Source organism: Lissotriton helveticus, chromosome 12 (genome assembly GCF_964261635.1).
Source record: "Lissotriton helveticus chromosome 12, aLisHel1.1, whole genome shotgun sequence".
In the NCBI taxonomy this organism is placed as follows: Eukaryota; Metazoa; Chordata; class Amphibia; order Caudata; family Salamandridae; genus Lissotriton; species Lissotriton helveticus.
In genome coordinates, this window is record NC_136073.1 from 98,604,957 (window position 1) to 98,677,045 (window position 72,089).

The window sequence follows — 72,089 nt, forward strand, 5'->3', positions numbered from 1 at the left end:
TTCAAACTTCAAAGGATTATCTGTTACGATATTTCTCGTGAAAACACGAGTCCTTCGGCTTTGGGGCTTGCAAGTACCAAATCAAAGCGTATCTCAAGGATACCAAAAACTAAGGATCAAACTAAGGACTGGGAGACGCTCCACTTATACTTAACTGAAGTATTTGAAGATCGGTGACGTCGCTAGAAGACTCGTCTATCGTTTCGCTCTACCAAGGATCACTGGGTCCAAAACAAGGCGATAGTCAGGGCAGCAGTCCTTCGTAGCCGTCGGGACGCGGGGAACCTCGCAGCAAAGACCTTCGGAACCACGTCGACATACAGGGGTTGCTGAAGTGGCTGGCCGTCCTCTGGAATTTTCACGCGAAGCTCCTCACGAACATCTGGCTTGGACCGTCGCCGCTTGATACCGCCCCGAGTTGGGCGCCAACTGAGGTGCCGGGTTTTTAAGAACCCGGTGGTGCCAGGGGATAACACCCGAAGACCTCTGAGTTCTCCCTTGTTCCGGACCACAGAAACACGGAGTCTTCTAGTCGCAGTCAGAGATCAAGTTTTATTGGTAGCTACCAAGTAACATGTGTCCTAGAAGCACGACAACGCGGATCGTGTGTTCTCAGGAGACTGTTCGTTTTTACAGAACATGCCTTCTCCTTATATACAGAAATAATAGCTGCAAGCAAGAATTCTTGAGTTCATGATATGGCTGTACACATATTTCTACAATAATACAAAGAGCGAAGTCATGTAGGCAAGCCCATATTTTAGACGTCCAATTCGTGATAGATTACCCGGTCAGGCCCGGAACTCCCATCAGATATCGACGAAACCCCAATAAAGAAAGGCACCTCCTAGTCATAAAACTGGCCATAAACAGGGTGCATGGACAGGTGTGTGTGTGTGTGTAGAAAACATGATCTGTACGTGGTGAATGGTTTGTGGTATGTTATGCATTGATGCTATCGTATTCGGCCACTGGGCGAAGAGCTGCCCAAACAGGTTTGGCTGGAGGCAAGGGAGTCAGTTGGGACAGGTCAGGGGGAAGTCAGGGAGAGGTGGACGTGTCCTTTTAGATCAAGCTCGACCTTACTCAATTGACTTATCATGAGGGCAAGACACAAGATGGATGCCGTTTACAAAATGGAGTCTGAGGGGTCGGAACGGAAACTACGATTTAGGGGTGTTGGCATTCCTCGATCATGACGCAAATGCATAGGAATGATGTCCTAATCATTACCAGTCTGTTGATACCAAATTCGTCATGGGATATTGATATTTTGTGGCACGGGTATTGGATCTCGATATCGTGATAACAGTAGGGTCCAGAATTTCAGAACCACAGCAGGTTGGTGGAAATGGAGACCACTCTCTGGGTGTCATCAGCATAGGAAACTATGGAAAACCCAAAGGAGGGGCTCAGCTTTGCCTGAGGAGTAACATACACATGAACAGTTAAACTCTAGTGATTAATGTTTCTGCTGGAGAGAGATCTTTTGCCTAGTGGCAGTTTTGCCTCGTCATAAAATAGCTCAGAATGTTAATATGCAGGCCGCAAAAAACAGGTACCATGCAGATGACATAATTGTATTTCATGTGAATAGCTCAGCAGGTTACTGTTTTTGTCACAGAGATTCTTTTGATACTTGCTGTTCTTCAGTTGCAATCCTAATATTGTACAGCGATCTATGAACTGGTATGAAAGACCAGTATGCAAATTTCATGGTATAGGTTAGCACATTATGTTTTTCCAGTCTTTCATTATCCCAATCTTGATAAGTAGCTTTTGTTTGGGTAGAAATAAAATCTTATTTGTAAAGCCATACCACTGGGTAAGATTTGAATCTTGAGTCAGTGCTCCTCCAGATCAAGCACACTTAAAATATACTGCCTGCTAGTATGGAGTAAATGTGATTCCTATCCCTTACAAGCCTCATTGTTTTTTGTAACATTTCCCTATACAGTGATTTAGACACATATAAATCATTGCCTCTGTATAGTGTATGTGATGTACAGGGCTCTGACACCCTACACTAGTGTGAGTAGCTCTATACATGAAATAAAGTGCATGTGAGTGAGGGGCTAACAAGAAATAAGGGGCACTGTTAGGGGTTGGCAGTGAGAGCATCCCTGGAGAAGAAGGTCATCTGAGGTGCCAAAAAAGAATTCCTCACTGGGCACCGCTAGCGCTAAAACCAGCTCAGGTTGTATTTGATCACAAATAGCGTAGTCTTCCTCAGGAAGTACTCAATAAACTAAAAGGTATCTTCTATAGTCTTGGCTTTACTTTCAATAAGATTATAATTTTCTTATGGTTTCCTATATTTACTGTTTCTTTAGATTTCTTTTTGCTCCTGTGGGATGTATGACGTTACAACGCATACTTTTACTCCGCATACCATTACAACGCGGTATTTACAACGAATACCGTTACAACGCATAGCGCTTAGAGGTGCTGGATAGTGGTAAGTATAATTTTCTATTCCAACTCCAGTCCCCGTGGACACTAGGGAAGGTGTTGGATAGAAAATTAAACTTATTCCCTATCCTAGAGCGCCCCCCAGCGCAATGCGTTGTAATGGTATGCGGAGTAATGGTCGCGTTGTAGTGGTAGTGCGGAGTAAAAATTGCGTTGTAACAGGTGTATACCGCTCCTGTGTCATCATTGTTGTGCATAGTTTTGTGTTCGATCAATTGTGCTACATTTTAAATTGCAATCTGTCCTTTTGTGCTGTGCAAAAATGCCAAGAAGCAATATGAAATGTGGGCCCCAAAAAATTGCTAGTGGTGCAGAATATTGTGCCTAACTTTTTCCATCATTTTCTTTTTCCAACCTTTGTCTTCCTGATTGAAGACATTGGGCAACATTCACAAAAATGTCCTGTTGGCGCATTTTACACCTAATTCAGGAATGACTTGCCCCTCAATTGTTGTACTGAAGGAAAGCTTTTTGAATTGGGACCATATTTTCCAGTGAGTTTCTTGCTTGCAGTGCCTAAAAGCATACACTTGCTCTCACTGACAAGTCACAACAAGAAAAAAACACCTGACTGACGTTGAATGAAATGTATTATATTGGATTATATTATGCAACTGTTTTCTGGATTCCACTGACAAAATATAAAAACCAGAAATATCGTGCTACACAAATATTGTGTCAAAAATATTGAATCTAAAAATATTGTTATCCTATACTTATAATGTAAATTACAAAAATATAAAAAAAATATTGTCACTAATATCTTTTTCAAAAATATTATGTGTGTGTGTATATGTGTGTATATAGGTATCTCTGCCTGTATGGGTCCCGGCTTCAGTCTTTCGGAGGCTTAGGACCTTGACTACAGGGTTCATCTGGGGATCGGGTAAAAGGCGGGTTGAGTTGACCACGCTGATGCGGCCTAGGGAAGAGGGGGGACTGGCGGTCCCTGACTTTGAATGGTACTACCTGGCGGCGCAATTACAGTGGCTCACGCAGGCGTTGGCTCGGGAGTTTAGAGGCCCGGAAGGACTGCAAGGTAGAGTGATTCCCCGGCATGTGTTATCATTTATAGTTCTCCAGCAGAGGATCAGTTTCGATCAGCTCACCCTTGAGGAACGCACACACCGCTTAAGCTGGAATCGGAGCCAAAGACGAGCGGGGTTTCCTCGCCCATATGCTCCGGAGATCCCTTTGGGCATGTGCACAGCCCTTCCACATGGTGGGAACTGGTCCGCGTTGGCTATTTGGGAGGAGCTCAGGGTACATATGTTGGGAGATTTATACAGAGACGGGGCTCTGCTATCCTTTCAGGACTTGCAGAATACTTTTGGGATACCGCGGGGAGATTATTTATTGCATGCTGCCCTAATAACGGGGATTCAATGGCAGTGGAGGATGGGACTATTGGAACCTCCGACCTCACTGGGTTGCCAGTATGTGGTCACGGCGGCAAGTACGTTCAAGACTATCACGTGCCTATACAGGCGCTTGTCGACCGAGCAATTGCCACCCCAAGATGCTTTGAAAGGCAAGTGGGAAGCGGATATTGGGAAGCTCATACCCGAGACGACGTGGCCTCAACTGGTGCGACGTGCCTGGAAGGGTACACGAAACGCCAGGTTCCAATTGGTTCAGTTCTTCACATTACATAGGGCCTATTTGATGCTGGTTAAAATCCTACAGTATTTTGGTGGCTCCCTATAGCAGTGTCCGAGGTGTAATGCAGATGGGGCCGATTTCCGTCACATGTTCTGGTCTTGTACGGGGTTAGGGTGCTACTGGGAAGAGGTGATAACATGTTTGAATTAGGCGACGTGTCGAACGATGGAGGCAGAGATGGGGACTTGCTTGTTACTTTGGTTCCCACATACCCCCGCATGAAAATTACTAGTACATTTTATGACTTGGGATTAATTATAGCAAAAAGGGAGCTTACCATGCACTGAAAGTCGAAGACAGGGCCTAATTATCTGAGGTGGAGAGCACATTTTTAAAGTTGGGCAAGTATCGAGGGGACCCTTCGATTACAGCTGGATAGGCGCACTGCTAATGATAAGACCCTAGAGGAGGCCAGGGCGTGTGGGGCTTTGGTGGCTGAACTCCAGACTCCTGCAGTGGATGCTGAAGAGGAGTAGGAAGATGTGGATCAGGTTGAGAGGGCAGTGTTGACGAATTAGTAGGGAGGAAGGCATGAGTTGATGTACCAAGTTGTAGCATGAGGGAGGGCCACCTTGCATATTCCGGGCATGGCAACACTAGTGAACTATAGTGGTGACACCAGAGAACGTATCTCTTACCAACAAAGTTTTTTGACCTCAGTTCTTTGCTAGGAAGATTTGTGGTGATCGTTCAGCTGGAAGACAGACGGTTGGGTGGTTCCAAAACTGAGAGCTGAATAGGATGGGCACACTGACAGGGGGTGGGGGTAGAGGGGAGGGGGTGTTAGGATTGTTGGAGGGTGGGGGGATAATTGAGTAACCTTGATTGCAATGAGAGTATTTGATGTGTTACTTGTATAATGGCTTTGTATATGGCTATCATTTTAGAGGTTCTGAGGGGAGTTGGAAATAATAAAAAAATCTTTTCACAAAAAATGTGTGTATATAGGTATGTATATGTATGTATATATGTGTGTTTGTGTGTGTGTGTGTGTGTATATATATATATATATATATATTATATATATATATATATATTAATTAATGCTCCTGGGTCCGCCACCAAATGAAGGAGCACTCAAGCAACAGAGAAGGTTTGACCCCTAACCTTTATTTGTTAGTGCCCACCTGCACACGCAGGTGGGCGGGATATGCAGAAACTTCGAATCACCTGACGCGTTTCAATTGCTATCTTCCTCAGAGGCTTCCACCGAAGTTTGCGTGCCACACCCCCAACTGCTCTCTGATTGGGCATTCCACGCCCCTGAGCATTGTGGATGTTGAAGTCATTAAAGTCCATAGATGAACGCGCTGTCTTAACTGCTGCTCTGTATGAGCCCCTAGACTCTGGATGAGCCTCCACTAGCGTTGCAGTTTTAATTCAGCTCCGTTGCTCCACATTCGAGGTAGGTAACATCCCATCTCATGGCCCCCGTCTTAAACATGATGGTGCACCCTCGCGGCTGGGCTGCCGTTATGAATTAATGCTCCTGGGTCCGCCACCAAATGAAGGAGCACTCAAGCAACAGAGAAGGTTTGACCCGTAACCTTTATTTATTAGGTACAAACTGCACACGCAGGTGGGCGGGATATGCAGAAACTTCGAATCACCTGACGCGTTTCAATTGCTATCTTCCTCAGAGGCTTCCACCGAAGTTTGCGTGCCACACCCCCAACTGCTCTCTGATTGGGCATTCCACGCCCCTGAGCATTGTGGTTGTTGAAGTCATTAAAGTCCATAAGTGAACGCACTGTCTTAACTGTTGCTCTGTATGAGCCCCTAGACTCTGTATGAGCCTCCACTAGAGTTGCAGTTTTAATCCAGCTCCGTTGCTCCACATTCGAGGTAGGTAACATCCCATCTCATGGCCCCCGACTATAAAACAGGATGGTGCACCCTTGCGGCTGGGCTGCCGCTATGAATTAATGCTCCTGCGTCCGCTACCAAATGAAGGAGCACTCAAGCAACAGAGAAGGTTTGACCCATAACCTTTATTGGTTAGGTACAAACTGCACTCTCAGGTGGGCGGGATATGCAGATACTTCGGATCACCTGACGCGTTTCAATTGCTATCTTCCTCAGAGGCTTCCACCGAAGTTAGCGTGCCACACCCCCAACTGCTCTCTGATTGGGCATTTCACGCCCCTGAGCATTGTGGATGTTGAAGTCAATAAAGTCCATAGATGAACGCACTGTCTTAACTGCTGCTCTGTATGAGCCCCTAGACTCTGGATGAGCCTCCACTAGCGTTGCAGTTTTAATCCAGCTCCGTTGCTCCACATTCGAGGTACGTAACATCCCATCTCATGGCCCCCGTCTTAAACATGATGGTGCACCCTCGCGGCTGGGCTGCCGCTATGAATTAATGCTCCTGGGTCCGCCACCAAATGAAGGAGCACTCAAGCAACAGAGAAGGTTTGACCCGTAACCTTTATTTGTTAGGTACAAACTGCACACGCAGGTGGGCGGGATATGCAGAAACTTCGAATCACCTGACGCGTTTCAATTGCTATCTTCCTCAGAGGCTTCCACCGAAGTTTGTGTGCCACACCCCCAACTGCTCTCTGATTGGGCATTCCACGCCCCTGAGCATTGTGGATGTTGAAGTCATTAAAGTCCATAGATGAACGCACTGTCTTAACTGTTGCTCTGTATGAGCCCCTAGACTCTGTATGAGCCTCCACTAGCGTTGCAGTTTTAATCCAGCTCCGTTGCTCCACATTCGAGGTAGGTAACATCCCATCTCATGGCCCCGACTTTAAAACAGGATGGTGCACCCTCGCGGCTGGGCTGCCGCTATGAATTAATGCTCCTGGGTCCGCCACCAAATGAAGGAGCACTCAAGCAACAGAGAAGGTTTGACCCATAACCTTTATTTGTTAGGTACAAACTGCACACTCAGGTGGGCGGGATATGCAGATACTTCGGATCACCTGACGCGTTTCAATTGCTATCTTCCTCAGAGGCTTACACCGAAGTTAGCGTGCCACACCCCCAACTGCTCTCTGATTGGGCATTCCACGCCCCTGAGCATTGTGGATGTTGAAGTCAATAAAGTCCATAGATGAACGCACTGTCTTAACTGCTGCTCTGTATTAGCCCCTAGACTCTGGATGAGCCTCCACTAGCGTTGCAGTTTTAATCCAGCTCCGTTGCTCCACATTCGAGGTACGTAACATCCCATCTCATGGCCCCCGTCTTAAACAGGATGGTGCACCCTCGCGGCTTGGCTGCCGCTATGAATTAATGCTCCTGGGTCCGCCACCAAATGAAGGAGCACTCAAGCAACAGAGAAGGTTTGACCCGTAACCTTTATTTGTTAGGTACAAACTGCACACGCAGGTGGGCGGGATATGCAGAAACTTCGAATCACCTGACGCGTTTCAATTGCTATCTTCCTCAGAGGCTTCCACCGAAGTTTGTGTGCCACACCCCCAACTGCTCTCTGATTGGGCATTCCACGCCCCTGAGCATTGTGGATGTTGAAGTCATTAAAGTCCATAGATGAACGCACTGTCTTAACTGCTGCTCTGTATGAGCCCCTAGACTCTGGATGAGCCTCCACTAGCGTTGCAGTTTTAATCCAGCTCCGTTGCTACACATTCGAGGTAGGTAACATCCCATCTCATGGCCCCCGACTATAAAACAGGATGGTGCACCCTCGCGGCTGGGCTGCCGCTATGAATTAATGCTCCTGCGTCCGCTACCAAATGAAGGAGCACTCAAGCAACAGAGAAGGTTTGACCCATAACCTTTATTTGTTAGGTACAAACTGCACACTCAGGTGGGCGGGATATGCAGATACTTCGGATCACCTGACGCGTTTCAATTGCTATCTTCCTCAGAGGCTTCCACCGAAGTTAGCGTGCCACACCCCCAACTGCTCTCTGATTGGGCATTTCACGCCCCTGAGCATTGTGGATGTTGAAGTCAATAAAGTCCATAGATGAACGCACTGTCTTAACTGCTGCTCTGTATGAGCCCCTAGACTCTGGATGAGCCTCCACTAGCGTTGCAGTTTTAATCCAGCTCCGTTGCTCCACATTCGAGGTACGTAACATCCCATCTCATGGCCCCCGTCTTAAACATGATGGTGCACCCTCGCGGCTGGGCTGCCGCTATGAATTAATGCTCCTGGGTCCGCCACCAAATGAAGGAGCACTCAAGCAACAGAGAAGGTTTGACCCGTAACCTTTATTTGTTAGGTACAAACTGCACACGCAGGTGGGCGGGATATGCAGAAACTTCGAATCACCTGACGCGTTTCAATTGCTATCTTCCTCAGAGGCTTCCACCGAAGTTTGTGTGCCACACCCCCAACTGCTCTCTGATTGGGCATTCCACGCCCCTGAGCATTGTGGATGTTGAAGTCATTAAAGTCCATAGATGAACGCACTGTCTTAACTGCTGCTCTGTATGAGCCCCTAGACTCTGGATGAGCCTCCACTAGCGTTGCAGTTTTAATCCAGCTCAGTTGCTCCACATTCGAGGTAGGTAACATCCCATCTCATGGCCCCCATCTTAAACAGGATGGTGCACCCTCGCGGATGGGCTGCCGCTATGAATTAATGCTCCTGGGTCCACCACCAAATGAAGGAGCACTCAAGCAACAGAGAAGGTTTGACCCGTAACCTTTATTTGTTAGGTACAAACTGCACACGCAGGTGGGCGAGATATGCAGAAACTTCGAATCACCTGACGCGTTTCAATTGCTATCTTCCTCAGAGGCTTTCACCGAAGTTTGCGTGCCACACCCCCAACTGCTCTCTGATTGGGCATTCCACGCCCCTGAGCATTGTGGATGTTGAAGTCATTAAAGTCCATAGATGAACGCACTGAGATGGGATGTTACCTACCTCGAATGTGGAGCAACGGAGCTGGATTAAAACTGCAACGCTAGCGGAGGCTCATCCAGAGTCTAGGGGCTTATACAGAGCAGCAGTTAAGACAGTGCGTTCATCTATGGACTTTAATGACTTCAACATCCACAATGCTCAGGGGCGTGGAATGCCCAATCAGAGAGCAGTTGGGGGTGTGGCACGCAAACTTCGGTGGAAGCCTCTGAGGAAGATAGCAATTGAAACGCGTCAGGTGATTCGAAGTTTCTGCATATCCCGCCCACCTGCGTGTGCAGTTTGTACCTAACAAATAAAGGTTACGGGTCAAACCTTCTCTGTTGCTTGAGTGCTCCTTCATTTGGTGGCGGACCCAGGAGCATTAATATATATATATATATATATATATATATATATATATATATATATATATATATATATATATATATATATATATATATATATATATATATATATATATATATATATATATATATATCTATATATATATATATATATAAACTTTTTAAAATATTGAAGTGTTTAATTTAGGCCCCGGGTGGGCCAGGTCCTGGGGGTATTAAAAAATAATGATGAGGGACCCGTGTGGCTCCCACCTCTGTGGGACTGATTCACTGAAATGCGGCCCGCTGCTCCGGGGAATGCCACCTCCCTAGGGCTGTATTAAATCATAATGCTTGGGGGGCTCCAGCCCCCAACCCAGCCCCAGGGACTGCAACCTCCTCAGGGCAACTGTATACTAAATTAGATATGGGGGCCACAGCCCCAGGGACCACCATCTCCCCATGACTTAACTTTTGTTGGAGGAGCCCCCTTGTGGCGCCGTAAATGGCCCTGGGGACCGCCACCTGCAAGGGCCAGCTTCAGCAATGTCCCGGAGTGCCCACCCCGGGATATTGCAATTTGTATGGCTTGGCAGGAGCACTGCTCCCACCAACCATAACAAACTCTGCTCCGCTTCATAGAAGCAAGAGCTATAAAAATGCTTTCGCTTCCATGAAGCGGAGCAGAATTGCTTTTGGACAGAGGGAGCTGCCTGTTTGTAGCTCCCTCTGTCCAAAAGCAAAGCCAGCTTCAGCAGGACATTACCTGAAAGGGTAAACCCAAGAATCGCTGGGACCTTGGTATAAGACAGTACAATAATGAGAGGTCCCAGTAACGGTACATCCATTAAGGTGTATACTTGAAGGAGAAATTAATTTAACAGGTTTCACATATGAACAGATGTATAAGTGCTGACCAAGAAAATATTGGTGACCTCACTTAAGGGTATTTCTCATGATACGTACTGTACCCTCCCTTACATGTTGTTTTTATCCCACCTCTAGGTCTACCATGAGAACAAGGCGGTATGTAGTTTTACACTTACCTTCCTGTGTAGATAATACGACACTCAGATCCTGAAGAAGTGTCCAGATCCTCCTGACTATTCTGACACGAAACATGTTGATCTTTTGAGAGTGGGGCCTCCACATCTAGGTACATTGCGACTAGGTACAGCCCCTCTCCACCCCTTTTAACTAGGCAGTTTACCTACAGAATAAAGGTTAGGAATAGGACTAACAGACCTATTTTAACCCACTCCCCTCACATCTACACATACTAGGCCCCTTACCCCCACTGCACCAACCGGCAGGAACAGAAGATCCCCGATAAAGAGCCCCGGTTCCGGGCGCCCGTCAGGTATTGCAGCGCCGACCTGACGAGGGGCATACTCAAATGATGAAGCATGACACCTAGCTTGCTAGGTGTGTGAGAGTACTAGTTCCGCAAGGGGGATTCCCCCCTCCTCCTTTTCTTCACATACATTTATGGTCTCCTTCGGGACTCCTCTCTTGGTCTCTACTACCTTATCATCTAATACCCCAGAGGAACTCTGTACCTAGTGTGAAAATACAGCCTCCTGGGCACGTACGCTGGACCTCGTTAAACTTGCCCTGAGTCCCTCCTTTTTGTGTAACACACCCCGGGACATTTCAATTTGTATGGCTTGGCAGGAGCACTGCTCCCACCAACCATAACAAACTCTGCTCCGCTTCATAGAAGCAAGAGCTATAAAAATGCTTTCGCTTCCATGAAGCGGAGCAGAATTGCTTTTGGACAGAGGGAGCTGCCTGTTTGTAGCTCCCTCTGTCCAAAAGCAATGCCAGCTCCTGCAGGACGTTACCTGAAAGGGTAAACCCAAGAATCACTGTGACCTTGGTATAAGACAGTACAATAATGAGAGGTCCCAGTTACGCTATATCCAACGGTGCATAAAATATATATAACCACATTTTCACAAATTCAAAGACAGCATATATATATTTTTTTGCAACAGTGTTATTTAATCACACTGAGCATATATTTTAATTGAGAAAACATTAAAAAAATGTTTGGAAGTGCCCAGAGGGAAAAGGGAAAAGAATACGGAGAAGTCAGTGGTTTGGGTGAGGGTAGCAGGGTACATGAAGTATAGTGGTACCACAATAGTCTATTTACTTGGCATATCATTTAGCCAACAGATTACACAGTTATACTGATTAATACAATGTATCATCTAGCCATGTATAACAAGCACCATAACACAGTAAAGAAAGTACTGCTGATAATACTGGCAACCTATGAAGTGTAGTGTAGTTCCTATATTCCCAATAGGCTCTGCGTATTGGAATTACATAAACGATAGTTTAGACATAGGACTGAGGTCGACTAGGTCTCTATTGAATATGTTAGACTTAATTATGAATGCCAGCTAGCTCAGAGGTCACTAGAACCTTTCTCGAATTCACAAGAAGGGATTAGTTTCTGACAACCTCATAAACATGACAACTTTGCTCCCCTAGAACAAGGAGTGTATCTCCAGAGTCGCGGAAACAATAGATAGCTATTTCACTCAGTCAATCGTGGATGCTTAGTTTCACCAGAAGTGCAGAGAAATAGAGAGACGGGCGTTTTCAATAAAAGTGGTTATTTATTGAGCAGTCTTCTTTCTCATGCAAGAGAAGTGAATTGCTACAATTGCAATACTTGTCACAAAGTAAAGTGCTTACAGTAAAAGGAGTATTATGAAATAATACTGTAAAAGCATTTCTATGGTTTCTAAGCCATAAGATACTTAAAAGGGATAAAATACATAAAATCATAAAAGTTGACTAAACGTACTCAACTGGTGCTTCTAAGATATGCCTACCCCGGTGTACCTAACCTAAGCTTAGTACATTGGACGGAGTAAATGAGTTGTAGTTTGAGTTAAGATAGTTTTTGACAAGAATCTGAATCAAGAATTCTCTAAGGGTCTAATCAGCTCTGTACCTTGGTTATAGAATGAAGGAGGTCTTGTATCTCTCTCTCAGCACTCGATCTCCCAGCAACCCGCAAGGGTGAGAGGGAAACACTGGAGCTGGATTTCTCGGCAGGAGAAAAGACAGCGTCTCTCTCAGTGCGTCAATGGGACGGTCGGCTTCCTTCGGCACTCGCTTCAGCAGGGCGTCGGGCAAGTAGATAGCCGATCTGCTCCAAACCACTGTGTGTTTTGCTAGGGCAGATGCTGGTATATTTAAACCTGGAAGGTGCCGAGTTTGACGTAAGGTTGGACATAAGACGCCACTAAGAACTCGCAGTTCTTTCAGGACTCCAGGAGGTCTAGGACAAATCAATACAGAAGCAGGGGGAATTCCCGGGCTGCTGGAGGCTTGGTTTGTTTAAGAACGCGTTGTGCTTTCTAGGAGTCTATGGGAGTAGCCTTGCCGTATTTGGGCTGCATTGGCTATGACTTAATATGGGTATGATTCTTATGCCTTTATAAGGATATGATTTGATGTAACCACATAATGGCATAACTCGGGCATATTTAAATAGGGTCCTTGATTCGTCTACATCAGAAGTGTAGACGTTTCGACCCCTGAATGAGTGTAGGTCCTTGCAATCCTTACAAACAGGGTCTTCCTCAGGACTGTGCTGGGGGGCATGGAGGGTGGGGGGCACCTAGGGATTAAATACAGAGAGGCAGGGTGCCGGCATGGACCGCAGGGGCCTTGAGGCTCCTCTGCAGTCCCCAATGAGCTGGCCATGCCCCAGGGATGGGGTCCATGGTGCAATATTTGCCCAGGGAGGGGGAGCCACACTGGCCCCCTCGCCATTTAAAATTATTTTGTTGAAGGCCTGCCAGGGGGATGGGGTCCCAGAACCAAAATAGGCCCAGGGAGTAGAGCCGTGTGGCCCCTTCCCATGTAAAAAAAAATAAAGGCCTGGGGTCCCCGGGGCCAAGATCAGCCTTGGGAGGGGTTCACTTGGCCCCCCTCCTATTAATTTATTTTTTTTTTAAAATGGCCATTCCCTGGGATATTGGGTCCCAGGGCCGAAAAGGAGGGGGGTCCCTCTGCCCCCTCCCTATGAAATTTAAAAATAAAATAAAAATTAAGGCCGGGCCCAAGGAGATTGGGTCCCTGGGGCCGTAATCAGGTGGGGGCGACTAGCCCCCCTCACTTTTTAAAATTAGAAATATTCAAAAAGGGATCAGGCTTCAAAATGGTCCCGAAACTGGTCCAGGGATGCGGGGCCACGTGGCCCATTCTCCCTAAACAATATATAAAAAAGCAGCAACTCACAGGAGGCCCTGCCTCCATTTCTGCACTACTCTGCAATTGCACCTCCTGGCGCGCTCCTGGTTGGGGGATGTTGGGGGATGTCTCCTGGGCTACTGAGGTTCCTTAGGGGCCTAGAAGACCTCCAGTTACCTCCAGTGCGCCCCACACTGCGGGATTGCTGAGAGGTGGTCAGAGGCCACACCTTTTCCTCCACCACTCTGCAAACACACCTCTTGGTGCACTGCTGGTGGGGTGGGTGATGCCCCTTTGCCTCCTGAGGGCCTCAGGACTAAAGTGGACTTCTTTCACAAAGCAAAAGTGCGCCCGGAGATGTGTTTGCAGAGTGATGGAGAGAGGGGGCATGGTCTCTGACCAACTCTCACCAATACAGCTGGAGGTAACAGAAGAGCTTGTTGGGCCCCAATGACCCTAAGAAGCTGCCAAGGGAAGTTAATCCCCAAAATAGTAGTGCACCAGGATGCTTGTTTGCAGAGTGTTGAGAAAGGGGGTATGACCTGCTATCAGTTCTTCCTAATCCTGTTGTATGGGACTTGTTGGAGGTAATCGGAGGGGTAGTTGGCCCCCAAGGACTCTACATAGCCAAGGGGACTTCATCCCCCTACTAGCAGTGAACCTAGTGGTGTGTTTGCGAGTGGTGGGAAAAGTTGTGTGGCCTATCAGTTTGCAGTTATCCTGTTGTATGGGACTTACTGGAGACAATAGGAGGGGTAGCTGGCCCCTAAGGATGTCCTTTTGCTATCTACTCCACCTGTTACCTCTGCAGGATCGCTGAGAAGTTGTCAGAAGCAAGTCCCCTTTATCCCCCACTCTGCAATTGTGCCTCCTGGCACATTACTAGTTGGGGGATGAAGTCCCCTTGGCTCCAGAGGGACCTTGGTGGCCAAGAGGCCCTCGTGGTACCTCCTGTATGTCCTGCACAGTGGATTTCCTGTGAGCTGGTCAGAGGCCCTGTCCCCTTTTTCCACTACTCTGCAAACGTGACTACTACTTTGAACCCATAGAAATTCACTGAAAAAGCCAAATGTTACAGGGATGTTATAGTTAGGAATTAGCATTTGAAACGAAACCCTAGAAATTCACTGAAAAAACCAAAGGTTATAGGAACATTATAGTTAGGCTGACATTTCACTCGTATAAAATCAGAGAAGTTCAACTCACTCCCATGCAATGTACTACTTATGAACTCACATATTACATCACTCATGATGTGGTCAATGACATCTGTCAACTGGTAATTCCTCAGGAACTTGCTCGCTGCCAGAATGTTCTACTTCCAGGTACCACCAAGTCTGAATGCCGTTATAACGCAGATTATTGATGTGGCCAGGTGAGGGAAAGAGTGTAGGGATGGGAACTCAGGGAGGGAAACCTGTAAGAAATGAATAAGATTTTTGTATGTGAGTTCTACAATGACCTCTCTCATGCCCACTAGTGTTGAATATCTCTATAAACAAAATAATCAGCTGAACCCAGCACCACAGACTCTTATAACAAGGATGTAGTTTTCTCCCCTGCTCTAACTCTAGATGTCCTGAGTTGACCTTTGTATGACTTTTATCAACAAAATATATTATTCATAGGCTGTTCTACAATTCTCTTTATGTCCGAAAATCAAATGCTCTTTTTAGTTCTGCTTACATCTGATGCGATGCAGGACCAGCCTCTCAACTTAAGATTACTGATTATTCAAAGTTTCCAAAAATGAACTCAAAGGTTTTCAAGATTAACTGTCAAACATGACTTTTTATTGTTTATGAAACTCAGAAGTTCTTAAAGTCAGAGATTGGGACAATCTCAACCCTTTTTGTATTGACTAACTGGGGTTTCCATCTGGCAACAGTGCTTTCATTGACCTGTGGACAGAGAGCCATTGTCTAAACTCGCTGAAGACTCTGGGAATGCCCACACGCTTTCGGAGCAGGAACACGATCAATACGCATCTCCAAGCAGGAAAGAATAACGAGCGGGTGGTCTACATCACAGATCATTTTATAATCAAGTCTCTCCTGACTTAGCAGTCACACTCGCATAACTCAGCAAGGAAGTTTCTGGTATGTGTCGGTTCTTATGCATTGGAAACAGCGGGGAACAACAGGATAGTGATAGGCGCCGGTAATGATTCCATGTTCCGAATAAACAAAGGCCAAAAAGGAATAAGGCAAACAAAATAAGAAGAAACGTAATGTCATAAAACAAAGACTAGGGGGCATATTATCAAGGGGCTTTATCTCCGCTTTTTTGGCTTTAAAAGCCAAGAAAGCGGAGATAAAATTATCTCCCTATTACCAAGCTGTCGCTAACACCAGTTAGCGACAGCTAATAGGAGATAGTGACCATCTTGGGCCCCGCTTTGCATGTCAGTGATATTTATCACTAATGACATGCAAAGTGGGCGTGCCAAGATGTTATCGACTGAAAACAGTCGCTAACATCGCTATCTCCTATTACCAACTTTTGGAGATATTCGCGCTAAGCGCGAATATCTCCAAAAGCTAACACTTGCCCAGGAGCAGTTCTTACCCATGTTGTCCAATGGGAGGTGGATAACATGGCTAAGAGCATTTGCTCGATAATGTATGAATATCGCTGACTTTTCAGCGATATTCATGCATTGCGGCCGTTTTTTATCGCATTTGCGATAAACCTTGCTAATAGCAAGGTTTATCTGCGATAAAAATCGCCGATGTGCGGCGATAATTTTTGTCTCTAAATAAGTTAGAGACAAAAATTATCTCTATTGGTTGGTAATATTTTTTGCAATTCTTTTTGCATCATGGTACCAACCGTGTTATTCAGGAATCGAAAATAAACATGATTGGCTCTTATATTTTATATACTTTATGAGCAATGCTACAAATAGTTGGCCAGATTGTAAGGTCCATGTATTTTACCATGCAATCCTGCGGAAAATGTTTTGGCAAAGATCGTTGTACCCCCTAGAACCACTGGTTAAAGTCATGATAGTATTCCCCTCCCTCGATGGGGATCTAGGGGCTGGTTTCTCAGGATGCACAGCATAAACATTTGTTATGAGAGGTGGAGCGTGTACATTACTAGCTGGTTCCCAGGAGTCATTCTCAGGTCCACAACCCTTCCAGGATACAAGATACCATAGTTTTGTTCCTCTCTAATGGGAGTCTAAGAGTTGGCGTACTTCATGTTCTGTGTGTCCTTGTATCAGTACTGGTGGAGGTCGAGATTTACCAATTTATGTCACAGGTTTCAATAGGGAAGTATGAAATATTGGATGTATTTTTAGATGTTGGGGCAGGTCTAATTGGTATGTGACGGGGTTGATTTTTTGGAGTACAGTGTAGGAACCTATGTATTTTGGATGGAATGTCTTTTTATTATGGAACGTAATGTTTTTCGTAGATAGCCCCACTCCATCAACTGGTTTGCGCAATACTCCAGGACTATCAGCCTGATTCATGTACGGGCCGTTTTGCGTGGCCCTAATAGCGAATCATAGCGACTCGCTATTGAGGACACGCAAAACGGCATTCATGTAGGAATTGCTAAATCAATAGCGATTCCTACATGTTCTCTATTTGCGAGTAGCAATTTGCTACTCGCAAAAAAAGGAATAACTCCCCATTCATTCCTATGGGCCAAAAGGCCCATAGGAATGAATGGGGAGTATCCCTTATTTGCGAGTAGCAATTTGCTACTCGCAAATCAGATAGCGATTTTAAGGGTGCCAGGGGTGTCCAAAGGACACCCTGTAGCACCCCTAAAATGCACATTTGAACAGGTGTTGCGCACACACATGTCCAAAGGACATGTGTGTGTGCAACATGCAACTTAGAAAAATGCTTTTAAAAGCATTTTTCTATGTTTTTGCTATTTACCGAGAGGTCTGACCTCTCGGTAAATAGCGGCCCAATTTTGCTAAATCGCAATTTTTGCAAGTGTCATGAATAGCATTTAAGGAATCTCTAATAGAGATTCCTTAAATGCTAATCCTCGCATATTTGCTAATTCCTCATTAGCGATTTTTGCATTTGGGATTGTGAATCCCAAATGCCAAAATTGCACTCGCAAAAGGCAATTTGCCCTTTGCGAGTGCAATTTTGCTTCATGAATCAGGCTGTATAAGTCTTTAGCTTTTTTCCAAATGTTTGAATATGTGTTCATAGGTTTTTAAAATGTCCTGAACATTAGATGCAGCTCTTGGTTCGGTATTGATCAAAGTACTTGCAATTGGTAAATAAGTGGGCTGAAAACCATATGTACATCGGAACGGGGACATTTGAAAACAGGAATGATATGCATAATTGTATGCTATTTCAGCCAACCATCACATTTCTACCCATGATTTTGTGAAAGAAGTGGCATAACATCTGAGAAATTGTTTCAGAGACTGATTGAATCTCTCAGTTAGTCCTTTTTGGTTGTGGGTGTTATCTGGTGGATAAGGCCGCAGCAATTTGAAGAGCCTTACACCAACATATCCAAAATTTCAGTCAACTGAGTGCCCTGATCTGAAATAATTTTACTAGGGCTTCCATGCAAACGTACGATATTATGCAGGAACATTTGTGCTAAGTAACTTGTGGGTAACTTTTTGCATGCAGTAAAATTACCTCGTTTTGAAAAACTGGATATGATTACTAATATAAAAGTATGTCCTTGATCTTGGGGCAGTTTGGTAAATAAGTCTAAAGAACAGTGGGGCATATTATCAAGGAACAGCGTTATAATTATAACTGCTTTAGCGGCAGAAAACTGCCGCTAAATCGGCGATAATGGGCTTGAAAATATGCCGTAGAGAATTCCCATAGAAGCCCATGTTCACACCAGAACATGGGCTTCTATGGGAATTCACTAGGGCATATTATCAAGCCCATTATCGCCAGTTTAGCTGCAGTTTTCTGCCGCCAAAGCGGAGATAATTATAACGCCATTCCTTGATAATATGCCCCAGTGTTCCTACAATCTTTGTAGAGTTTGTAAAGGCAAGAGAAGACCCTTTGGTTTTCCAGGGCCGTGCTTGGTTCTGGCACAGACTTCACACTGTAAGATCCATTTGGAGATATCTTTCACCAGTGTGGGTCACCAAAAATTCTGTTGAACTGTGTGTAATGTTTTTTGACAACCTGGATGTTCTGCACATGGATGGCTATGATGCCATTCAAACACAACTTTACGCAATTGTTCTGTAGATATATATAGTTTTGAGGCATGAAAAGGTAATCCTTGTATGATTTGTCTCATGTGATGCTTGTTGTAGCCACTGTGCCCATTCTGGTGGTTGAAATTTGTTTCGTACTGCATCAAGGAAGTCTTCTGTGGAAACAACACTAATAACTTTTCCCGGATCTATGATGGATCGTGGTGTATCGGTTTGATGTACAACAGAGGAGTCTTGTCTTGTTAAGGCATCAGCTTTCCGATTGTTAGCTCCTGGATGAAAAGTAACTCTTAAATCAAATCCAGGAAAGAAAATCATTCATCACAACTGCCGAGGTGTGAGAATTCTAGCTGTTTTCATAAATTGCATGTTGCAATAATCCGTGTATATTGTAATATGTTTCGCTCCTAACAAATCGTGTCTCTATTCTTTAAATTCTTCCCAGATTGCTAACAGTTCTTTTTCAGCTATTGTGTAATTCTTTTCTGCTAATGAAAGTTTCTTGGACATATAAGCAACAGTATGGAGTTGGCCATTGTCAGGGTGTCTTTGCAAAAGTATAGCTCCCAATGCTATATCGGAAGCATCTGCTTTAACAATGTAAGATAACTGAGGATTTGGATGGATTAGGACAGGTGCAGTGGTGCAAGCTGTTTTTTTTGTTTTTAAAACAATGTTTATTTGTCAAACAGCACATATGGAGCAGAGCTCTGTACCCCAGAGATATCTGCATAATAAACGTACATCAACATGAATTTGACTTTTACAATGACATAATCGAGGAGAAATGGAAAGCAATCCAAGTGAAAGAAAACAACCAAGGAGAGAAGAAAAAAAAAACAGAACAAAACAATACCCCGCCACACTAAAGTCTTCCCCACTATGGAACACCATGAGAAAAGCAGCCACCCCAAGGAATGTGGCACATTATTGCACCTAAAACTATACCTCGCACCAAGTAGGAACTTAAGCTAGATCAGGGAGCCCTGGCGGAGAAACGGGTTCCAAATATAGACCACAGTAGTCTGCCCCTCGCTTCCAAATTTTAAAATGCTTTTGAGGGCACCCCCTGGCTTTAAAAACAATATATACATTAGAAAATCATAACTTCCTTTGGCCTTTAAAATATAGCTAAATATCCAAACAATCTATCGGCTGTTGGTATTTTGAACAGGACATAAAATACATTAACTCCTCAACAAAATGTCTTGCAATAAAGTGTTCTTAGTGCGTTCTTTATCAAATAGTGCTAGTTCATTGTATATCCAATAGTATTAGTGCACTGATTCATGGCTGTACTTTAACTGTATTTTATATGCCCTTGCAGAGGCACAACATTTACAGTCTAATGTGTACTTAAACGTATAAACAATTAACAAAATCTATAATAGCTCACTAGTTTAAATTCACCACCCTCTTGAAATTGAGGAGATGACTTATACGCTGAATGCTCTCCAAATAACACAGTTAAATAGCAAAAATAAAATGACAATAAAAATGTAGTTACCTAAAGTGCGTTTGCATTAGTTATAGACTGCAATCTATCCTTGGCATGGCAGCCTTAGAAGAGATGACACATCATTAGATCGTAACAATTTCATTGTAAACTAAAAAGTGCTTGTGCATTCAATTTTAACAGCAAACCTACTTAAAATATTGCTCTCATTTAGGAGAACATCAAATATTTATAGGGAAAACGTCAAACTTTCCAAGAAAATAGCAAAAATGCATTTAGTTTGGAGAGGAGAATCAAGTACATGTCCTAACAGATTTTTTCCTATTCTTAGATCTCATCCACCATGCATATAACAGGTATCTGACAATGTGTACACAAACCACTCTGTACTATTACATTTGAGGCTTCGAATAATGCCCTTTAAGGATCTCATAGATAAAATGCAACAGAGTGGGAATAGCCAAATGCTATTAATATCAGTATATATAGGACACACACACAGAAAATAAAATGTTCAATTGTTGCAGAGCACGACAAGCACGAGGGGCACGTTGATGATGCCACAACTTTTCCATCTGCTGCAGAACCTGTTTACTGGAAGGATACCGTACCGGAAATCCACCAAAATGCTATATTTTTGCATGCTGTGATTCAATTCGGTTTAACAACTCCTCACATTTCATATTGTCTTTAAAATCGCGGAATCTCCCTGTTAACTCGCCGACAGAACTATGACTCAATCATAGACCATTGATATGGTTCCAGTATATCTTTTTATGGCATATTTAGGTGTTTCTCTGTATGTGTTCTAGATTGCACCAAAGTTCGCTGAATTCCAGTCTGATCAACCACTTCTTTATATATTTCAACCAGAGTATACTCCCATTGGTATCAAGTACAATTAGATCACAAAATGATTGTCTCTGGGGAGAGTGGTGAATTATTCATCCATCTTCTCATCCAATAAGCTAGCGGTCTAAATGCGGCCACATGCACTATGTTTTTTTCTTTCTAGATCCAGAGAGATAGGGGTTAATGTTGCATTCTGAAGAAGTTTGAGGATTGATCTTATGAAGGTGTTCTCAATTTTTTCAAGGGACCCAACGTTATTCAGGCCCCATAGCTCTGCCCCACAAAACGATTTCTTTTACCAGGATAATTGGCCTAAAAGGAGAGGTTTTCAATTTTGTATATATGGCAGTGCTTACATTTTGTAGAGATAGCAGCTTCTTGCAAATTTGCGGGGTCTGTGAAAGTGTATTTGAGAACCTAACACCCAATTGTTTTACTTGCTCCCAAAAGTATCCCCTAATTGACCTTGCCTCCGAATGATCTATGTAGATTAAAAGTCAAAAATGTAGTTTTGATTATGCTGACGTCCAGTCCATATTTCCCACATGCAGCTAGAGACCGGCCAAGTAAATTGTGTAGCCGCAGGGGGTCCTGGATACTGGTAAGGTGTTGTCAGAAAATAAACACAATTCCGTATCCTCTGCAATCTTAAGGGGCTCTCCATGGCAGTCCGCTAGCTTCTTAATCAGCCCGTTAATATGAATAAATACGCATTTCTATTGCGCATGGCTACCCTGGGGCATCACAGCGCAATATATAGGGTGAACAGAGTTGGTGCTAATACGCTCTGTGCTGTCTGTCAAAATGTTATGGTTAGAGGGTGCCAGAAGAATGATTCTAGAACTTACAATGGTTAGAAAAGTATAATATATCACATTTTGAGATGGTCAGAGTCTTTGTAATACTGATAAACTTTAGGTTTTGGATTTTAAAGTAAATATGTGATGGCACCCCTTTTACCATGGTAAAACAACGAACCACATTTATTAGCTGACTCTTAACTGCTTTTTCTCTTGATTAGGCTCCTCTGGGAATAGATCATTGAAAAATGGGAAGGTAGATTTGGTCTGAAGACTTTTTTCTATGGTTGAGGAAGAACATGGATTTGAAATGTTTTGTGAAACTTCCTTCGAGCACAAACACCTTCCTCTGCTTAATAATAACCTCTCTGTGGCCAGAGTGTGTTGACCAGACTACTACGTTCATGTGTCATCTGCAAGAATCTGAGGTGACAGGACTGTCACAAGATGGAGATATTATTATTGGTGGGATCTTTAATGTTCATACTGACATGCTTTACGAAGAAATCTACTTCACAGAAAATCCTCCCCCAATCACTTGCCAAAGGTAAGATATTCTTATTTTGTCTTTGTCTTCAACATAGTCATCCGGTTCGAAGTAGGGTAGGTCCAACCACCAGTTTCACTGAATCAGTCACCATGCATCATTTTTTGGAAGGGGTTGATTATCACAATGAAATAGGTAAACACTAAGCTGTTTAACTCTAGATGCTTTGGACAATCAATGTCAGGTGAAGACATTAAAAGGATGATGAAGGGTATGGAACAAGAATATAGTTGTCAGAATATGTTCTGACAATAATATTCTGTTCTAAAAATTGTTTACAAAAATATTGTCCATTGGAGTAAATAATAGAAAATCTGCACCCCGTAGACCAATAATTGTGTAAGTGAGACTTAGGAGACAAGGGGGCATATTATCAAGGGGGTTTATCTCCGCTTTTTTGGCTTTAAAAGCCAAGAAAGCGGAGATAAAATGAATTCCCTATTGCCTAGCTGTCGCTAACACCAGTTAGCGACAGCTAGTAGGAGATAGCGACCATCTTGGGCCCCACTTTGCATATCAGTGATATTTATCACTAATGACATGCAAAGTGGGCGTGCCAAGATGTTAGCGACTGGAAACAGTCGCTAACATCGCTATCTCCTATTACCAACTTATGGAGATATTCGCGCTAAGCGCGAATATCCCCAAAAGCTAACACCTGCCCTGAGCAGTTCTTAGCCATTTTATCCAATGGGAGGTGGATAACATGGCTAAGAGCATTAGCTCGGTAATGCATGAATATCGCTGACTTTTCAGCGATATTTATGCATTGCGGACGATTTTTAACGCATTTGCGATAAACCTTGGTAATACCAAGGTTTATTTGCGATAAAAATCACCACAGCTCAGCGGTAATATTTTGTCTCTAACCAAGCAATAGCGATAATTATCGCTATTGTTGGTAATATGCCCCTATATTTGTATCAGCCTAAAGTTCAGTAGACGATAATCGGACATATAGTCATGAGAAAGATCTGAGGTATTTCTGCACAGATGATATTGAGTTAATTCCTGAATGTCCTGCTGTCTGCTTTCTGTGAAAGAGTTATGCGTGACGAGTGCCACAAGGATGATCCTAGAACTATTAAGGTTTAAAAACCAAATGGCTTGAGTCTTGGCAAATTGTTGAGGGGCTCTGTTGTGGTAGTCCAATTTAGATATGGTGGAGTAGTATGGTGCAATTAATCTAGGGAGATGCAGTGATCCTCAAAGGTATAATAATGTGTAAATAAGGCATAGTATCCTCATTCAATACTTTACTTTTTTGGGAGCCAATGGCGGGTCATCAACTGCCAAGAAATGTTATTCTTGAGCTTTGAGCAAAGTTTTGCTCAACATGCATTGATTAGAACTCCTTGAAGTTTGGTAACCACTTTGACAAGGTGGCTTGTGTAAATCTCAATTAAAGTAGTCCATATGGGAGACAGACAATGAAAAGATGTGGGAGATTAACTGTGGCATAGTGGGTTCAGGATTTCACAGAAGATGCTTCGAAGGAAAATATCGCCTTCATGGCACTATTACTCTGGGGGAGCTGGTATAGGTTGAAGCACACAATTACGCTTAGATTTAGGATTTATTTAGATAAAGCTAGAGGAATGCCCATGGATGGGGGTCATACAAATAAAAGGGTGAATTGGTCTCCATGGCAGCAGAGCAGCAGCTCTGACTTGCAGTCATTTACATATGGCTAATTCTACTTGATCAATTGTTTATCATCTTCCTAACAATCCAAAATTAACATGCGTTCTCCTCGCTCTTTGACCAGTCTGATTGTCGTTCTGTATCCCATGTTTTAGTTGCTGATAAAGGATTGCAAGGGTACGATGTTGACTCAGGTCTAGAAATACATATCCTGAGTTTAGGAGTGGTGTGATAGTTTATAGCTAGGTCTAAGCAGAAAGATATGTGAGGTACACCTCAATTGCAATAACCACATAGAAAACATTCAAATTTGGAAGAATGGAAAGATGCAACAGTTATGTGATTTATGACAGTAGGCATATTGATTTCCAGGAAATTCTCCCATATAGTGGAAACTTTTGTGGTGGATCCCAACCCCACTACTGATCATAACCCTCTGATCGTCAAATCGCAAATAAAGGTAGCAAAGGGTAATAGTGATGACCTCCACTTACATTATATCTCTAACTAGGGGGTGACATTAAAATGGAGCAAAATAAACCCTGTTGAATTTGAAGAGAATATTGTACGATCTAACATTGATAAGGTTATGATATGTCTATCAGATGCTGTTAGCCCGGAGGAGGTCACACAAAGCTTTGAAGACATTTGTAGAGACGTGGCTAGTAATTATACTAGCTCTATAAAGAGAAAAGAACCACAGGAAGTAAATTGGTTTAACGCTGCATGCTCTAAGGCCCATAAAGATCTCAGAAAAGCTCTGCACATGGTCCCTCGCGCTGGGGATTTAATTAGGAACGCAAGACAAACGTATAAATTAGTAACTGGGAAGAGAAAAGAAGAGTTAAGAAGCCTTGCTTGGGATGACGTGGAGAGAGCTGGTACCCTCAAGGATTCCAGAGGCTTCTGGGAAGTAATAAATCAAACTTTTTTCACAGATGAGGCTAGGAATATGGAATCATTAATAACTGAAGATGTATAGGTAGTTCATTTCTCTTTTTTTTCCCAATTGAGTTTCAATGGAAGACCAAAAAGAAGATTTAGCCATTAACTACGCAACTGCGAACCAACTGAGTATGTCCATTACGGTTGGTGAGGTAGAAGTCGCACTAATGAAGGGCATCTCTGCAAAAGTCCCAGGGTCAGACGCTGTCCCTTTAGATATGCTCAAAGGTAATCCCCTAATATGGACACCGTTGTTGGCAAACATTTTTAAATCGGTACTAGTGGACTGCATGCCTGACACTAGGAAAGAAGCAGTGGTGGTCTCTATATATAGGAAGGGCATTAGGAATGATCACACTTGTTACAGGCCCATCTCCCTAATTGACGCAACATGCAAAGTCCTGGAAGGGTAATTCTTGCCCGTCTCAAGCTCAGAGCTAATGAGTCCGGCTTATTTCCCACTCACAATACAGCTAAATGTGTCCTTGGTCATGTGTAAGTACCTGAAGGCCAAGAGAGGATTGATCCATTTGGCCTTCATGGACTTAACCAGCGCATTTGACACAGTTAATAGGGGGAAGCTATGGCTACTTATGGAGAACATGGGCTTTGAGGAGGCACTTATTACCCTGCTATGTAGGATGCAGTTATCCACCTCTGTTTTCATACGTTATGGACCACGAGGAGAGAAATCTAGGTCCATCATATCTACAGAGGGCGTGCAACAGGGATGCATTGTGGCCCCCTTTTTATTTCTTTTATATACAAATGGGGTGGAGAAATTCCTAATAGAGCAGCATTTGGACTATCCGACAATTGGAGGAAACCTGGTTCCCCTGTTGTCATACGCAGACAACACCGTATTGATGACCCTGATTGCTTTTACTGATTTTGTGACGGATTTGGATCTCAAGGTCAATTTGAACAAGTCTTTTATCATGGTCTGTGGCCTGAAAAATACAAAAATGAGGAAATTTGTGGTAAACGGTAGAACCATTCAAAACATCCCTTCTTTCACATATTTGGGAAATGTTTTTAACAACAAACTAAATTGGGACAATACGATTGTGACTAGGGCCCAACAGACCAGCAGAATCATAGAGGGCTTGTTTCGCTTTGCGTGCAAATTGGGGCATAAGCCAGTGGCAGAAATTCTTACCCTATATAAATCAAAATGTCGGTCAGTTACAACTTATGGGGCACGTGTATGGAGAAGTAAAAAAACGAGTCAATTGCAAATTTTGGAAAACAAATTTAGAAAAAGATTGCAGATGGTTCCCATTAGCTCTTCTACAAAATTTTGTCACTCAGAGGTGGGATTGGATTTTGTTGAAGATAGTGTCAAAGTTGCGCCCCTGATTCAATGGGGGAAAGTGTGGTCATCAGAAGAATTTTCGTTCACCAGAGCGATTATAAGAGATTGTTAGAATTAGGAAATATATCGTCTATTCCCTGGCTCTGTTATGTTAAAAATGTTCTAAGTAAGATTGGCCTAGGTAATTATTTTGAAAATCCTGTTGGCATACCATCCAATATAAAATCAATGATTAAAAATGCCTATTATAATCAGCTATTCACATTTAACCTGGATGATGACACCCCATTTTATGGGTCGCTGAATCATCAACAATTTCATCTATCTTTTAGCACCCACAAACATTCTCGCTTTCTTCTGACAAGGTTTCGTCTCGGCACACTGCACTTTCTTGTGGCATTTCCTATCCAGGTGAGTTGGTGTGAGAGACTGACTCCCTATCCATGTAATAATTTAGCCAAACAAAGCACAATGCACCTTATGCTGTTTTGCACTTTATATAAAGATATAAGGGCACTTTTTATTAGCCGCTATATGTATCAAGCTATTTAGCATTCGCAAAGGCCGAAATTCTGCGAATTTCGGCCTTTGCGAATGCTAAATAGACAAATGGAATGTATCAAACAAGTTTGATGCAAAATAAGGATTAGCAAAATTTGCTAATCCTTATTTTGCGATTGCACTTAAGGAATTGCAAATTTTGCGATTCCTTAAATGCAATGTATCAAACAAATATTATGGAAAAAATGCCATTAGGGATTAGCAAATTACCACCAACTTCTAGTTGGTGGTAATTTGCGAATTCTTATCAAAAAGCTTTTTTGAAAAAAGCCAAAGGTGGCATATGACGCCCATACATGCCCTTAGGGCATGTATGTGCGCCATATGCCCCCAAATGTCTTTTTCAGGGGTGCAGCAGGGTGTTCTTGAGACACTCCTGCACCCTTGGAAAAATCTCTAATTTGCGATCAGCAAATTGCTAATTGCAAATTGCACTTTCATTCCTATGGGCCTCCTGGCCCATGGAAATGAAGGGGTAATTTGCGAATGACAATTTGCTAATCTCAAATTAGGAATGCTAAGGAATCGCTATTGGAAAGCGATTTTGTACATACATACCGTTTTGCATTTCCTAAATAGCGATTCCTTAAAATTCGCTATTTAGGAAATGCAAAATGGTTTGTTGATACATATAGCGGATAGTCAATCCTGATGGAGTTTGCCCCTTGCTCATACCAGGATGGTTGCAATTATTTACGATCTCTGCCCAGCGCCGTTATTGGTTGTGATGAGTCAAATTTTATTAGAACTGCCTTGAGCGTCAGGAAACACTATGAATTGTGTTAGGGAAACTGGGAAACAGGGCCTTAAGTAGTTTTAAGTATTTTATTCTGTTAGCTCTGGAATGGTATTAAGAAACTGGTAGGTTAGAGAAATTCCTGCTCCGAAACCTATATGTCGTGTAGTCACATTTGGCTGTTGCTAAATATATTATGGAATAATTTTTATGCATTGTTTTATCATTGTAACTATGTACTTTTATGATTCGTAAGACTCGAATAACGTTTTTCAAACTGAAAACTGACTGTAGGCTCCATGCTGTCCCTAGAACAGGAGGACATTTAACAAAGCAGTATATGCATGTGTATATGGGGAGAAGATGGCAGTGTTGCAGTCCTAGAATGGCGATGCAGCTTCTGTTCTAAGCAAAGCAGCATGTCATTTAAGTAATAGTTGTATATAGCAACCCAGCACTGACGGCTATTTGATCTCCTTACATGTAACTCAGATTCAGTGCAGAATTGAGATTGTGCAAGTGGGAATATCAAAATGTGTTTTAATCAACACTGTGTACATCCACTAATACTGTTTGAATTAAAATATTCTCCAGAAGGCCAGAGTAATACAGTAATTGTTTTCCTCAAAAACATGCTTTAAGAACAGTAGCCCTCAACATACCTCCAAGGAAAGAGCATGGATTAAGGTTGTTTTTTCTAATGCTTCGAATGGCGCAAATAGTGGCCCCTTTGGTTCTAGCTAGTTAACCTTCCCATTGCAAAACAAAGCATGGTAATATAGTTATTTGTAATTGTGAAGTGATACTCACTGTCGATGGGATAATTAAGTTCCACCCATCCATCTCTAAATGAGACAGGAAAACCAAGGGTTTGTTAGGCAACATACTCTAGCACATTTGCAATGAAAGACACTGTCTGCCTGACTCTAAACCATGCCCCTTATAGTGTGGGCAGTGCTGAACGAAACATTAAAAGCGTCCAACTGTTTTTGAGTTGGAAACAGATAGATTTCAGAAGCTATTTTCTGTTTGCATGCTTACATCATATGTGACATTAAATATACATAAAGTATGCATTCAGATGCGCTAGAGGTTAGAAGGGTTTAGTTGTCTCCTCCTCCTAAAGTAAACTGGAAATGGCAGCATGAGGACATGACCATTTCAGATTGGCAAGTCTCCAAGGTCACCTTGTGCCTCTGAAACCACCTGGTCCATCCCCTTTGAACTAAAAAGAAAGGGCAGGAATGGAGTGGGCATGAAAGAAACATTGTTAGTATATTATGATAGGTCCCACACTTGTTGCCAGACAACTACAGTCTCGATGTCAATGCAGGATATGCAGGACCTATAAGTAAATGGTCCTAAAAAGATTTTACTCAGCTGAATTTAGATGTACAACACAAATACAAGGCATATTTCGAGGTCAGCTCAAGATTTAATATGTATTTCTTTTATGTGAGCTCATGTACTTCCATGCCTGTTCTCTCACTAACTGAATGTTCAGAAAAAAAATGTAGATTGATTACCTATGAATAAGCTCAAAATATGGTCATGCAAGATTTTTTGAAATATTACACATTTATTTGCTGTATTTTATACATGTTATGACCATTTTATCCACATCTGACATCACTGAAATATCTTAATAAAATATATTTTGGGGCTAATTTAGAGTTTAGCAGAGCGGTAGCACCACTGTAAAATCTTGGTGCTCCTGCCCCATCACCTTTTCACTTCCCCTCTCTCTACTTTGTATCTGGGAACCTCTGAGTTTCTGATGGTGTGACCTAAGCTGACATTGCTCTTGGAAATCTCTGACCTCGCAATTGTTCCACCACAAGACCAACAGTTGACAGTGAAGGTTGTCCTACCTTATTTATAGTGGTGGGACCATCGCTAGAAGCACGGAGGTTTCTACATATATGGGTTTGAGGCTGGTACCTGGAAAGTTGAGTGAGATGCAGGGATGCTCATTTAAACCTTTACAATGTATGCACTTCCTAATTCTTTCATAGCATCCCACAGACATGGCCAAAGCTTTCATCTTTGATCATGCACATACATTCTGTTACATAAATATAATTGCAATTAATTTTGAGAATTAACTTCAACGGACGCACTTCATTGTGGATGCTAGGGGATTATTCAGCAAGCATCACTGACTATTGTTAAAATGCACATTCAAGTGACAAATTCTCATGACTTTCACAAGCTTTTCAACAGAATGATCTGTATTTTTTCTCAAGTGTGATGTGTAATTTCCCAGGTTTGGTTTGCTAAATTACCAGTGGCTGCAGGCCCTGGTGTTTGCTGTTGAAGAGATAAATAGAGACCCTGACATCTTGCCCAATATTACCCTCGGCTTCCATATCTATGACTCCTGCTTAACAAGGCAACGGGCTGTGGAAGGAACTTTCTGGGCACTAACAGGTTCATGGAGGCCAGTTCCAAATTACAAGTGTCATCGGAATCGGAATCATGACATCGCAGGAATGGTTGGAGATGGTGGATCATCGTGTTCCATTGCCATAGCCCGGGTCTTGGGTCTTTATAGGCTCCCCCAGGTATGAATACATGGGGATCTGTTACAGGAGGTTTATATCACATCAATACAATTGATGGGACATCAATGAGTGATGTGTGATATTGAAATGAATGGGAGAAACTATGATGTAACAATAAACATGAAACTGAAACATATTCAAAGTGATTGAAGCCAAGGCTAGATGGTGAAGAAATACAAAACTGAATGAGACATAAACCAAAGGAGCTATCTACCTAAAGCCTAGAATTCTTATACGATTAGTAGAGATCCAAAACTCTCCTAAAATGCTGCCAGTGGGATACTGCCAGTGGGACTTTACAAAAGGCCATGTCAAGATTTATGAAAAAGACACAGACCTTTACTTTAAAGAAGCACTATTGCAGGCCCAATCTTTTATTACCAGATCATATTAATCATTCATGTGAAGAACAACATTTTAAACAATTCAGGAAAAGCAATATATGAAAGTTACATATGTATTTAGGACAAACTACTCTCTGATTACACTGCAGGTCACCAAGGAGTCCATGACCATATAGAGGAACAAGGCCAAAGGGTTAGTTCCTTTATAAGATCATGGGTCTCCAAGGTGACTTGCAATATTCTTGTGATGTATTGCAAGGAGTACTGTATTTCTTATAATACATGGTTACACCATCACCCTTCCTGCAAACCACTTACACCCTTGGGTGCTGCTCTTTCAAATGAAAGAGATAGGATAGTTGTAAACATGAATATAAGGTAAATCTTTAGTGAAAAGTCAAACATCCCAAAAAGCAGTGAGGTATTTGTTGTAAAAAGATATTAAAATTAGTTTAATTCAAGTCTGTTTTCTAAACAAAAACACTGTAGCTCAGAATGTGTAGAAACATGAAGAGATGTTCTGCTTTCCTACAATTTCCTAGAGAAACATGTTGCCATAAAATCCTCCTTTCTGCTTATCATTGCTCAGCTGGAGAAACTGTACAGAAGAAGGAAACACCATGTTTAATTTTTGTTTTTGAAACTCAAATTGTACATATGCTCTGTGAACTGCCTTTCCTCTTGGCTCTGGCAGAAGGTAATGAAATGTCAGACCTCGACTGTAATGAGTCATACCAGTTGAGGGGTTATGTAATTTCTTTATTACAGGCTACTATGTGTGTCACAAGTCACCTGTAATAAGGAGATTTTATTAATTACATTTTTTTTTGTCAGGGAACTACCTTTCAAGACTTCAATACAACCACAATCTGCGGTATGGAAGGAGCCACAAAAGTGCAATTTACTGTGTCACAAGTAAACGCCCCTGTGATGTAAATCGAAGTAGGTTGAATCCAGGCCACATATTAGGATATGTATATAATATACATATATTAAATTAAATGTATTTTATTACCTCGTGGGCTTTTGAAATGTGTTACGGTTCTTCAGTCCTGAGCCTGCAGTTGTACATTTTGATCACCTCTGTTCCAAACATTTGATTCAAAGTCCAGACTCTTTGTCACCAACTTATTAAAAGCCTTTGGCTCTTAAAAATGGTCCCTCGATGGTCCAATCAGTTACTGGGGATGTTAAAATAAAATGTTGAGCAAACTATTGCAATAAACTGAAAAGGTGCTCCAACATACTGTTAAGTGCTCTGTAATAGTACATATTTGTTAAAACATCTTGACTGATAGTACGAGGAGCAAACACTATAAAAGAGAATAGTGAATTCACATGATAATGTGTCTGGGATTCAAGGTTATGCAAGGCTGCAAAAGCTGATGTTATTACTAGAAATATTCCAACATGAAAACAAAAATATTTTTTCCCAGGAGGTGGGAATTCAGCCTGCAACAAACATGGAGCATCTTCACCTGTGTTTTCTCCATTTTTGCTTCTCGTCACGTATGAAATTCCATTTTTGAAAAACGTCTCTTATTCTTTAAAACACATGTTCTTAACTAAAGTCATGATGCTCTACCACACAGCCCCTCTATTGTTTTATAATCACACGGAAAATTATCAACAAGGGTCTCAGTGTACTAATAGTATTTCCCAATGCACCATACGGAAATGTTACACCTATTAATCTGTTAGCCGTCCATCATGGTTTTTCTTTATGTTACTCTTCTACTAATGACCCAAAGCATAAAAGTAATTTTTTTGCGAAAGGGTCCAAATCATCCTAATCCATGAGTATTAATTAGACAAGACCCTATATGAGACCACTATGAGCATCTACAAACACAAAGATGGAGGCCGGTGGCAGAGATCAGACATGTGTCCCTGCGTTTTTTGGCTCAATCCTTTTCCGTTTGGGTAGACACATTATATATTTATATTTGGGAGCAATCCAGCCTGAACTCCCAAGCCAGGTCCTCCCTGGGCCGGATACAAGCATCCTGGGACCGGCTTTGGGGTAACACCCCACATCAGCCAGGCTAGCTTGAATCCAGTGGCATGGTGAGCAAGAGAATCACGTCTGGGCATACCCTGCCAACTCAGGGCAAACAAAGCAAACACAAGGAGATGATGGACGGAGCACTGAACTTTTCAGACAATCACCCACAATCACAGATCTGGGTTGAATCCATCATTGTTCTGTAGCCCACTTCACCACCCCAGTTCAGACCCAGCCATATGCATATCTGTCTTAACTCTGTGCCTCATGGGAACAGTCCAGCCTGAGCATGAACCCAGTGCCAAAGTGAGAACTTCAGTCATATGTTCCACTGAGTCATAGAAGTGTGGCTCAATGGTTAGACCGGCAGACCCTGATGCAGAGGTCCAGCCCGGGACCAGGGTTCAATTCCCGCCTCGGCTGGTCTTGGGCTCAATTTCCTCGGACCGTATAATTCTCGCCTCGGTGCCTATTCTAATTCATGGATCCCACTCGGCAACTCTGGGCAATAGCTTGCTTAATCTCGACAACGCCCCCAACAACGCTAGGATGCCTGGCTTCACCTTGGGGGTGCCCAGGTGTGGAAACTTCACAGGGAAAAGCCAGGAAGGGTTCCACAGCGTTACGCGTACAAGCGCCGAGAGGCCCCATGGGATGATTCGTGTGCTATAAAAGTACTACTAGGTTTACATTTACATAGGCTACTTGCACCTGAACCAGATGAGACTCCACTGTGTGTAAACTAATGTATCTGCCACTCCTAAATAAGACTACCACTCTGCCAAATTTTAAATAGCACTGAAAGTAGCAAAAATACCCTTTGAGTACATCATAACTGAATGAAATAGCAGGTACACTGGACTATGAGTCCAATTAAACTTTCGTTTTTAAAGACCTATTTACATTTCATGTTTGAGGTGACTATCATATGCCTAGGGATTTCACATGGAAAGGAGTGTAAAGAGTGAGATAAGGGCTACAATATAGCATTTTTGGCCAACATGGAGCTCCTTATGATCAGTGCAGAGAGGTGTGAGAACCACATAATCTATGATGTTGGATAGAGTCAGGCGTTCCGCTTGGTCTACTACTTTGCCATTTCTCATCTTCTCTGAATCTTACTTTCACAGATCAGTTACTTTTCATCAAGTCCCCTACTGAGTGACCGGAACCAATTCCCTTCATTTTTTCGGACAATCCCTAGTGATGACTTCCAGTCCCGTGGGTTGGCACAGATGTTGATACACTTTGGTTGGACATGGGTTGGCCTGGTGGCTGAAGACAATGACTATGGCCAACAGGGTATTCAAATATTACATGAAGAACTGATCAAGGCTGGGGCTTGTGTTGCCTTTAAGGAGCGCATTATCATCAGCAGAGCTGACAAGAATGCTTTCCACATTGTTCGGATGATTATGAAATCCTCAGCCATTGCAATTGTTTTCTTTGCCAGTGACCCTGGGCTGGCCCCTGTTCTTGATGAAATTGTAAGACAGAGAGTGATTGGTAAGATTTGGATTGCAAGTGAATCATGGTCAACATCCCTTCTGATATCTGCAGAGAAGTATTCAGAAATTCTCACTGGTACTATTGGATTTGCAATCCATAAAAAGGAGATGACAGGATTTGAAGAGCACCTCAGCATTATGCACCCTTCACGATTACCAAATGATACCCTTATTAGATTTTTTTGGGAAAAAGCATTTGGATGCACATGGTCAATTGAAGAAAGCATTGACTCATTGAAAAATGAAACCTACCAATGCACAGGAGCAGAAAAACTGGATGATCTTAAGACTATTTACTATGATGACGACAACCTAGGAGGTGCATACAATGTCTACAATGCTGCCTATGCCATTGCTTTGGCTTTAAAGAACCTTGCATCCTGCAGGCATAGGCAGGGTCCTTTCCATCTGGGAAGTTGTGCAGACATCACGAATTTCCAGCCATGGCAGGTAGGCATTTTGAATCAAATACATTTTAGAGGGTTTTTTTTAATGACATATGCTAGGCCATAATTTTACCCTTAATAGTTTATGCTGTGGAGTTTAAGGAAAGACAATGACCTTTTCACTAAGAATGCTGCACAACCACATATTTAGATGTTGACTTTCCCTGGTCTCTGACATTAGCCATTAGGAAAAGGCCATGGCATCTCCCACACACTCAGCTGAACTTTTTTTCAATGAATTTTCTTTTTTGCCCAATGACCATTTGAAGCCTATGCAAATTCTTCAAAAGTAACTATTGTAACGTAAATGTGTTATGCACTTTACTACCAAGTCAGCAGATGTTGAATTTAATTCTCATACCGTGCCACAGATTTTTTTTGCCATGGTTCAGGAACCTTCCCTTGGATTGTGGACATCACAAAACCATATACATGGCAACATCTTTAGCTCTGGAAGGCTGATAGCATTCAAAGTGCTGATTCAACATTTGAAGCAAACATATGTTCCCACACTTCAAAAATATTTCCACCCTGATACATAGTGATAAATGTCTCAACAATGCTTAAAGAGTTTACACAAAACTAAAACAGGGAGAAAGGACCCATGAGTCACTGAGTGCACACTATGTTTGCAGGCATGCTATCAGGGGACGTTCACTCTTGGTGAAAATACAACTTCTCTCTGTGAATTACAGTGAAAACAAATACTGGTAAAGCTAATCTGCCTTGCTTTGCCAATGTTGAGTGAGGGACGCAATCTGCTTTGCCAGTGTCTAACTGCCCATGTTAAAAGTAAAGACACCAATAAAAAAAAGTAGCAAGATGGTCACCACATTGTGTGATGCAACATGGGTTGCGTCTTCATGTGTAGACTGTTGTTGCGGCAGCGGTCATCTTGAAAGTATAGAAACTAATATGTTCATTGTTTTTCTATACTTTTAACATGGCTGGCTGCTGCTGTTGCTTTAATCAACCTGGAGATCATAGGAGTGGATCAGTATAGCCAGTGGTATGATGCACACGTTGAATAACAAGGGACTCAGGGATCCTCCCTGAGTCCCACATTATTCAACTTGTACAGCACACCACTGACTATACTGATCTGTGGGCCAGATGTATGACTGTTTTTTGCGGTCGCAGAGGGGTTTCAGACCCCTTTGCGACCACAAAAAACGAGTTGGCCACGTACTATTCCCATTTTGCAAGTCTCAAATTACTTGCAACTTGCAAAATTGAAATAGCGAGTCGCTATTAGGAACGGGCGTTCTGAGTGCGTCCCTTCCTAATAGCGAGTCCTCCAGGTATGTATGACTCCTTTTCAACTGCAATTGCGGTCACAAAACAGTTGCAGTTTGCCATCCTCCCTGAGTTCCACGTTATTTAACTTGTACATCATGCCACTAGCTATACTGATCCGCTCCTATGGTCTGCAGATTTTGTAGTATGCCCACGCCACACAGATCATTGTGTCCATCTCTAAAGATATAGAAGCCAAAGCATCCAACTTCAGCAAATGCATGAAGCCAGTGGCTGCATGGATGAGCATGAGCTGCCTCAAGTTGAACAGTATTGATGTTTGAAACTCACGCATCTGTATGGAACCATAAATGGTGGCTCAACAGCTTGGGGGCACTGCCCAACCCTACCAATTCAGAGAAAAATTTAGGAGTCATGCTGGATGTTGACCACTCCTTGGATCTCAAGGTTAATCATACAATGTTGTCCTGCTTCTGGATTATTAGAATCCTGCGAAAGATTATCACTTTTATTACATCCCATGCATGGAAAGAGGTGGACCTGGCATTAATCACATCTAGGATTGCCTTGCACACTGTATCTGAACACCAACAAGACAATTCTTGCTAAATTACAACGGATGCAAAATGGAGTGGCCAGACTGACTCTAGGCATCCCTAAATGAATGACCCTCTCTAAAGGACTGCAAGAATTTCACTGGCTCCCTGTACAGATATGGATCACCTTCAAGGGCATGTCAAAGGCACAGGTACAGTTCACAAAGCACTTTCCAGTGAAGACCGGGAGGAATCAAATCCATGTTTGAGTGGTATTCCCTAAGTAGACTTCTTCGATCGGCAAGTCACAATTTATTGGTCACCCCAAGAGTGCACAGGAAGAGATGGGGAGGTAGAGCTTTTTCATTAGCGATGGCCAAGCTCTGGAACACCCTACCCCCTGCGCCCATCTGACCAGTATGGAGAGCATATGCCATTTAGTAAGTCCTTGAAAATCTGCCTTTTTCCTTATGATTGACCCTGTCATCTAGTCAAGTTCAGATATTCTGAAGGGATTGGCAAGAAGCGCCTTGATGCCCATTGGGCAATAGGAGCTACCACCATGGGGGGAGGGGCACGCCTAGATAGTGCAATGCAACAACATTCATGGCATCACCAAAGCTGCCATCTGGCACCTGGTGTACCACAGAGAAACATCGGGATGAGGGCTAGGATAAAAGAACATCCCAGGAATCATCTAGGCTGCCACTTGGTGCCTGGCACTCTATCATGGAGAATTGGAAGGCATGGTGGTAGGGGTTAGATAGGGTAATGGCAGCACATTCAGAAAATGAAGACAGGCACTCCAACGGTGTGCCAAAGAAGTTGTGACATTCAGAAACAAGAGAAAAACCAGAATTTCCACAACCTCAGCAGTGGAAGGCTACAGCCTACCCAATCAAAAAGGCAGACAAACAAGTTAGGATCCAAGAGAGGGACAAGCACATAATTTGGAGAAAAGTCACCAACAAAAAGCAAGCAACTGAGATTGACAAGGGCTGACTCTGTAAAGTACTATATACTAATCTGTCTAGGACAGATAGCTGGAAAATTGTGAAATACATTAGCTACTAACTTCTGTACAACTCTTCCACCATAAGTACTACTTGCGCGGCTACTTAGCAAAGGGCAATATCAAATGCCGCAACCTATACACAGTACCTACACTACAGTGTACAAATTTCTGGGAAAGATCAACGTACATAAAACATTACAAAACCCTTGAAATTCAAAGAACATGTTTTTGTTGGAGATATGTTATTTATTCCTACTAAGCTAATATACTAACCAAAGTTTAAAATGTAGCAAGAAATCTCATCAAAACACAGTAAAAGAGACAATAAAATCTAACTTTCTAACAACTATGTAAATGTGTAAGTAAATATATTGTCTGAGGCTTCACATAGTCCAACGAGGTATCTCATAGAGGCCATCACAACTATCATAGTAGTAATTGCTAACTAAGGACCTAACCTATATTTTGTACATACTTGCATGCTTTTTCAACCGCCAATGGCCATTTCCTCAGGATGAGAACACCAACAGAAAAACAATACTTAGTCAAAAAATACCAATCATAGGTTTAGTTGGATTTGTAATCTATAAATTACATACAATAAAACAACATCATCTAATTTGCGATGCCATTTACCACATAAATAAGAAACAATTCCTAGCAAAAAGCAGAACATTTGGTGAAATATGGTGCAAAAGATTAGATGGAGAGCAGCTTAGTTGCACTGTTCAATCATAGTATGACAAATTGGAACAAGGTCTGAAGGCCCTCATGTTGTGAAAATGTGCAAGAAAAAATATTAACATGGATGAGGGGCATCAGAAAGGCTTTGGTGGAACTGTACATTTAATTTGCCTCTGTATTACTAGGTCCGTCAGTCAATTAGCTTTATTTGTTACTTTTCAGTAACATAAAAGTACAGTACGCAGTAAAAACCGTTTTTCAAACCAATTAAAACATAATTCATGTATCTTATAAATATATAAAATACATTATATCGGCCAGATTTAGGGGCCGATTATGATGGAGGATTTTCCGCCTCCTCCGGGGCGGCGGAAGCCACCTCCGGCCCGGAGGAGGCGGAAAATCCTCTGCGGAGTCACCAAAGACCCACCGCCGCATTACGATGGCTGGTGGGTCTTGGATTCTGTCCGCTGCTTTTCCGCCGCGGTCGGATTACAACCGCGGCGGAAAAGCTCTCCTTTGGCTGGCAGTGTCTATCAGACACCGTCAGCCAAATTAGGAAGCATTAGTAAACAAAACCGCCGCGGAAAAGCATGTGTACTTTTGCTTTTGGGGGCCCGTTGCGGGCCCCCAGGGCGTAGGCGGGTGGGGGGTGCACATGGGGGGTACCTATGGTACCCCACAGCATTTACATGCACAAAGCGGCAGGCACCGCACGGTGCCTGCCGCTTTGTGCATGTAAATGTTACACATGCACTTTTAACATTGCGGCGGGTGCTGCTTGAAGCAGCAACCGCCGCAATGTTAAATATCCAGGATGTGACCGCCAGGGTGGCGGTCACATCCTGATTTGCATGGAGGGACCTCCGCAGTCCATGCGGACGGTCCCTCCACCTCTGGGATGGCGGACGGACGCAAGTCCGTCCGCCATCCTAATCGGCCCCTTAATTTTTACAATGAATTTTCCGACATTGTAGCACCCCGCAAACTATTCCTGATCTTCAAAACTTGCCACAAATAGGAAGATATTGCACAGCATAAATGCGGGGGATGTATTTATAATAAGAATAAAAGAGTTGGAGGCATTGTCTACAATTTCGAGTTTTAAAAATCAATACATTTTATAATGTGCAAATTAGTAATTGAGGACATATTGTCACACGGAAATAATGATAGTTCAGACACAAAATGACAATTGTCTGGAAAGCTCATCAACAGGAGCTTATTTACCCTAAATCAGGTTAACATGATTCTCTGCTGATCGTTACAAACCACTGTTAAATATGGTTTCAAGCCCTCTTGAAGAATCAGATTTTTATAACATTATACAGATGGTTTTATAGCCTGTGCCAGTTCTCTCTTTTCTATTGGCTTATACTGAAAATGTTAGTTCAGCTGATCTTTTCCAGTTCCCATACCCAGTTCCGCATGAGCTGCCTAGTTTGACGTGCTGGGGGGAAGAGAAGGAAAAATGAGTCCTTATCTTTTTGCAAATTTTGTGTACTGGCTATTCCCTATACCCTTGCACCGTATGAGGCCACAGCAACAACCTTGCTCCTGTTTATATTAGGAAGTTCCTTCTTCACTTTAAAACCTATTTTCTCTGTAAATAAGCATAACCCATTTATAGCCTTCTCCATTTGTGCACATCTGTTGACTATCATTGGGTCCACAAGTTCTTGTTATCAAAAAGTATCCCCAAGTAACAAAACATTAGAGTTTCAGTCAGCTTTTGCCCTTCTGCATAAAAAGTGTATTTTGCCTTTGGTTTGGCACCAGTTATCATAATATACATTTTGGAGCTATTTACTCTTTAGTCCAAGTTTGCCATGAAAATGATGTAGTCATTTATAAGTGCTCGCATTATATTACTAAGTTTTTTTTATTTTAGGATTAAAGCACAGTTATAATAATTGTAAAACATTAACATATTTCTCGGTACAGATGACAGAACACTGTATCTGTAGTGTACATGTACTCTATATTGTTGACAAATTGATTTCTTTTTATTTAAAAATTCACCAGAAAGCAATCTATCCATCTTTTTACCAGTCCAAAATGACTACTATACAACAGGGGACAAATAGTCTTTATGAAGTGATCAGCCATCTAGACTTTGTTTAAAGCACATCAAGGCATTTTATAAAGAAGAGAAGAATGTTAATGCAATATATTTAATAGTGTGTTGCTGACATCAGACTGAAGTCAATTGAAATACTCTAAATATGCGCAGGAAACATGTACTTAAGTCTTGTGCAATTCACCCCCCACCTAAAGCAATTCGCATTTTTGCTATCAAATATTAATAACCGTATGTCTCACAATTTAATAGGCATTCACACAATTATTCTCTTTTTTGCACCAATTAGCTTCTTCATTATGTCAAGAATGTTCATTTTCATAATAAAATGGGAGATGAGATATTTTTTGATAAGAACGGTAACATTCCAGCCCTCTATGATATTGTAAACTGGCAACCCAGCGCCATGGGCACCCTCAAGTATGTGAAGGTTGGAAGCTATGACTCTAGTGCCTCTCAAGAAAAAAGCCTTTTCATCAATGTCACTGCCATCCACTGGGCAGCTGGAGTCCCACAGGTAAGAAATGCCACAATAAGGTACATTTTTATTATAGACATCAAGGGGATCGTATGGATGTGGGTTTCAGAAATTGGGCAGCTAACATGATACAAAAAAGAAGTGTACTAAAAAAAAAGCTTAAGGGGGATTCTCTCCTCAGGGAAAGTGGCATGTCATTTGAGCAGGAGCCACAGGAAAGCCCTATCTTTACCATGTTCTATGTACAATTTTTTTTTCAAAGAAGTTTGATCTGGTAGTTAAGTTACTGAGAGCATCAGCTTTACATTTGAACATCAGATAGTCCTTGTGGCGTCAGTCAATCTGAATCTTCTTAAATATCCAAAAATTTGATCAGTAGAATTTTTTAGTTAATCTGATGGAAAGATATTCTCTCTGGGCTGTGTATTTAGTTCATAATGGTTTAGCTTGTTTGTACCATTACAAAGACCAACCATATGCAAATCCGCCCCAAAAAGGACAGTCCACCCTTATTTACTATTCCATATCCCTTCTGAATGATGGGAGCACAACCAACTGTGTGGATTCAGAACTATGGCACAGCATCGCCATGGTAATTAAGAGTATCAGAGATTAATTATTTCATTCCACCCCTCAGTTTGTTATGTATTTACTAATGAAGTGACCTGAGTTCACAAGTATGTGCAGGCATGCGTCCCCTACCTATTTTCCCATTGGACAAACTCCATCTGACTGGCAAGACCCAACAAGGCACAAAAACAGTCTGATTTTGCCTGCATTCCCCGTTGGAAGTGAAGAGGCCTAGAACGTTTGGAAAGTCTGTTCCTATTGAACAGAATTATAGCTGATTTTCATAAGTTTGGGTTCTGTCTGTAGTGGCAGCGTGATCAGGAAATGATGAATTTGAATGCAGATGAGAGTAAATACCAGTAGCTTGGATTAATCTAAGCATTCCACCTGTCATTTATTTATTTTTTTATTCTTTCTTCTTAAGCTACTGCAGAATTATTGGTTTGACCATGCAGTTTCATCTCACCATGGAAGGCAGTAATAAGAGTGCAATAGATGCAGTAGTGGTAGAGGATGAGCACATTGATTAGGGACTCACCATGCACAATAAAGTAGATGCTATTAGGTGGTGATTACAACTTAAGGACTGTAAAAATATCCTTTTTTAAGACATTAACACAGAAAACAAACTGTGTGTCTAATGGGTTCAAAATGCTCTTCATATATTTCTTTCAAAATATGTTTTCAAAGTCTTAATAACTTTGAAATGTTTGTTTTTTATGAAAGGTCCCAGCCTCTGTGTGCAGTCCCAGCTGTCCCACTGGATTCAGGAAAGTGGCTAAAGAAGGAGAGCCTATCTGCTGCTTTCGTTGTGCCCCTTGTCCTCAAGGGGAGATTTCCAATCAGACTGGTGGGTAGTGTTGAATAGCAGCAGCAATGGCTATGCTGGTTTTTTAAAATCTGACATATACCAATATTTAAAATAATCTACTGTTTATTTTTTCAGACTCTGTTGAGTGTTCCAAATGTCCTTGGAATTTGTGGCCGAATATGAACAGGGACTTCTGTACTCCTAGGAAGATTGAATTCCTCTCCTATTCTGAACCTTTAGGAGTAATCTTGACAACAATGTGCATTTTTTTCTCAATTATCCCTTTTGTGATTTTGGCACTCTTCATCAATTACAGAAACACCCCCATTGTCAAGGCCAACAACCGCTCTTTGAGCTACCTCTTACTTCTTTCCCTCTCCTTATGCTTTCTCTGCTCATTGGCTTTCATTGGCTACCCCACTCCAGAGAAATGCCTCCTCCGTCAAGTTGCTTTTGGTATCAATTTTGCTCTTTGTGTCTCCTGCATCTTGGCCAAAACAATCTTGGTGGTCATCGCCTTCAATTCTACCAAACCCAACATAAACGTGGCACAATGGATTGGGCCCCAGCTTTCGTATACAGTCATTGGTGCCTGCACAGTCATTCAGGCTCTTCTGTGTGCTTTGTGGCTGAATCTGTCACCCCCTTTCTCAGACTATAATGTCATCGCTCAACCGGGAAAAATGATAGTAGAATGCAATGAGGGATCAGCAATTGCTTTTTGGTGCATGTTGGGATACCTTGGGCTTCTGGCCAGTACCAGTTTTGTTGTGGCCTTTTTGTCGAGACAACTTCCTGACACCTTCAACGAAGCACAATTCATCACCTTCAGCATGCTTGCCTTCCTCAGCGTTTGGCTCTCATTTGTTCCAGCTTACTTTAGCACTAAGGGAAAATATATGGTGGCCATGGAGATTTTTGCAATTCTTTCATCAACACTAGCATTAGTCTCATGCATATTTTTTCCCAAGTGTTACATCATACTTTTAAGACCAGAATGTAACTCAAAGCAGCATCTGATGGGCAGAAAAATGGCCAAAAATTTCAGGTGAAGGTGCTATAGGAGACTAAATCCCTTGTTTGACATCATGCACTACATTTCTACCCTTTGTAATAAATATTGCAGTTTGTTTATATAGTACCTTTGTTTGTAATAAAACTCTTTTCAGTCAATCTATAGTCCAATCTACAATTGTTTGATATATTGAAATATCAGTTCCCATGAAATTAAATATAGGACTTCTCGCTCAATCTGTGGGTAGACCCTAAGGGCCAGATTTAGATTTTGGTGGACGGGTTACTTTGTCTAAACGGTGAACGATATCCCATCCACTGAAATATAAATCCCACAGGATATTATGGAATTTATATTTTGGTGTTATTATGGAGTAACCTGTCCATCAAATTTTAAAACAGCCCCTAAATCAAAATACTAATCTTCCTGGAGGTCACATATTTTTCAAGTTTTACATTGACTTGCTGTTTAGTAAGCAAGTGTTCCAGGGTGAGGGTGTTGATTTCCTGACCCGAACAACATTGATACACTGTTCGTATGTCAAGGAGTTTGCATGGTGGGCTTGCTTGCTAGGAAGAACTCAGTGGGGGGGGGAGTAGGTTTCTACATTTTCTGTTCTTGTACTGTGGAGTTTTCATGAGACTTTTGTGATTATGAATGGATTTTCTTTCCAGGAAATGCAAAACCTCAATATTGATTCACATTGTCTATATTGTTCCTTTGGCATATAGCGTTGTCTACGTCTAGAACCTGGAGCTTCTCTAATAGACAATACCTGAACTTGAGAACTAAGCCACTAGACTATCCTTCCGCCCTAAAGCTGACTCCTTTCTGTATGGGAAAAAGAATACTGACCCTCAAGGAATGTGCCCTTTAATCTTGTGGACAACAATTAAGAAAGATTCATATATAATAAATGTCAAAAATAAAGATGGCATGTATTTTTTAAAATAAAGATTGTATGAGGCATAAAGACATATTTGTATTCATAGGTACAGATTGTAATCCTGGATAGCATTTACACTCCATCACCTCTTTCATGCTAACTTTTTAAAACATCATCATGCAACCCAGGTTAGGAAGAATGGTCTCCTTTAAAAATGCACAACCACATTAGTAAGCAACTTTATGAAAAGATCTATTCATAAGACACATATGCAAAGTACTTTTATGTAAAATAGCAGCAGGCAATGAACAGTAATTTTAGAGTAGTCTGAGATCCTTGTGGAATAATATTCCTTCCAATGCTCACTGTCTTTTAAATTGCATTGCCAATATTTTTAGCGTTGATATCCCTACTGATTGTCACTGCTGTATTAGAGGACTCCTCCAATACCTCTCAGTATGAGATCGTAAACCATTTTGTTCAGTTATTAACCACAGTTCTGCTAGCAGCCACTTCTATTCTTCCACTCTGGACAAAAATCTCCTCACCCCACAACAAGAAAACCAGTGTATTGAGTCACTACTTGCATTTTGACAAATACATTACATCGAAGCCCATATGTTTTTGTCCTGGATCATGCATGTGGGGCACTTAGAGCACAGGAACTGTGGTGCTTTGATGAACCTCTGCTATGTCTGTAAGTCTAGCCTGTTGTTCTGTGGTAACCCAACAATGTAGAAATGTGCTTGGGTGTATAATCCTCCCCTCCTTAAAGTGGCACAGTATCAAGGTGGTATTTGAGGCCCATCTTGAGCGAATAGACACATTTGCTTGAGAACCGATTGTGACATGGCAGCCAGACTGCTCTGTTATGTGTACGTGTACACCCTGCAATGTTGCTACACTACCTGCATTGTTGCTAATATTCATGTCCATTGCTTGATTCCCAAATTAAGGGATAAGACTGCTCTTCATTTGGGCATCTGAGCTAAAGCGTCTTGCTGATATCACCCTCCCCCAAACCCCCCCCCCCTGGGCTGTCATGGGCCAACCTTTTCATACCATCAAGGGGCTCACAATACATTTGACAAATTCTTCATCCTAACAATTTGTGTAAAAAAAAAAACTCTACCCATTATTGTCCAGCAGACCGCTTGTAGGACATTGCAGTCACTCTCATGCCAATTATTATGCAAATAAGGCATTACCACACAATCAGGCCTCAGAAATGAACAACCTTGCTACCAGATCTTTGGCATTCAATAAAGGCTGGGAGACTGGACTGCCCAGTTTTACTGGCAGGGAGTTGAAAAATACTATGGAGAATGATGATAGAAGTGTCAACACGCTTACTGGGAAACTGGAGCTTGAATACTTTACTGAAAAAGCAGGTCACCGCTAAAGTCACTGAAGATGCTATATCATCTGCATCACAAAACATATGGTCCTTGATAAACCCAATACGCCATATAATTCCTAGTGAACTATCTCAGAGAGCCCTGTGTCCCTGCTTCTTGGATAGCTCAGATCACTAATTACTGAGCTCAATAATTAACAGTACCGATATGAGAATATTTTTAGCTTGCTGAATACTAACAAAGTTAAATATGAGAGTGCTAAAATCTGTTATTTTCTTGATGTTTGCTTTGCTCCACAAAATGCTTAACTTTGTTTTACACTGTAAAGATCCTGAGGGAAACAGATATACCCTCAGAATTGTTCCTTGGCAAGCTTTAAGTGTTGATGATGGTAATTATTTTTTTCAATGTGTCAAAAGCTGCAACTGACTTTGCTGCAGACAATTTCCAAGCGATCCCTATCCTCAACCTGATCTCAATGAAGGTGCTCAGTAATTCGCCGTTTTTCTGTGCCCTGCTCGCTCCTTCTCCAAGGGAACTGTTCCCCAGATGTTGGACAATCTTTCCAGAATATGATTTTTAAGGAAAGCATGTGTATTTTCTTACTTCCCGATATGGCTTTAGCATACAGATATGGTTGTGGTGTTTCATTCAAATAATGCTGTTGTTACCATTTGCTAGTGTCAAGGGCAAGATCGAAGAAGCCCTTGCAGTGACATTTCATTTGATGTTTTTTTATTGCTTTCATTGTATGCCTTGGTCCCAACTGTTCATTTGTTACTCCTTGAAGGACCACTGGGTCCTTTGACCCCAGCAGTCTTTCTCCATGATTTTAAATCTGGTGCGTCTTTATATCATTATCTGGCACTAACTGGGTCATTGCATGCACTATACTTTCCAACTCACTCACTGTGTACTTACCAATTATGGTATCACTACAAGTTCTAATTACACAAAGATTTTATGAAGAGTGGTAGTTCAAATCTATCTCCATTTCTCCTTGCAGTTTTCATATATAAACTGGATGAGGCTCTCATAGGATAGTTTTAACTTAAAGAAAGTCTGTTACTCTTCCCAAAAATCTGTGATAGTCATTGAAAGAGTCTTTGTAGTGCTTATATTGCAAAGTGTTTAGTGTTTTTAGATCACTCAGAGGTTAACTGAAATGTTTGGAGCTGGACTTTAAGCCCAATAAGGCTCTCTGTGGTAGATTTATTATTTTTTAGCACAATGCAAAGCTGTAACCAAAGTTGATGCGCCGCATTGCAAAAGGGGGGGAGCGCAGCGAAGAGACAATTATAAACATTGGCCTACTGATGGTGACATATGTGTTTTGAGCTATAAAAGCTGCCTAGATCCAGACACAACCATTTCAAAGTGGTACATAGGTTTGCATGCCATCTAGAATACAATTTGTAGTGGAAGCATGCACTTGCATGTGTGCACTGTGTTGCCATACACATGTGTAATTGTGGAGAAATGAACAAATTTCTCCTTTTAGTCGCTGCTTCAAGGAGGTGTTAGGTTTTTGATGCAAAGTCCAGTCTGCATATCTTAGTAGATCAGGCTTCAGACCTTGCCTCCAAAAATATGGGTGTTTGCACCGATCTGCCCAAGTAACACCCAAGTAACTTCCCCAGAAAGCAACATGGAGCAAAAAGTACTATATATGCTGAGAAATAAGCTCATTTCCTGTGCAAAATATAATTTGCGCTTGACAGTAAATACCTGTGCAGGACATGTTACTAATTTACCCACTGGTACATGAATACTGATTGGCAGAGGTTCACATATAGTGAAATAATGAGTGAGAGGTGCATTCGGAGGTGCCTTCCTGTGAGAGGCCCCTGCACACTTTTGGCTTTCCTTTACTACTCAGCAGGGAGGTGGAGGGACGTGTTCTGTTTGTTTATATTAGGCCATTATGGTCATAAAGCTGAATGTTTTACTATCACAAATAAAATGGGACTACAGTCCAGTGTTTACAGCATACTTTTCAAATATGCTAAACCACGTTGAAAGACAAATTGGAATGGTCCCTTATAGCCCCTTCCATTACTTATTTGGAGTGCCACACAAGTTTAATCCTTTCCAGAGGAGCTTAGGATGCCCGTCGCCTTCACCCCAAAAGTAACACATATTACACGGAGCATTTGTCAGTACAATTTCCTCTTTTTTTTTTTTTTGACAAGCAAGTCAAGGAGATTAACATAGTGCAAGTTCATATTATAACAAATAGAAGAAAAAAAAACACAGACAAAAGTAAAAGAAGTAATTCCTAGTCAGGGCAAATCACGAATAATTAATAACATCGTAAACAGAAAAAACGTACATGATTCAAATCATTACTGGCATTACAACAAATTACCCCATATTTTGGTAAACTTTGTTTTAGCTTTAATTCCTCTATTCCTGGCAATGGCATCTTCCATAGTGTAAATTTCCTAAACCAATGTCCACCATTCAGTTGAATATGGAGGGTTCTGAGCAATCCAGGCCCTAGCTACCACCAGTCTAGCACAAGCTAATGTAATATTTAGCAGATCTTTATAAATAGAACGAACCGGGTATATGGACAATAGTACCGCAGCTGCATTTAATGAAAAATTAATCAGTTGATTTTGGGTTAAAATATTTTCTATGTCCTACCAAAATTTTGCTAATGATGGGCACAAGTAAATCATATGTATAAGGTCTGCTGCCACCAGACCGCATTTAGGACATTTAGTACGATCATTATTAAAATTATTTTGTGCCCATTTTGACATTTTTAATGGAGTATAGTACAGTTGACTAATCGTCCTGTAAGATTGGAGTTTCAAACTGGAGGACTAGACGGCTTTACTGATATTGACTAAGGCAGCGGAGATATTCTGGGTTGTCACGTTAGATCCTAAGCTAACAGTCCATTTTAGTGCCAATCTAGGGGCTTCGTCAAAGCTATTTTGACTGAGACTCTTGTATCCCAAACTAATTAATGATTTTCTATGCACAGAATAAAAACAATTCCATATATCTGAGCTGGTAATTTCTACCAGATTCATTTTACGTATTAACTAATCCTTAACTTGAATGTATTTATATCTCATTTTTTCGGGCAATTTATACAAAAGTTGCAATGATGGAAATTGTAGAAAAACATCCGTACCGTAGAGATCCCCTAGTGTCTCAATACCATAGTTAGCCCATTCTCGGCCAGTTTTATCTCTAAAAATATCTGGAAGCCCAGGATTGTCCCATATTGGCAACTCTTTGTGGAAAAACGAAGTATTGCACTTAGTCAGCATCTGTTTCCATATAAAAACAGCATTTATCGCGGTCTTAACTTTTACACGTTTGAAGTAATTTGGGTCTTGTACATTTGCCAGGAATTGTTTAGAGTGACCACCGAGCATGAATTGGTGAAAAAAATATTGATCATTAGCGACAAATAGGCTACGAAGCCGACCTAAGAAAGAGGCAAAAAAATAGGCTTTGAAATCAGGGAAGTTTAAACCTCCCTTTTCGAGTAGGAGTTTTAAGATAGTCATAGACCTACGAGCCTTCTTATAGCCCCAAATGAAACTACTTAAAATGGCGTCCAATTTTTTAAAGAATAGGTTATTAACGCGACAAGGTATGGAACGGAAAAGATATAAAAACTTGGGCAGTATGTTCATTTTGATCAAATTCATACGTCAGTACAATTTCCATGAATACTTTCTAAAAAGCCTTTGGTCCTACGAGCAGTACAAATACTATGGTATCCAGTTTGCTGTCATGTGTTATCACTAGGAATCTGCTCTCAAGTGCTTGAGAAAGAGGAAAAGGTATGCAGAACCCATAAGCAACAGGACTAATCCTTGTCACATCTCAAAGGCTAAGAAACTAGAGCTACTGTTCACAATACAGCAACATTACAGGTTTGGATGCAGTCTTATGATTGTTGAAGACTCTGGTCTTAATCAGAAGTACCAGTGATTATGCTTTAAAACACTTTGTCAACATGGACAATGAAGGGCCTCCAGGTAATCCATGGAAGAAAAGCCATACCATCCAGCCCCCTTGCACCAGGGAAATATAATCAGCAATGTATGTTTTTAATTCTGCATGCATTATCATTCTAATTTCAGTTCTTGCGAAACTCAGCCATTTTGTAGATATCAACTTCACATTTTCCAAAGAAACAAACATTTCTTCCCACACGCAGGTTTTCTTGCTAAATAAATTCTTTTGCCAAAAAAAAAGCTTGGACTAAAAAAACTTGTGTTCATCGCCACACACAGCTGTTTTTCATTCCATAATTCCTTAATTGTATTCTGCAAAATAGAGAATCGCAAATTTTGCAATTCTCTATTTTGCGATGGCCTATTGGGATGATACATCCTAAAAGGCTTTTTCCAAATCGCAAACGGGCTGATTCTGAGAATCTGCCCATTTGCAAACGGGAAAAAGGCTTCATACATATAGCCCAATGTGACAGACAGAAATATCCTTAACTGGTGACAGTGGTATTCAATTAATCTTGAATGAGAAAATCATATAAAACTTTGTATCAAAAGATGCATGTTGAAGCAGATCAGTGTGATTTTGGGGATGTGTGTAGATAGTGATTCATGTGTGAGGGCACGTGGTCATTTTTTAACTTCACTCTCTAGCAGTTAGGAATCATTTGAACTCTGTCTAGACCCCACCTAAGTCTTGCTACAATATCCCAATGGTGTGATCAAATCAACGTCAATGTTTCTCCTGAGTTATAGAAATAAGTGCCCGCTCATAAAATCTCATGATATCGCCTACAAGCAGGCTGGCCCTTATCAGAACCTGATCAGATAGTTACCAACGGCAACAAGCCATACACACGGCGGAGGGGAGCAAGAAAATCCCAATTATAACACACTTGCGCAGCACAAGAGACGGCAGCGCGCAGTGAGACAGTTCCTTATTCTACACCACCAGGCCTTGCAAGGCGCTTCAGCCCCCAGTGCCTGCTCGGTCTCTACCCCCATCCCCAGATGCAAACATCCTTCACACAGAGTCAACACCAGCCATTATGGCTTTAGGTCTTTGTATCGAGCGCTGACAAATTAGCGCCATAAAAAGGACGGAATGTCAAAATAACACAAAACACTTTCTCCAAGCTTAGCACAGTGTCTGCCTCTCTTCATCTGGGCGGCGATAATACAGTTTCAGAGAAGCAGCCACGGGTGCATGCTCTGTACCATTTGCAATGCATTTCTATGGATGCGTTTAGCACACAACGCAAGAGCACGTTGAAGTTATATCTAGGATCGCCCACTTCACAAAACGTAATGACTTTCCGGTCCAGATTAAAAAAAGGGTTGGCCCTAAGAGGAATGTGCAGTATGCAGCTGGCACCCAGCCATGCTGCTGCTCGCTCCCGAGCTCCCTAGGCCAGGGGAGAGAGAGTGCGGGACATGCACCTGCCTTTGGCCAATTGCGTGCTGTCTTTCTTAAAAAGACACTCACGTGTGGTCAGAGTTGAAAGTCCTTACTAAAAGCCTTGCAGAGCAACGCATGCGTGCTGGCTCTGGCAAGACCTAAAAATGCGTCTTAGGATATTTTTGTGCAGGAAGGTGTTTCTTCCTTCACAAAAACAATCCTGGCTTTAACACAGGCACCCTTGCACTGAGTTCTAAGTGAACCTCCCTTTGTGTTAGGTTGCACACAGTGCACCAGAGCAAAGAAACAGCAGCAGTGCGCCATATCTTTGTAAATATGGAGCATTTGTGCTTTTTCCCTTTCCTGCAACGCTGCGAAGCACCTTTGTTTGCCGCCCTGCGTTGAGTGAAAAATGAGTAAATGTGCCCCTCAATTTCCTTTCCCTTCGTTACACTCATCACTGTGGAATAATCATTTTTAAATCTTCGGCAGTCGTAAGTGCAATATGGAAAAACAAATGAAGGAGTACCACCAGTGAGAATTCACCAGTTGCTGTAGGGGTGCACGGTTTCTTTCGAAGAAAAGGGAAAAATCTCCTTTTATTAGAAACCCCTCACTCATCACCTAGTGATGACATGCTTCATCATCGGGGTCCACCCTAATGACCTAGCGTCATCAGGGTGTGCTTCAACACCTGATTGCAGTGGAGCAGGTTGTGAGTGATGGTGCGTGAACAAAAAGGGGTAAGTGTATTAAAAATTGTCCTGGTTTAAACTTAGAAAAATAAAGACTTTTTATTGGTAAGTAACTGGACAATGTTAAAATCGTGGCGAGATAAAGTGAGGGCAGTGATGAGCCCGTGTATCTCTTTTATGTGTGGGGTCTACATGTTTCAAATTTTACAATGACAGTGCATGCACGATCCAAAATTGATATAGCCTCGCACAAACGAACGAGTATGCGAGACAGTACCACGCGGTGATGAATTAAAGTTCTCACTGGTGGTACTCCTTCATTTGTTTTTCTATATTAGTATTCAGGGGTACAGGAGTACTCCCTGTTCACTCTGGTGAACATTATCCTTGCTCTCCCCATTGTTTCTGTAAGTAAGTGCAATATGTACATAAATGGGAATTGGTCTCTGTGGGTTCCAAGCAGGATCTTCATTTTTTTACATTTATAAGTTACATAGATGGTACACCCAGATGATTTTCTGAATTGTGCAAATAGGACCTGGGAAATTAGCAAGGTGCCTTTGTTAGTTATGGAAACCACCCTGTTATCACACAGTTCTTATGTCATTTTTCAAAGAGTACATCACAGTATGTGACCCCCCCCCATCAAGCACTTACATATAAACGTACACAGACAGTAATGATTTAGGTATAAAGTATGACTTTATTTTTGCGAGAATCTTTGCTCTAGTTTTGTATTATTAGGTACTGTTATGTACAATTTGGCAACTCATTTTGAATTGGTTCAACATCTTTCCCGAGGTCCATTACAATCGTGCAGTTGCTCTTGTCTTCTCAAACTCACTCCAGTGATGTGTATTTAGCAGCATCAGACTGGCCTATAGGGCAATAAGTCATTGCCCGATAGGGCGTTCTGACATGTCAGTGTGTGGGTTGATTTTCAGCAGTTTGTAGACCTGTTTTATCGCCAGGTGGGCCGGTTTTTACTTTTGGCTTCCCTTATATTACGACAAGTACTGCCTACATCAAAAATAAATCCAAATAGTATCCGAGGCCTTGCAAAATACTCATACAGCATGTCTTTACAAGTGCAAAACTGGCCTGGTTTGCAAATGTGGACCTCCTTTTTAGCAACCGTGTTTTTGTCCCAGACCGACCCTAGTATTTATTAGTGAGAAACCAAGAAGTACAATGTCGTATTTGCGACAAAAGTGAAATTTGTGTGAAGCTAACAGGGCCGGACTGGGAACCACAACCGGCCCAAGCAAAGTGCTCTGCCGGCCCCCACCTCCCCACTCAGGGGGTGGAGGTGCCGCCGAGCTAGTTGCAGGGGCCTATTTTCGGCCGATTTTGGTACAGGGCCGAATTTTGCAGCTATACTGCAAAAACGGCCGTGTAACAAAAAACGGACCCCAGGGGCCCAAAACCGCCCCCCACCCATGCGGCGCACCGGGGGATTGCCCGGTGCCCGCTATGGCCTGTCCGGCCCTGGATGCTAAATGATGACACTTCAATGATGTTGCAAAACCAATATAAATGTTGTGTCTTTTGATTGTTTTATATCTAACTAGCAGCCTGTCCCGACGTTGTCCGGGTATGAATTGCTGCCGGCCAGTAGTATATTGTTTTGTAGGATTTCGTTTTGATAGCATTTCTTATCTGTGACAGGCCTGTGAAACGCTCTGATTCACAGTGCACTGCTGATGAACTTAAGAGTGCGTGTTCAGTAGTGTGTGAACTCGAGTTTCCCTACTTTATTTTTCCTTGCAATATTATATAGAGCGAACTCGACAACATGGCATGAGCACAATTTACATTACAGAAGAACACATTCATTTGTGGTAGGCACGGGGAGACAAAGCGATTTGCCTAGAATCACAGGATGTGGAGCTGATGCCGAGATTCGAACGTAGCTCCACAGCTCTAAAGTTCGCAATTCTAGAACTTGTGGCGGGAGGTGTGTCTAAAAGTGTATGTCGGTGCTGGCCATCAGTGAGAGAGACCTGTGCATTTTTCAAATCGGTGGTGAAAAAATATGAGTATGTTGCTGGAGATGTGGGCTGCCGTGCCACCAATGTACTTACCTGGGGAGGATAAACACCCATTATTCCGCAACTTTCTTTCCGCATACTTTCATTACGAAAGTACTATGACTCCGCAATGGCATTACATTTTATATGCTTTTACCACGCATACATTTACAATGAAATTCGTTGTAAATGCATGAATGGTAAAAGCATGTTTTTTTATGTTTGGATATGTTTTGGGGTTCTGAGGTATATGTTTTGGGGTGTTTGGGTATTTTAAGGGTTCAGATATAGTTTTGGGTTATAGGGTACAGGGGTAATTTTAGGGTTTAGGGATAGGTATGGGTTTTGGGGTACAGGGGTATTTTTAGGGTTCAGGGCTAGGTTTGGGTTTTGGGGTACAGGGGTATTTCTAGGGTTCAGGGCTAGGTTTGGGTTTTGGGGTACAGTGGTATTTTAGGGTTCAGGTGTAGCTTTGGGTTTTGGGGTACAGGGGTATTTTAAAGGTTTAGGGCTAGGTTTGAGTTTTGGGGTACAGGGGTATTTTTATGGTTCAGGGCTAGTTTTGGGTTTTGGGGTACAGGGGTATTTTAGGGTTCAGGGATAGGTTTGGGTTTTGGGGTACAGGGTTATTTTTATTGTTCAGTGCTAGGTTTGGGTTTTGGGGTACAGGGGTATTTTTTAGGGTTCAGGTGTAGGTTTGGGTTTTGGGGTACAGGGGTATTTTAGGGTTCAGGGGTAGGTTTGGGTTTTGGGGTATGATCCAGCGGCCTATAGGAAATATGCCATAAGCAATGCTACCCAACTCTACAACCTACTACCTAAAATATTTCTCTAACTCATGGACCCATTAATTAAACATGACATATTTTGACCTACTGAATCAGGTGATCAAATTTAATCTATATACACCTTATTCACAAATTATGTACAAATTATATACAACCGCGGTAAATGTTGACATCATTTGAACAAACCTAACTATTTAAATGACCACCATGGCGATGGCATCTAGCTAATAGTAACCTGTGCTTCTGAATAACCAAGACCAGCTTGTTTCAAAAGTAAGATTTTTATTAACTAATTGTAGATAAATCAAAATATAGTTTCATAAATGCAATTTTATTAGAATTATAGCAAGCATGTTTGAAAAGTGTCATAAGAAAAATACAGTTTTAAGCAAGAAATTATAAATTTAGCATTTCTAAAATCCTAAGTCCTTAGCTAAGCTAAATAAATGAAAAGGTAAAGTTCTTTGAGGATTCTTACGTGCTCCACGCAAAGTCCAGCAGCACGACACCCTCATCGGAAAGTCAGAAAGCAGCAGCCAGCCCATCCCCAGGGCATGGACTTTTTATACCTTTCTATGCTAGCTAATCTAAGTAAAGGAAAATTTTCTGCAAACGACGATGTCTCATTGGTCGGAGAATGACAAGTGACATGTCACCTACATTTCAAAACTTCCATTCGGTCATATTCTTTGGGACCATTGTCTTTCTCGTACGTGTTCCAAAGCTTCCTTGATTTGCAACAATTTTAACAAGAGTTCTCACTGACTCTATTTCACTTCCGCGAATGCCAAGTTAGCAAGTGTTTTTTTTCTACCAGTTTCTGACCTTGGCCACGTCCGACAGAATGATGACAACACATCATCTTTGTTGAGTGAATGCAATTTTGACGGAAACTTTTCTTTCACAGAGACATCTCGTGCTCCTTGCAGAATTAAATTCATCGTTTAGCAAACTCGAGCAAACTAGGCCCAAAAGCAGGCAACTTATTTTTCTAGTATAAAACAAACACAAGAAAAGTATTAATGTAAGAAATATTATTTATTCTGTTTCCACCCTTCGTTTACTAATTGATTAACCCACCCAATTAGTCTAATGTTACCTTGCACCAAGCAACAAATAAGCAGCATTTTATATCTACCAGTCTTCATGAATCCATAAAAACCTTATGTGCACCTAGAATAGTAGAGATGACATCACATAGACAAGGAAAGCAAAATAAGCACATGCTTCTTTTAAAACTGCTGCAGTTTAGTAATGACAAAACGAAAACGACAAATTAATTTATTATTTTTGCACGAACAAAAGATGCAACATTTATGCACGTTTATGAGCACACGTGTTACCAACCCCATGTGTAAAGTTTAGTCTAGGTTGTGTTAGCATAACACATCACAAATCATTAATATTATTATTTATGTTATGGAAATGTGACTTCACGAGTTTAAACAGATTTCTGTTTTCTATCTCGCTCAATCAGGTACAGGGGTATTTTTAGGGTTCAGGGCTAGGTTTGGGTTTTGGGGTACTGGGGTATTTTTAGGGTTCAGGGGTAGGTTTGGGTTTTGAGGTACAGGGGTATTTATAGGGTTCAGGGCTAGGTTTGGGTTTTGGGGTACAGGGGTATTTTTAGGGTTTAGGGATAGGTTTGGTTTTTGGGGTACAGGGTATATTTATAGGGTTAAGATGGGTTAGTGTTTAGGGGTGTTGGGGTACTTTAAGGAGTACGGGTGGGTTATGATTATGGGGTGCAGGGGTATATAAAGGGAGCAGGGTGGACACCCGGAGCTGGAATGTACAGAACCTGGGAAGAAAAAACAATGAAATATTGGGCACAACGCTCGCTTTTTTTTTCTGTAATCCCGCGCCCCGCACACTCCCACACTCTCAACACACGCCCACAGCACACGATATGAGACATGGCATGAAGGGCGGAACGTACCACATGCCCCCAGCGTTTGTCATGCCCAGAGCACACGCCCACAGCACAACGCAGACACGCCCACAAGGGACTACTTTGCTGGCACGGTTCTTTTACCTTTTAAATGTATATGGTGGGCGTCTTCATAGCCTATGTCCTTCTGCTGCAACTGCCATTTCCAACGCTGTATAGGGTGTTGTGATTGGTGCTGTGGTTCCTGAGATTACCCGCCTCAAAGGTTTGGGCTCTCTCTTTATTATATTAGTATAGATATGCAACTCATCGTGATAACTTTCTTTTTTTGACTACTGATGGGAATATTGAGAACCAATCTTAACACCTCCACCCTTGACTGCTGACCCCAAAAGAGTGAAGTTGTATAAGGTTTTCTGGCTTTTTTGGAAACTTGATCTTATAATATTCCAAATCCATTTAAAACCTGAATATTTTCCACAGTCTTTGAGTGTGATCATCAAATAGTGTACCTGTCTATATGTGCTTATTTGTTAGCATATAAAGCACTCTTCGAAGGTTCTCAGACCTTGCAAAAAACCGAATAAAGGCATGTGTTCTGTCTGGTGAGTGGAAGGTTTTGTGCCAATTGGTCTTTTATAAGAACATGACCCTGGGTTAGGGAGCAGGAAAGTCTGTGTTTTTTTCATGCATTTCTTACTTCAGTTCTTTCCAGGTTCCACTGGATGGCTTTGGCAAGGAAGTACAGCTTTTGCTCAGTAGGTAAACTGGAGTCAAATTTACCCACCTTCACATAGTGCATATTGCCATCTTCCTTCAACTGCCAGTTGATGATGTCGTAAGTGGCTGGAGGATCACCATTTTGGTCGAAGAACATCTCCTCTCCAAGTTTGTTCTTAAATTGCACGTTCTTCGGGTAATGGAGAAGCTGTTACTTTGAAACCACATGAGAAGTAGCACAGGTTTATGAAGATGTACCTTAAGTTTGAATATCTTGTATACGTTTATGGGATATTCTGAATCAGAAGAATATGTTTAGGGAGACATTTGTACTGTGGCCCATCTGCAAGGGAGTTACTGCCATGGGTGGACAGAAGACAAGTACCTTTACTGCATTAGTAGGTACAACATATTTACTTCAAACCTCCTGACGCAGATTGTACCTTCTTTGGTCCACGATGTGAGGCTTGGCAAACCAGAACAGGGAAAATCAATGATTTCCCTCTCACAGCTCCCAGCCAATTGGAAGAGAAGGCGTAACAAGATGCCGACCCATCCAGTATTCAGTTTGCTGAAAGTGCTTCCTGTACACTGTGAAAATGATCCCTGCTGAAGCAGCTTGGATCCCTAAATTAGACAGGCAATCCTGTGCCTGGAAGTTTGATGTAGGACCTCTCCTAATCCAGGAGACCTGGTTGACCTCCAGGGCGGACTGAGGGACCAAAAGCAGCCCTGGAAAAACACTGAAGCCAGAACCACTCACGTCGTTTCCTTGCACAGTCTCTCTCTTTTCATCCATCCATTCTCTCTGTTTCTCTCCTCTTTCTCTTCTCCATCTCTAATTACTTTCTCTGTACCTTCCCCCTCCCTTCCACTCTTTCTGTCTTACGAGAAGCCTCCCCATGTCTCCTGCAATTAACCTTGGGAAGCATGGGGATATGAGAGAGTGGCCCTGGACTTTCAAAATTGTCCAGTAAGGACTGCAAACTACCAGGGGAATTCCCGTAGAATAAAAAGTCTGCCCAGCTCTGTTGGCCATCCACCAAGTTTAAAAAAAAAAACAACTGAAAAAAACGGTATGAATTAAAAAGCTTTCATTTTCCCATGACAGCACTTGTTTATTCAAACTTTTTGTGAACTTATTAAAGGTTAAATACGCAAAAAATAGTCTGTTAGTGTGTTGATTCGCTACTGTATTCACAAAATCAGAATTGATGCTATTTTACCCTTGCAATGGGAATATGAGAAGATTTCTTCCAATCAATTGCTTTTCTTGAGCGAAAATGGGAGTAGAATCCCCAATATTTAAAGGAAGTGTAGAGGGAAATTATTTCCTAGTAGATAACCAAAACTATTAAACGTAGACATGTTTATGTGTATTGCATTAATATAGGCTGACTTTTCACATGCTGGAAATCATTCATGACTATATTGTGCATGACTGGTCCTGAAAATAGAATCTTGTTTATGAACAGCAAAAAGTTGTAATTCTGCTCCAAGTTTAGGATTAATGCTACAGGAGGAAAGGTCTGACTTTCAAAGTTGGTCCATAGTGTGCCAGGCAAAAAGCCCTCTATTCTTGTCATGAGACCCATTATAAAAATATCTATGTGTTATCCAAAGTAAGTGACAAACCTTAAGAAATATAGAGCCTTTGTTCGTTAAAAACCATCTAAAGTATTTTCATTAGGCTTTGTGAATACATCTTCCCTGTCAGGGTTTAATATTGCAAAAGGCAAAACATGTGCTGTTTGCAAAAGAATCTTCTCCAGGCACACATGACAGTGGCATGGTAGGAACATAGCATTTTCCTCAAAGCTGTGTCAATTTGTTCTCCTGAGTTAAGGGCTAATTGAATGGCCTCTTTACTCAGCCTATTTACCCTTTCCACAAGGCTGTCAACCATAGGGCAATAGAGGGGTGTCTTTACATGACTGATAGAGACATTTTCCAGAAACAGTGTCAGCTATGTGAAAGTGAACTGTTCTCATTACCAGTGATTATAGTACTGGGATTCCTTCCTTGGAGAATGTATCATACAGATATTTTATCAAAGTGGTGGTATTAATGTTGTTCACTGCCTAAGTAGTTTCCCAATGAGAGTGATAATCTACTAATACAAACATGTATTTGAGAGGGACATTTAGATAATTCATTGGTCCTATGATGTTCAAACCTAGATTTTCCCAAGGTTTGGTAGGGACCTCGACTAGTATTAGGGCAACTTTATCTATGATCATAGATTTGTCACTGGCACAGCAGGCTAAGCAGTCCTTATCTTTTTCTTCTACCATGGAGTCCATGTATATAAGCCTGTAATCATTCCTGATCTTGCTATTGGTCAAACTATGTCCCAGGTGTCCCTCATGTTACTGGGGCTAGAATTTTGTAGGACCTCTAAATCGTATTACCCACAATGGATAAGGAATTTCTTATATTCCAATTTGGTTGTACGTTGTCAGATAATTCCTTACATGTGGCTGGCCAACCCTTGATTATTTTGTCTCTTACAGCAGCTAGGACAGTAACAGCTTTCTCACCTTGTTCTCATTCCTTTTTTATTGATGGCTGGGATTTCTATAGATAATAATGATTCATCAAGTGGTTTTATCTGGAGATCTTCATAAGCTATAGGTAGCCTGGACAGACAAGATGCTACTTGTTTTTTAATACCTGAAACATAAGCAAGATCAAAGTTGTAGCCCTGCAATGCTATTATCCATTTAGCAATGTGAGCAGTGGCTTTCTCCATGCATTCAGAAGAGAACTTAGGGGTGAGCGGTTTATGGCATGTTCTGAAACTGAATGGTATGCCCCAGAGGTGGAATTTTTAAATGATTTATAGCCCAGAAACACACCAGTGCTTCCTTCTCTATTGTACAGTAGTTGATCTCAGCATCCTTGAGAGTCCTAGATGCTAATGCTATGATCATTTCCATTCCATCAATAATTTGAGAAAGAGACGCACCCAAACCTCTTATACTAGCATCCATAGTCAAGATGGTCTTAGCTTTTACGTCAAACATGCCTAAATGAGAGGCACTAGAGATTGCTTCTTTATGTTAGTCAAAATCAGGGTGGCATTGAGTACTCCATTCAAAAGGAACTCTTGTTTTGAATAAGGTTCTCATAGAGTACAACTGCTCTGAGAAGGTAGGGATATATTTGGACATATAGTCTACTAATCCCAGGAAATATTTGAGTTCCTCCTTGCAAGAGGGTGTAGGTAGTAATTTGACAGAGTTTACAAGGCTATACTTAGGGTTAATGACATCTTCAGAGATGTTGTGTCCCCGGTAATTAACCGATTTAGCCCCTATCTTGCATTTATCCAGATGTATGGTAAGTCCAGATTTACTTAGTTTACCAAGCACTTCTTCTAGGATTTCATTGTGTTCCTCTTTACAATTGCCATGAATTTAAATGTCAGAAAACAACTAATGAGGTCTTTTAGAAATCCAGAGACACTGGGCGCACACCTGGGTAACCGCTAGATAATGGAAGGCAAAAGCAAATGGTGTAGGCAATGGGGCGAGTGGTAATACCTCACAACCACTCCAAATGACCAGAGCCTGGTCTGTGATGAATAAGAACAACTGTGCCCCTGCACTAACACAATAAGTACAAAATTTCGAAAATTTCTTTGAGTTAGATTATTTCCATGTAAAGGTGATATCAAGCACAACAATCTAAACAGATAGTGGAGGTACGTAATTCAGTAACCAATGTTAAAGGTGAGTAAATTAGTAGTCTGTAAGTAGAGTGTCCATTTTCTGTTTATTGTTCCGTTTCAAAAGCCAACACGTGTTTCATCGCAGGGAACAAGTGCGAATCTTCAGGGCTGAAACAAATGGCTTACGCGATATGATATGCTAGTTCAGGTAGGCGAGAATAGACCGGTCAGTACGTGGACTCGGGAAATGAAAATTGTTTATATTTCAATTTGACTCTAAGGGTAATTGCCACAATCAGGTCGGAATCTCAAAAATCGAGTTTGTCGGATAAACGTATTTTTAGTGTAGAAATCAATCTCATAGATTAGTAAGTTATGCGGAGACCGGGAGGAGAAAGGTCTTCGTGGTTAAGGCGGGTGCGCCCCAAACCACAGAGTGCCAAGTCCTGACAGACGAAAATCCCCCTCTTGGAGTTTCCCGGCGCCGTGTTTCAGAAACGGAGCCGGAGCCGGCGCCGGGAAACTCCAAGAGGGGGATTTTCGTCTGTCAGGACTTGGCACTCTGTGGTTTGGGGCGCACCCGCCTTAACCACGAAGACCTTTCTCCTCCCGGTCTCCGCATAACTTACTAATCTATGAGATTGATTTCTACACTAAAAATACGTTTATCCGACAAACTCGATTTTTGAGATTCCGACCTGATTGTGGCAATTACCCTTAGAGTCGAATTGAAATATAAACAATTTTCATTTCCCGAGTCCACGTACTGACCGGTCTATTCTCGCCTACCTGAACTAGCATATCATATCGCGTAAGCCATTTGTTTCAGCCCTGAAGATTCGCACTTGTTCCCTGCGATGAAACACGTGTTGGCTTTTGAAACGGAACAATAAACAGAAAATGGACACTCTACTTACAGACTACTAATTTACTCACCTTTAACATTGGTTACTGAATTACGTACCTCCACTATCTGTTTAGATTGTTGTGCTTGATATCACCTTTACATGGAAATAATCTAACTCAAAGAAATTTTCGAAATTTTGTACTTATTGTGTTAGTGCAGGGGCACAGTTGTTCTTATGAATTTAAATGTCATCCTGGAAACAGAGGACTGTATGGGTCCCTTACAGTATGTGCTGCATTATCCTCTGGGTTGTACAAAAGGGGATGGTGATGGACGGAGCATCTGAACCAAACACTCACATTCAGTCAATAGATCTGGGTTTAATCCATCACCGTTCTTTATCCCACTCTGCCACCCCAGTTCTGACATGGCATTTGCAAATCGGTCTGACCCTGGGCCTCATGGGAACAGTCCAGCCAGAACTGCCAAGCCATGCCTTCCCTGGACCGGAAACAAGCTTCCTAGGACCGGTTTCTGGCATTCCAGCCGTCTTCAGCCAGGCTTGCTTGAATCCAGTGGCAAAGTGAGCAAGGGACTCACGCCTGAGCATACCCTGCCAACTTATTGCGAACAAAGCGGTACAAAAGGGGGTGGTGATGGACGGAGCATCTGAACCAATCAAACACTCACATCCAGTCAACAGATCTGGGTTTAATCCATCACCGTTCTTTAGCCCACTCTGCCACCCCAGTTCAGACATGGCCATATACAAATCAGTCTGACCCTGTGCCTCATGGGAACATTCCAGCCCGAACTGCCAAGCCATGCCTTCCCTGGACCGGAAACAAGCTTCCTAGGACTGGTTTCTGGCATTCCAGCCGTCTTCAGCCAGGCTTCCTTGAATCCATTGGCAAAGTGAGCAAAGGACTCACGTCTGAGCATACCCTGCCAACTTATGGCGAACAAAGCGGTACAAAAGGGGTTGGTGATGGACGCCACTGGAGTCAAGCTATCCTGGCTGAAGACGGCTGATAGCCAGAAACTGGTCCTAGGATGCTTGATTCCGGTCCAGGGAAGACATGGCTTGGCAGTTCGAGCTGGACTGTGCCCAGGAGGCACGGGGTCAAGGCTGATTTGCATAGGGCCATGTCTGAACTGGGGTGGCTTGGTGAGCAAAATAACGATTGATTAATCCCAGATCTGTGATTGGGGGTGAATGTTTTGCCATTGTGCAACATTCCGTCCATCATCTTGTGTGTTTTGCTGTTCACCCTATGTGGGAAGGGTATGCCCAGACGTGTGTCCCGTGCTCACTATGCCACTGGAGTCAAGCTATCCTGGCTGAAGACGGCTGATAGCCAGAAACTGGTCCTTGGATGCTTGATTCCAGTCCTGGGAAGACATGGCTTGGCTGTTTGGGCTGGACTGTTCCCATGAGGCACAGGGTCAAGGCTGATTTGCATAGGTCCATGTCTGAACTGGGGTGGCTTGGTGAGCAAAATAACGATGGATTAAACCCAGATCTGTGACTGGGGGTGAATGTTTTGCCATTTTACGACATTCCGGCCATCATCTTGTGTGTTTTGCTGTTCACCCTATGTGGGAAGGGTATGCCCAGACGTGGGTCCCGGGCTCACTATGCCACTGGAGTCAAGCTATCCTGGCTGAAGACGGCTGATAGCCAGACACTGTTCCCAGGATGCTTGATTATGGTTCAGGGAAGACATGGCTGTTCAGTTCGGGCTGGACTGTTCCCATGAGGCACAGGGTCAAGGCTGATTTGCAAAGGGCCATGTCTGAACTGGAGTGATTGGTGAGGGGGGGAAGTAAGCACGACCTCAGGAGTACTTACCGTCAGCTTCCTAAAGTAATTGGGATGCAATGAAGGTATTATAATCATATTTCTAACAATGTTCACATTATTAATTGGCAACAAAGCCATTGAATCTGAAGAGAGGCACATGAAGTATCTATTGCAGTCCCCCCCCTCCTCCCGTCCTCCCCCCCCATCCCGCGCGCCTCCCCTCCCCCCCTCCCCCGCCCGATACCCCCCCTCCTCCCATCCTCCCCCCCATCCCGCGCGCCTCCCCTCCCCCCCTCCCCCGCCCGATGACTGGGGCCGTGCGCGACGGAGGTGTCCCCTGCCATTATCGCCCCCCTGCTGCTCGCCCCTCCCCCCCCTCCCTCTTGCCTCACGACCGCAGCGACGCCGCCTCCACCATGGTTCACGCCCCTACCCGACCCATACAGGGTGCACCACACACAGCTAGGATCCTAGATGCACAACCACACACACGAATACTAGTCCGACAGTTATTGAAAATTTTTTTTTTTTCCCTTCCCCCTGTTTTCGGCTACCCAGTTGACTCTTTTGGTTGGCACAGAGGCCATTCATACTATGCTCTTGATAACGCCCGACCACCCTTCCTCGTCTGCATCTCACATAAAGCTGTTTGGATGCGCCCAGGACTAGGGAGCGGGCACCCAGCGACCCATGTGACATCGGAGGGTGTGATACTGCCTCTGTCCCCTGCTACATTGACCAGGGAACTCCATTTCAAACAATGACTGTCGACCTTTCTTTTTGAACACGCTAATTCCTTGTCACAGTGCTACGGACTGCGGGCACTGCACCATGAGTCATTTACAAGCACCGTCACTTATGAACGGATGCACTTCTACCAGCAACTGTTTATTTTCACTCATGTGTAACTGATATGTCGACATGTCCTATCTGCTGGGTTACTGTTTGTAGCAACAATTCGTTGTTCTGATACTGTATGAATACCTACTGGCTTATCTGTGAAACTAAATAAAGTTTGGGACCGTTGGTCTTTAAAAAAAAAAAAAATGAAGTATCTATTGCAGTACTTTCACAGTGTGCCAAGCAAGATGGATTGATCAATTTGATCTAATGTTGAGGATTCACTCTCGCCACAAACACAAACCACCGTGGCAAAATGATACAATTCACAGTACCGTTTGCTGACAAATCAATAAAATGTCCATAGGAACTTCAGTCACTTCAGAAAATGTGGACCATGCACTTTAAAATGGACCATCTATCTAAAAAAAATCAATATAACATCCTGCTTCACTTCTATGGTCCTCTTGCTTTGACTGTCCCCCCTAATGTGTGCACGAGTTTCCCCACAGAAATGAGGGTCGTTTGGAACAAAAAAAGCTGAAACATTAAAATACATGTAAATTTTACAGCAAAAATAATGCTGCTGGTACGGGTGTAAAATGGAGGTTGGGCCGAAGACCAGCATGTTATTTGATTAATAATTTTACTGTGCAAAGGCGGGCTCCCCGGAGCAAGTATAAATTTACTTTACACACAAAAAGCACAAATTGTACTTTTGAAGAATAGGGATAATTAGTAAACAATTTCCGCAAATGCCAGCATAGATTTATTAAACCCGGTTACCTCCCCAGCAACTTGTTGCTACACACTCCGAATAATCCAGTTCTTCATTCAGGCACACGTGGGTTTGGACTGGGTTGGCGAGTTTAACTTGTGGCCACAGTGAACTACATTTATAAGGCAGAGAAGAGAAGAGACAATGGAAAAAGCTTGTCCCTGATATCATGGGCCCTGTTTTTGGCTCAGAATATCCCCTGTCTCACCTCGAATTTTAATATGGATGCACAGCTACTTAATGACTGGGTCGGGAATATGGTAACTTTCATTGCGCCAGCTTCACGTGCAATATCTAAACGGGACTCCCCCTCCGCTCCCTGGTTTTCTCAGGACCTTAGAGTAGAGAAAGCAGCCTGTAAGAGGCTGGAGAGACTGTGGAGGGTAAACTATGGGCCCCTGGAAAAAACTAGATATAAGGAAGCTTCCAGAAAACTCCAGAAGGCGATTAGAAAGGCAAAAAAACAATTCTACGCAGATTCAATCCAGCAAGCAGAGCATTCGAGTAAACAGATCTTTAAGGTAGTACAGTCCTTCTTCAAACGGGAAACACCCATTACAGCGGAAGCACTGCATCGCGTTGCTATCGCATAGCGACGATTACATCGTAGATGCCTTCACACCGCATGCTACCGCGACGCATGCCAAGACGCCGCAATGACTTTGAAAGCGCTAGGCATCACATCGCATTTACCAACAGCATAAACGAAACGAAGCACATATGAGCACAAATGATTACAACCCAAATAAGCGAAAAGATTGGAAAAACGGAGGAAAACGTAACGTACACCAAAGTTATTACGGGAAATATGACACATAAGGGAAAAAAAACGAAAACGTCACGTACACCAAAGTTATTACGGGAAATATGACACCAAAGGGAAATATGACACCAAAGTTATTACGGGAAATAAGAAATATACCCAGATGGGTGGATTTCCCAACAGCATAAACGAAGCACAAATGAGCACAAATGATTACGAACAAAGCACAAATGAGCACAAATGATTACAACCCAAATAAGGGAAAAGATTGGAAAAACGGAAAACGTAACGTACACCAAAGTTATTACGGGAAATATGACACATAAGGGAAAAAAAACGAAAACGTCACGTACACCAAAGTTATTACGGGAAATATGACACCAAAGGGAAATATGACACCAAAGTTATTACGGGAAATAAGAAATATACCCAGATGGGTGGATTTCCCAACAGCATAAACGAAGCACAAATGAGCACAAATGATTACAACCCAAATAATGGAAACGAATAAGAAATGGAAAAAAATGACGAGCACAAATGATTACGACCCAAATAATGGCAAAGAAAAACATAAACGATTATTGCACTAAAGGTATTACGGAGAATGTACACCAAGGTTATAACGAGAATAAATATACCCAGCTAAGTTCTTACTGGAAATGTACACCAAAGTTATTACAAAAAATAAAACATATACCCACAAAAGCATAAACGTAAGCAAAGAATAAAAAGGATTTACGACCACTTATATTATGTGATACAATTGTGACTTCGAGCACAAATGATTACGACCCTAAAGTTCTTTCAAGAACAGCAGTTAAGATCTGCTTATATACAAATTGCTCTCGAGGGGCCCAAATATCAGAAATGATTTAAGGCCACATAACGGATAACGAGGTGGTCGGAGGGCAACGCGCCCAACTTTGGTCCCGGGGACTAATGTTCGAACCTCCTGTCACGCCGACAATAAAAAATACACAAACAATGTACATTTTGTTTTGGTGGACAACATTAAAAAAATAACTTACTTTTTATACACTGCGTGGAACATTCAACTATATACCCGTAATACATTTTAAGTGTTTTTGTTACTTGCAAACATATATATTTGCTTTTTATAGCTGCGTGGATGGGGTGCATGGGTGGGTGGATGGATGCGTGTGTTGGATGCGTGGGTGGGTGGGTGGATGCATGGGTGGGTGGATGCATGGATGGGAGTGTGGATGGATGCGTGGGTGGGTGGATGGATGCATCGATGAGTGGGTGGGTGGATGCATGGATGGATGCGTGGGTGGGTGGGTGTGCTGAACGTGGGGTGGATGCATGCGTGGGTTAGATGCGTGGATGGGTGGGTGGATGGATGCGTGGATGGATGCGTGGGTGAAGAAATATACCCAGAAAAGCATAAACGGAAGCAAATAATAGAAAGGATTTACGACCACTTATTATGTGATAGAATTGTGACTTCGAGCACAAATGATTACGACCCTAAAAATGGAAATAATTTAAGAGCACAACGATGGCTGCCCATTAGACAACGGACAAAATTCAAGGTATGTTGTGTCATTCATAAGTCCTTGAATGGTATGGGACCTGCATATCTGGCAAACAAATTTGTTCCCTATAAACCCTCCCGCTCTCTTAGATCTAGCGAACAAGGTCTTCTACAGGTTCCTAGAGCCAGGAAGGCAAGACAGGGCAGCAAAGCACTCTCAATTGCTGGCCCGTCCCTATGGAACAGTCTCCCTAACACCCTTAGGCTATGCAAGGACTACTTCCCTTTCAGAAAAATGTTAAAAACATTCCTATTCAGCACCTAGGCAGCTAGCGTAACTCTGACTGTACTGGGGCAGAAGTCAAAGCGCGGAGATACTCCTCCGGGAGTCGATGCCAGCGCGATACAAGCCTGAAATAAATAAATAAAATAAAAATGGTCTGAGGGCAAGGGCAACGCGGCCAACTTTGGTGCAGGGGACTAATGTTATGACACCAAAGTTCTTTGAAGAACAGCAGTTAAGATCTGCTTATATACAAATTGTTCTGCTACTTGAATTAACGTTAATTCTGTTTATTTCATATCTGCCAGAGGGGCCCAAATACCTGAAATGATTTAAGGCCACATAATGGATAACGATGTGGTCTGAGGGCAACGCGCCCAACTTTGGTCCCGGGGACTAATGTTCGAACCTCCTGTCACGTCGACAATAAAAAATACACAAACAATGTACATTTTGTTTTGGTGGCCAACATTAAAAAAATGACTTACTTTTTATATACTGCGTGGAAGATTCAACAATATACCCGTAATACATTTTAAGTGTTTTTGTTACTTGCAAACATATATATTTGCTTTTTATGGCTGCGTGGATGGGGTGGATGGGTGGGTGGATGGGTGGGTGGATGGATGCATGTGTTGGATGCGTGGGTGGGTGGGTGGATGCATGGGTGGGTGGATGCATGAATGAGTGGGTGGGTGGGTGGGTGGATGCGTGGATGGGTGTGTGGATGGATGCGTGGGTGGGTGGATGGATGCATCGATGAGTCGGTTGGTGGGTGGGTGGATGCGTGGATGGGTGGGTGGATGGATGCGTGGATGGGTGTGTGGATTGATGCGTGGGTGGATGCGTGGATTTATGCGTGGGTGGGTGGATGGGTGGGTGGATGGGTGGGTGGATGGATGCGTGGATTTATGCGTGGGTGGCTGGGTGTGGATGCATGGATGAGTGGGTGGGTCGATGCGTGGATGGGTGGGTGGATGGATGCGTGGGTGGGTGGATGGATGCATCGATGAGTCGGTTGGTGGGTGGGTGGATGCGTGGATGGGTGGGTGGATGGATGCGTGGATGGGTGTGTGGATTGATGCATGGGTGGATGCGTGGATTTATGCGTGGGTGGGTGGGTGGGTGGATGGGTGGGTGGATGGATGCGTGGATTTATGCGTGGGTGGCTGGGTGTGGATGCATGGATGAGTGGGTGGGTCGATGCGTGGATGGGTGGGTGGATGGATGCGTGGGTGGGTGGATGGATGCATCGATGAGTCGGTTGGTGGGTGGGTGGATGCGTTGATGGGTGGGTGGATGGATGCGTGGATGGGTGGGTGGATGGATGCGTGGGTGGGTGGATGGATGCATGGATGAGTGGATGGGTGGGTGGGAGGATGCGTGGATGGATGCGTGGATGGATGCGTGGATTGATGCGTGGGTGGGTGGATGCGTGGATGGGTTGGATGGGTGGAGGAGTGGGTGGGTGGGTGGATGCGTGGATGGGTGGATGCATGGATGAGTGGGTGGGTGGGTGGGTGGATGCGTGGATGGGTGTGTGGATGGATGCGTGGGTGGATGCATGGATGAGTGGGTGGGTCGATGCGTGGATGGGTGGGTGGATGGATGCGTGGATGGGTGGGTGGATGGATGTGTGGATTTATGCGTGGGTGGCTGGGTGTGGATGCATGGATGAGTGGGTGGGTGGGTGGGTGGGTGGGTGGGTGGGTGGATGGGTGGATGGGTGGAAGGTGAAAAGTTGGGATTCAGGCTAAACTCAAGAGGGCATGTGAAGACATCTGTTTTACCATATGCAATCCTGTAATATCAAATGAAAGGACACCACACACGTTAGATATTATAAAAAAAGAAAGTATTTATTACAAGAAAAATCCCCTGTACTCTTTATGAGTATCGAAGCACAAGCGTTGAAAGTAAAGCACAGTTTTACATAGGAAAGTGGCATGTTTATGGATTTACATTGGATTGGGATCACAGAAATTGATAGAATGTAATAACAACACACAAGGTTAACGGGGAAAACTTCTAAATTTTTTTAGGGGAAACCGGCTATATTTTTTTGCATTCCGTTCAATTTATATCACAGAGATAGATACTTCCGATGTAGGACATGACTAACATTATTGAACTTGAATTTACACTGGGGAAAATTACGGTCTCATGTCACATATTTCATTCATTCATTCATCACGTAACCTTAGATCACTTCACCTACATCTCCTGGTGGTCCCCTCCTTTAAACTCTGCAGATCTGGGGGTCGAAGATTTGCCTTCCTCGGCCCCAAACTCTGGAACTCTCTCCCCCTCCCAGTTAGGACCTCCGGCACTCTCATCCAATTCCGCAAATCACTAAAAACCTGGCTCTTCCCACAATCCTGTTAAATTCCCTCTGTTTCCTCAGCACCCTTTCAGCGCCATGATACCTCCGGTGACAGTGCGCTATACAAACTCCCCTTAACATAACATAACATAACATTCTTGTTGGATGTAAAACAGAAATTTTAACAGAAACATTTTCATCTAACATTGACAGTATTTGTTATTCGTGGAATTTGGTGTCATAGGCAGCAAGGTACACACATTGTTAGTGAAAGGAATTCAGTATATGTGCCAACGAAGCAAGGTAGTCACTAACCAGAGACAAGGGGAAAAGTTTTAGTGCTGCCAATAGTCGAGTCGACATTTCCTTTGTGCGCTGTGAAAGCCGTGGGTTTAAAGTACATGCTAAAGATTGTGACATGCGCATTTCTTGGTAGCTTTGCTCCTTTCGCAAAATCTCTACAAAATTGTAAAAGTTAGAGTGCGGTTTACCAATACTCGTGTTCAAAGAGTTGTGCCAACCCTCTATGGCATTGTTTGTCTTTGCTCCTCCCTCTAAGCAGGTCGAGTAGCAGTTCCACCAGTCCACAAGAAAACGTGGTTTCCTCCGGCGACCTGACCTGCTTAGATGGCCAATCCATGTGACTTCGAAATAATTTAAAATTGGTGCCAATTTGTCTTCGTTTGCTATAAAGTACTCAGACTCAGTAATCGATGTGTAGTACTCGTCTACACTGTGAGGAGGAACAAAGCAAAGGGCAGTTAGTTTTTTAAGCTCAAACTGGAGTTTGCTGTCAGACGCATAATCCTCAATGAGGGATGTTTTTTGGATTTTACGCCAAAACGCCTGAGAAAAGTGGAAAAAACATCCTTGAATTTGGGTATCCATGTACAATATGGTTACAGTATTGATCATTGGTAATTCAAAGTCCATGATGACTTTTCTCGGACTTTTGTTTGGCATTTTAGATTTTAAGACTGACAAAAATTCAGTATATGTTGAGGATTGTTTGTCTGGCAGCAAACTGTACACTAAAGGAACTACTGTGCTGTTAACATAGCCGTGAATAGTGTATATTTGGGTGAAAGGGGTGGGCGTACTTTTAAATGTACCATCCATCATCCAAACATCACTGTTCTCCAACCTACTTAGATTACGGGGGGTACTAAATATTACAACACGCTTTAGAGCATTTTCATTGTCATATATTAGAAACGGTTCATTCGCAACTGTAACAGAAAGTTCACGAGGGATTGTTATGTCAGAAAAGGTTCGTGGTGTAATGCGCTTAGGATTAGTAGCCTGTTTCTTACGTTGGATTATTCGACGCAAGTTTGGAATAGCGGGCATGCTACTAGCGACATGTTCAGGAATGGTTTGGGATACCTCCCTTAAAATAGCAGCGCACGGGTCATTGTAGTTGCCTGCAATCTCTTTCATCTCATTTATTGATTCTCTCACTTCAATTGCAGTTGCAGAGGCAGAGTGGTTATGGTCTGTAGTTCTTAAAACAGAGTCACCCACAGTAACCGCTCGGCCTCTGCATTGCTTGGCGTAATATTGGACACACTTCCAATGAGCCCGTGGCTCAGAATGTCTCTCCTTACAGTATATATAACCAGTGTGCTTTAGTAGCCGGTTCCCTCTGCTGGAAGTTATGTATTTGGCCATCTTAGGATCCGACATTCCCTGGAAAAGGAAAAAAAAGGGGAATCATTGACAATACACAAACAGGAGCTTTAATTGAGGTTGAAAGTCGTAAAAGGTGTACGCTGTGAATAGGGTGAAAAGGAAAAATACGGGAATCATTTTCAAGACAGAAACAGGCTGTGTCATTTAAGTTGGGAGTCGTAAAAGGTGTACACTGTGAGTATGCTCTGTACACTGTACTCATCGCTTTGTGCACTATCTTGTTTGCATTTGCACAATATATGTTGCACCTTTCTAATTCTAAAATCCAATTAATAACTGCCAATCCTTTAACCTGCTGCTGTAAGGAAGGGTCACCACTACAAGGCTGTGGAATGAGAATGTATGTCTGAGAGCAACCCGCCTGAAAAAAGGCTTGTGGGGATTTTTGCAAGCCACTAATTAATATCTGGCAGAAGCACCGCTAAATCCATGGCCTAGCCAAGACCTATAAACAATGATTTGCATTGCGTCAATACCCCAAAAACATATTTGTAAACACTAAAAATGCGTACAGACATCAGCACCTACTAAATTAGGGTGCCAAAACATTGCTTCACTCACACATTACGAACGTTAGCTCTTTTACCTTTTTGGACACTGTGCTCTGGCTCTTTGCGCTCACACCCACAAAAATGTTGCTTGTCTTTCAACTCGGTGGCCTTTGGGACTCTGCAAGCGAAAGAAATAAATAGAATTGGCGATTGAATTATTGGGTGCGTGTTTACATGACACCCATCTACCCACCCACTCATCCATGCATCCATCCACCCACCCATGCATTAGGCTACCAAAAACATTGCTTCACTCACACATTACGAACGTTAGCTCTTTTACCTTTTTGGACACTGTGCTCTGGCTCTTTGCGCTCACACCCACAAAAATGTTGCTTGTCTTTGAACTCGGTGGCCTTTGGGACTCTGCAAGCGAAAGAAATAAATAGAGTTGGCGATTGAATTATT

The 72,089-nt window shown here is 42.5% G+C and overlaps 1 protein-coding gene across 1 annotated transcript; it reads left to right on the forward strand.

Annotated features, from left to right (window-relative positions):
- Positions 1–22,225: 22,225 nt before the first annotated feature.
- On the forward strand, positions 22,226–42,919 carry LOC144797940 (extracellular calcium-sensing receptor-like). The gene is made up of 6 exons (XM_078668744.1): positions 22,226–22,368; positions 29,836–30,133; positions 33,613–34,440; positions 40,298–40,525; positions 41,783–41,906; positions 42,003–42,919. Exons 1-6 carry the CDS (start codon positions 22,226–22,228, stop codon positions 42,917–42,919), a joined length of 2,538 nt encoding a protein of 845 aa, XP_078524870.1.
- Positions 42,920–72,089: the final 29,170 nt, after the last annotated feature.

What these genes read in the sequence shown, in the direction of transcription:
- LOC144797940 (XM_078668744.1), top strand. Translation starts at nt 22,226, where the DNA reads ATGTGTCATCTGCAAGAATCTGAGGTGACAGGACTGTCACAAGATGGA. An exon ending in CCCCCAATCACTTGCCAAAG is followed by an intron (nt 22,369 to 29,835) that starts GTAAGATATTCT and finishes GTAATTTCCCAG; the next exon opens with GTTTGGTTTGCTAAATTACC. An exon ending in GGAGATTTCCAATCAGACTG is followed by an intron (nt 41,907 to 42,002) that starts GTGGGTAGTGTT and finishes TTATTTTTTCAG; the next exon opens with ACTCTGTTGAGTGTTCCAAA.